Here is a 72,089-nt window from a genome sequence, read left to right as displayed (position 1 = left end):
TGAGGAAATGCTTGTGCATCAGCAAGGGGAGATGTTGGCCCTCGTTTTTTATCCAATTTTGTTTAAGAAAGCACACTTAATTTATATATTATCCATCCATTTGCCATCATATACACCTTATTTTGATGTATTTATGCATATTCAGGTATATAAATTTAGTTTTACAATTTTTAGATGTTTTTATGAAAATTGAATTTTAAATGCATTTTTGGATAGAATTAAAAAATTTCGTAATGGCTTCATGGATGTCATATTTGCAAGACACCTGGGCACGAGTTGAGCACATTTCTAGAAATCTTGGAAACTAAGATTGAACTAACTCCTATTGGTTCGGTCAAACCAAGCTTAAATATGTCCGGTCAAAGCTGGTCAAACATGACCAATCATTCAAGAAATCTCTAGGAAATAGGGCAGTTTTATGATTTCATGGGATTTTCCATATTTTTAGTGATAGGATGGATGAGTTCGACTTGGATAGATGAGATATGGATAAACATAGTTGTTAGAGACATTTTAAATCAGTTTGTTTCATATTTTTCTATTTAAGCCAAAACATTGAAGGCTTATTGTATGTAGAATTTGTATAATTTCATATCGAGACTTCTGAATACTTTGAGTTAATTTGAGGGACCTGTTCTATCTTTGTTTTGTTGTTCAATGGTGTTGATGATTGACTGAGTTTTCAGTATCTGATAATCTCTTCAAGTGTGCAAGGCAAGGGTGGAGGGTTCCCACTCCAAACTAAGTACACTTCATGGTTTATCTAGTTTAATTTTCATAAACTAGTTTTGCTTCAGATTTGTTTATTTGATTTGATATATGATGATTTATTATGTGTGTTGATGAATCTTGGTTTATTTATCATCTTTATATGAAGAGAAAACACAGTATTTAAGTTGAACCCTCATTCCATTGGATTAATGAATAAAAACTAAAATTCATCTTTCTTGCTTTCAAGTGACTTTCTGAATTTCCAGTTTTCTAACAATGGCATTAATGATGAATGAATTTGTGATGAAGAACAGCAAGAACCTATTTAGTTAGTAGCATCTTTCATTATTTGTTTATGAATCTTAAGCTATTGTCCATTTTCTGTTCATGAAGTAGTATTCTAGGGGAAGGACAAAACTAGTTCTCCTAAGTTAGGAGCCACTTCTCCTACTTATTACATAATGAATTAGAAATCACTTAATATGCACTTCTAATTAGTTTATAATTGCATTTCCTTCAGTTTCAATAGATTATCTTTAAAGCTGATTATAGTTGATATCCATACATTTTGGACATGCTTCTAAGTTCTACAAACTTGGATTGATAATGAAGTACTTGTGTTAATTTACTCAATAAATTAGCCCAACACAATGCCACCTATCTCGTAAAGGGAGTTGAGAATGTTACTCTTCAATTGAATCAAGGTAACTCCATTCATCTACAAGAAGTACTATATGTACCTGATCTAAAGAAGAACCTGGTATCTATCTCGGCGATGGAGGACAAAGGATTCAAGGTGGCATTCATCGATGGAAAGGTACGTGTGCAAAAAAGAAATTTCAAAGAAGCATTTAATCTTGGATTCAGGGTTGATAGTTTATATCAAGTTGGAGGAAATCCACTGGGAGCCATGTCTTGCAATACATCTCTTCAATCCGAACTATGGCACCATAGGTTTGCTCATCTTCACTATAAGGCTCTACCCGATGAAAAGAAGATGGTTACAGGTATGCCCGAACTCAAAATAGAGCATGAAGGTGTATGTCAAGGATGTGCTGAGGGAAAACATATAAGGGGACAATTCCCCTCAAGTGATAACAAGACCACAGACATTTTGCAATTGGTTCATTCTGATCTATCTGGTATATTGCTTGTGACATCATTAGGAGAATATTTATATTATGTTGTCTTTGTGGATGATTTGTCTCGCAAAACTTGGATATATTTCTTGAAGAAGAAGGACGAAATATTATCATGCTTCCATGCCTTTAAAGCCTTGGTGGAAAATCAAACAGGGAAGAAGATCAAGATATTGAGGACTAATAATGGAACCGAGTATGAGTCAAATGAATTCAATGACTATTGCAGGGAAGCTGGCATTAAGAGGGAGAATACTACTGCATATACTCCTGAGCAAAATGGTGTTGCTAAAAGGAAGAATCGTTCCATTATATAAGCCACTCGTGCCATGCTTCATGATCAAGGAATTCCAAAGTTCCTATGGGGAGCAGTTGTCAACATTGTTGTGTACGTTCAAAATCGATGCCCTCATCAGGCATTGGACTCCAAAACTCTCGAAGAAGTTTTCACTCGTAAGAAACCTGATATTTCTCATTTTAAAATTTTTGGTAGTCCCATATACCTTCATGTATCGAAAGAAAAGAGAAGTAAATTGAAGGCATCTGGGAAGAAAGGAACTTTTGTGGGCTACAACGAAACTTCTAAGGCATATAGAATCTATATGCCTGGTCAAAGAGAAGTAGAGTTGAGTCATGATGTCACCTTTAATGAGGATGATGCCCTAAGGAAGATTAGCAACCTTCTTATTCCAATGAAGGAAAAAGAAGCAGATGCAGGAAATCAGGGAGATTCGCAAGATGAGTCGCTGCCCAATTTTGAAGAACTGATGGATCCCATTGATTCTCCTCCTCCCAAAGGAGACCTTCATGGTTGAGGGAAACTCTTGAAGATTTCGAGAAACATGTTGCACTGAGGGGGACATTTCGTGAAAGCAAGAAACCTAATAAGTACCAAGGGTACTTAATTGCTATGAGCACGATTATTCAATTTGAACCTTGCTCATTTGAAGAAGCTATGAAGCAACAATTATGGAAGCATGCTATGAACGAAGAGTATGAGTCAATTATGAAGAATGATGTTTGGGATGTGGTCCGTAGACTCCAGGAAAAATCTGTTGTCACCTGTAAATGGCTCTACAAGATCAAGCATGGTGCTAATGGAAGTATTGAGAAGTTCAAGGCCAGATTTGTTGCTTGAGGCTTCTCTCAAAAGGAAGGTGTAGATTATGATGAGATATTTGCACCCGTCACTCGCTACACCACCATTCGTTCAATTATAGCCCTTGTTGCCTCGCAAGAATTGAATCTACACCAAATGGATGTCAAGACTGCCTTCTTGCATGGTTCACTTAAGGAGGAAGTCTATGTGGGACAACCTTAAGGGTTTGAAGTTCAAGATCGTTAGACACATGTATGCAAGTTGAAGAAATCCCTCTATGGGTTGAAGCAAGCACCCCGAGCTTGCTATGAGAGGATCGATAGCTATCTAATGAAGCTGGGATTTACGAGAAGTGAAGTTGATCCGAACTTTTATTTTAAGGTTGAGAATGACAGACCTCTCATCTTGATACTCTATGTGGACAATCTCTTTCTGATAGGTGCAGACCCTCTTATTCATCAATGTAAGAAGGTGTTGGCTTACGAATTCGAAATGAAGAACCTAGGACTGATGCATTACTTCCTAGGGTTGGAGATGTGGCAAAAGACAGGCGAGATTTTCCTTTCTCAAGGAAAATATATTGTGAAGATTCTTGAAAGATTTGGGATGGTGGATTGCAAGTCCGTGACTACTTCGATGGGACTTAAATTCAAGAAGTTATGCGAAAGTGTTGTCGAACCCGATTTGGGAAATCCTTCTGAGTGTCGAAAACTCATAGGGGCACTAGTGTTCTTGGTGAACTCTCGTTTGGAAATATGTTTTGCAGTGAATACATTGAGTCCGTTTATGGTCGAGCCTCATCACATAAACTAGATTGTTGCCAAGAATCTCTTGAGATATCTCCGAGGCGCAATCGCCTATGGACTGAGACACATTATCGGGAATGTGAGGCTCCATGGTTATTCTAATGTTGATTGGGTTGGTAGTGTGGTGGATCGTAAAAGCACATCTGGATGTTGCTTCTCTCTAGGTTCTGCTTCAATACCCTAGATGAGCAGGAAGAAAAAGTCGGTTGCTTTGAGCATCGCAGAGGCTGTGAATAGATTGCTACTAGTATGGCCTCCCATGAAGTTGTTTGGTTAAGGAAGCTCTTTAGTGAGCTCTTTGAACATGTATTGGATACCACTGCAATCTATTGGGACAACCAAATTGGGATTTATCTTTCTAAGAATCCAGTGTTTCATGACCGCTTCAAGCATATTGACATCAGGTACCACTTTATCGGGGTATGGTACAACAGGGAGCAATAAAGCTCCGTCATATTGGGACTGATGATCAGGTCGTAGATATTCTTACGAAACCCTTGGGTAAGGTCAAATTCTTAACCTTCTGTGAAAAACTTGGAGTCGTGGAGAGACCCTTTTATGAGGGTCTCGTATGAGATGGATATTGAGCTTCGGGGGGCTTGGGGTACTTCTTGGAGTGATGAGCGACCATAGGGTGACTCAACCTCCCCTAGTGGTGCGTTGTGCACAGGGTGAATGGTTCACCTTCCACTGTGACACCCCATGGTGGAATATGCATAAGCTGAGTGATTCATCCTCCCCTATGGCATATGAGCAAGATGATTGATTCACCTTCTCCTACTGGCATATCCTACCCATGCAGTCTGAAACTCATTGGAAGTTAAGAGTGGTATGACACACTCTCTGTTGTTGGAGATTAACTTCGGATCAGTGGAGAATGGTATGATACATTCTCGATCATTTCTTCTTTCTTCATGGTTCAACAGAGAAGTGTAGTGATAGGGATGGTACAGATTGTCAGATAGTTTGGGAGGTGACATTCTCCCTAGTTGAGAGGGAGTGTTAAATTTGGCAACTAGGGTCGAACATCACTTTGGACAACTCTTATGAAGCAACTGATATTTTTCTTGGATTCCTTTTTCTAAGAGGTGTAGGATTGATCTAAAGATCATCCCATTTTGACATCTACAAATGAAGTTATGAATTTATTTTGATTATGGACAAATTGTCAAGGTCGGCCAGCCATCAAATTAGCCTCCTCTAGCCTTCAACGTTGCATATAAATAAAAAGTGCCTCCTCCTCATTTTGGCATCTCATCTCATACATCTTTCTCTCTCTCATCTTAATTGGGTACGGATTTCTGGGCCTCTCTCTCTCCACACGTGCGAAACGAAGACTGCCTTTTCTAGTTGTTGCGTTGACCAAATTTGACCGAAATTTCAAGAGGTTGACTTTGACTAGCGTTGACCTTGTTTGACTTCATTTTTGTGAGGGAGACTTCTATTTAGGTAGACTGTTGTTCTAGGCACAAAAGTCGAGGCAATTTCCCCTGTGTTGACCATCATTTACTGCCCTAATTTAGGTTGTTGCGTTGACTTTTGTTGACCAAATTGGACTGGTTATTTTCGAATTGTTTTGTGTTGCATTATCTTGTTGTTGAAGGGGGAGTTGACCAACGTTAACTGAGTTGTTTTGGAGGCCAATTTCAACCCTATTGACCAGCATTGACTATTTGGTTAGGGCTTTCTGTTTCTGTTGTTTTCATTGATCAGTTTGGGCAAGTGAAGATTGTAAATTGTACTCTCTCTATGCTGAGCATTGGACGAATTATAAGAAGAATTGATCAAGGGTTTACCCACATTGGGGTTTGTCCCTCACTGGTGCCATATCTTGTGTCCTCTTATGTTGGCTTGTCTTCTACTATTATTATTTATGTTCTATCTGCATTTTACTATCATGTTGATGTGATTGCTATACTGGATATGATATTGGGCTAATAAAGAAAATTGAAGTAAAATTTCTCTAAGCATAGAACATGCAATTGTTATCCCAAAATTAACATTATGCCCTACAAGGAAGAAGCTCAACTGAATTTTATGACATCAAGGAAAGAAGTTGATCAATCAGGTGAAGGACCCATGAAGAAGAAGTTGCTAATGAAAATGAGAGTCCCTTGTTAAGAGGGAGCTCTGACAAATCCCTGATCAAGAAGGAGCTTCGATTGGATCACCCCTTATTAAAAAGGGGTGACAGTTGTGTTTTTCTAATTCATGTGTCATGTACTAGACCAGGAATAACAACCGTAAGTCTAGGTGAAGGCCATGAAGAAAAATGTAAAGACATAATATCCTCCCTAGTTGAGAGGGAGAGATAGACACAACATTCTTGTCTTCACTTTGGAAGAAAGAATGGAGGATTGCACCCATCTACTGGGAGAATTATCACGGCTTCAATAGTTCCAAAGGATTGCGCGCTCCCCTGCCATGGCCGCCTCCTGACCTGACCTTCACGCTGCCCCGCGCCTTGCAGCCTCGCTGCGAGGCCTGCGCTCTCTGCGATCGGGCCTCCTGCCCCCCGAGCCCGTTCTTCCCCTTTTCCTTATCCCCGTGTCTTCTCCCCTTCTCTTACCTCCCCCGTCTCTTCTGATCTCGCCCTCGCCCCTCCTCGCTTCTGCGCCTAGCAGCGTTAGCTGCTAGGTCGCCCGCCTCTGACTGTTCCCCGACCATGGCGGCCTTGGGCCCTTCAGGACCGGATCCGGACGAACTAATGAAATCTTTCGCTTCCCTCACCCAGGAGAACTCTTCGGAAAGGATCAGGCCCGTTACTTCTCGCTTCGTTAAAAAAATGGATGAGATCCCTGAAATCCCGCTCCCCCCTGCCCTTCCCAGGAGGGCGGCGGTAGCTCTAGCCGATAGAGGTTTAGTCGGTCAGTTCACGGGTTTATGGCCCTCCCCTCGCACCGTTCAGCGATGGGTGGAAAGAAACTGGAACTCAATCGTTCAAGGCAAGATCGCGATTCGCTTCTGCGGAAGAGGGTTCTTCACCTTCCTCTTCGAAACAGTGGAAGATCGAAACCTAATCTTCAGGAACGGCCCATACTTCATGGACACAAGAGGCCTTTACCTGAACAGATGGACCCCGGACTTCGATCCGGAGATGGACGTCCCCAACGCGGTTCCCGTCTGGGTCCGGCTCCCGCATCTGCCCCTTCACTGCTGGGGAGATGAATCAGTGAAGGCAATTGGAAATGGAATAGGGAAGTATATTGACAGATCGGAACCTAAGGAGAACATGCATGCATGTGCAAGAATCTGTGTAGAAGTGGATCTAGGAAAGGGACTACCAGAAGCCATCAAGCTCAGAGTCGACCAATGGACGCACCTTCAGCAAGTCGATTACGAACAGCTCCCTTTCAAGTGTAAGGTATGTCACGAGTACGGACATTTCGCCAATAGATGTAGTAAAGCAAATGCAAATGTTTCTGAATCTAACCCTGAAACAGCAGAGGAAGCCTGGGAAACTGTTAAAAAGAAGAGGCCCAACCCTCCAAACGGAAAGAACAATAACCCTATAGTCCCCCCCCTCCCCCCTTCTCCGTCAGGACCGACTATTCCCTCATCCTCCAATCAATTCGAAACCCTATCCGAGGTTGATCCTCCTTCCCCCCCCCCCCTCCCCGAGAGCCCCCCCTGTCACCCCCGCCTCCCCCCCGCCTTCCTCCCCTCCCCACACTATAGAGAGAATATTAACCCGGAACAAGTCCAAGGAAAGCAACACATCTGTAGAACCACCAAGAAAAGTCGGAAGGAAATCAAATAAGGAGATAAGGGATGAGGCGGCAGCAAAAGAAATGACAACAGGGATTCAACAGCCAATGGACACCTATCTGGACAAGATGAAAGGAAATGGAGAGAAAGGGAAAGAGAAAGGAGGTTCCCATACCAAATCAATCAAGTGATGAATCTGGTCTCTTGGAACTGTAGGGGGATGGGCTCCTCCCTCAAAGTCAATGCAGTCCGCGATCTTCTTAAATCAGAACACCCTGACATCCTCCTCCTCCAGGAGACCAAAATTAATGAGCAGGACTTCAAGAACTACCTAAAGAATAGCAGAACCTATGAAGGAATTGCAGTAAGCGCATCTGGCGCCTCAGGTGGCATAGGGACCATCTGGAACAAACAAAAATGGAACCTTTTAAATCAAAGACAAAGCAGCTGGTGGATCCGCTCAGATATACAAAACACAGCAGGGACAGAAGATTACACTATCTATAATGTCTACGCCCCTCCCCACTTCCGGGACAAGGATGCTTGCTGGAAGTCAATTGCGGCAGACCTCCAGGGGATACAAGGACGGAACCTTTTTCTAGGGGGAGACCTAAATCTAATAAGGAATGCTGAAGAAAAGATGGGGGGAAACTTCTTGGCTGATCCCTCAAGGGAAGCCCTCGAAGAAATCATTCTAAATCACAATTTAGTAGACTTCCCTCCTCAGAATGGGCGCTTTACCTGGTCCAACAAGAGAGCAGGTCGAAATAACATCAAGGAAAGATTGGACCGAATCCTAGTCCAAGATAGAATAGTGGCTAAATTTGCATGCATCAAAAGCCTCATTATCCAAGGATATTTCTCAGATCATAAGCCTGTAGCACTTAAATTGGATAAAGGAGCAAACCTGGGTCCGCTCCCATTCAGATACAACAAAGCGTGGGATAACCAGGAAGACTTCCGAGCTCTGATTAAAGAACAGTGGTCAACAGAGATCAGAGGATCCCCGCACTATGTCTGGGAATCCAAAATAAAGATCCTGCGTTGGGCCATAAAACATTGGGCCAAAAGCAAGGCAATAGAAGAAAATCGAAACAAATCAGCACTCCAAGCCAAGCTCACGCAGTGGGACCAAGGGAAAGATAGCAGACAAGACACGGAAGAGGAGCAGATCCAAGAGATGGAACTTCAAAAGGAACTGTACAAGCTGAACAGAAAAGAAGAAGAGGAACAAAGACAAAAGTCAAGGTGTCTATGGCTCAAGTCGGGAGATAGGAACACCTCCTTTTTTCACAACAATCTGAAAATGAGGAGAGCAGGTAACAATATAGACAAAATAACAGTGGATGGAGTAGAAATAAAAGAGCAAAAGGAAATCATGGAGGCTGCGTCTGCTCATTTCCAAGAACTCCTCACCGCGGACCAGCAAAGCAGTGATGGCATGGAAATCCTTGACACGATGGACTGCAAAATCTCTGAGGACCAAAACTCTGAGCTGGATAAAGAGATTACTGAAGAAGAGATCGAGCAAACAATCCGCAACATGGCCTCAGACAAGGCCCCGGGACCCGATGGTTTCACTGTGGACTTCTACAAGACACATTGGGACATCATCAAAAAGGATTATATCAGAGCAGTAAGAAATTTCTTCCAAAGATGCAAGATGGGTGGTGGAATGAAATCCTCCTTCCTAGCTTTAATCCCCAAAGATCCCAACCCTCTCTCCTTTAACCGTTTTCGCCCTATCTCCCTCTGTAATGTCTCCTACAAAATCATAACTAAGATCCTTGCTAACAGGCTTAAATCCATTCTTCCTACTCTCATTTCTGAGAACCAAGGGGGTTTTGTCCCGAAGAGGCAAATTGCTGACAATGTAATTCTCATCCAAGAGGCTATTCAAAGCAGTATCACTAGGAAAGAAAAGGGTATGATAATGAAGTTGGACATGGCCAATGCCTTCGATCGAGTAAACCACTCTTTTCTTCAGGCTGTCCTTAAAAAGATGGGCATATCCGAGCTCTTTATAAGCAGGGTTCGGGAGTGCATATCGGGCAATTGGACTGCCCCCCTCATTAATGGAAGACCCAGCAAAGCTTTCAAAAGCTCAAGGGGCCTGAGGCAAGGGTGCCCGCTCTCTCCCTTCCTCTACATTCTCATGGCGGAAGCTCTAAGCTCGAAGCTGGAAAATTTGAGGAGAAAAAGAGAAATAACAGGGATTGAAATTGTCAGAGGGTCGAAAGGAATTAATCATTCTCTGTTTGCGGATGATACCCTCCTCATAGGAGGTGCATCTTGCATAATGGCGAGAAGATTCAAAAAAGTCTTGGACCTCTTTCTTCTTGCCTCAGGTGGCAAACTCAACAATAATAAATGCATGTTATACGCCTGGAACATTCCTAATCATATCTTACAGCGCATATCCCTCATCATGGAAATTCCAGCTCAGTTAAATTGGTCCCATTTCATGTATCTGGGGCTCCCCCTGGCAAAAGAGACAATCAAATCAGGGATTTGGGTCAAGATCATCGAAAAACTCAGAGGCAAATTGCAAAGTTGGGGAGTGCACTGGTTAAACTTAGCAGGTAGATCGATACTAATCAAGTCCGTCCTCGCTTCTCTTCCCATCTATCAGTTCGCTATCGCTCTAGCTCCGGCAAGCATCCATAAACATATGGAGTTGATAATCCGAAGCTTCCTGTGGCAAGGAGGCAAGCAGAATACCAAGAAGTTCAGTTTGGTCAAGTGGGATAAGGTGATCCTTCCAGTGGAAAAGGGCGGGCTAGGAATAAGGGTTCCTAGGCTAGCAAATCTAGCATTGGGCTTCAAACTTATCTGGAGGATTCTAAACGAAAAAGATGCTTGGTGGACTTCCATAATGAAGAAGAAATACCTGAACGGTCCAAACAGCAATATCCTAACAGAAAACATTATAGAAAGACAAGGCACTCCAACTTGGAACCTTATCAAGAAATCGCTCCCCCTTTGCAAGCCATTCATCTCTAGAGCTCCTGGGAATGGCAGCGAAATAAGCATCTGGAGAGATAGAATAATGGGGTCACAGGCCAGAGAAACACTTCGTCATCTGTTTCCCCTCCAACGGTGGATGGCTGAATCGAATTTCAACTCTCTCTCCGAAATCTCTTTATGGGATCATGATTGCTGGGCTGGTTGGTCCCTCCCCAATCTCCCTCTGAACTTAGCCAAGCTTTGGGACGAGCTCAAAAGCTCCCTCAGTGGTTCAGCCCCCACCAACAGAGGGAAAGAAGATAAGTTCGTTTGGGACCCAAATGGGGGCAATTACTCAGCCAAAGAAGGATACAAAGCCCTCCAGGACATCTCAGTGGTAAACAATTGGTCCCTGTACAAAGCTGCATGGCGCCCTGAATGCCTCCCCAAGGTCAAATTATTCAATTGGACTCTTCTCCACGGTAAAATCCTAACTGCTGAGAACCTCAGGAAGCGAGGTATCCAGGGGCCTTCTATGTGTTGTCTTTGTAGGTCAGCAGAAGAAACCATCACTCATCTCTTCGTTGAGTGCCCGATTTCTAAAGCTTGTTGGCATCTCCTCTCTGGTGCTATCTCTTCAGAAGCCCTCCCTCCTCAGATCTCGACCCTCCATAAAAACTGGGACAAAAGACTACATCAACCCAAAAAAGGTAATCACATAGTGCACAGGATCTGGAACAGCATCCCTGCTAATCTGAGTTGGCAAATCTGGATTGCACGCAATAAGTGCATTTTCAATAACCAAAAGCCTTCCATTTCAGGCATTGTGGCTAAATCTATTGCCCTCATTGCTGAGTCTTTCGAAGCAATAGGGGTTTCTAAGAAAGACTTGGAGGTCGAGGATGAGAGGCTCAAGGATTGGCTGGGAAAATTCAACCTTACACCAAGTCCATGTGCTGGTATCAGAGAGAGGAAGGGCAGTCAGAATTGGAAGCTTCGTGGCACCGAAGAGGAAATTAGTAATTGGATAAGAAATCAAAAAAGGCCTATCCTGTATTTCGATGGGGCCTCAAAAAAGAACCCGGGTCAAGCTGGGGCCGGTGGGATCATTAAGGATTTGCAGGGGAACACTATGGTATCCTTTGAATGGGGATTAGGCCAAATGCCCAATAACAAAGCAGAGGCCTATGGTCTCCTTTTGGGCTCTCTCATTTCAAAGAATCTCGGCCTTCAGAACCTACTCATCTTAGGAGATTCAGCTATAATAATAGCTGCCATGAGTACAGGGAGAGAATTCAAACACCTGGCCCTCAACAATATTAAGAATCGAATCATGGAGAATGTTAGAGTGTTAGGAGAAGTTACTTTCAAACACATCCTCAGGAATTTCAACAAGGAGGCAGACCAGCAAGCAAATCAAGCGGTCAGAAGGAGTATCGGCCAGGTCAGGGAGAATAATTCATACTATGTCAAGGATATCCCGTAACTACAAGCCCTCCGCCGTCCCTTATCAGGGGAGAAGTCATTTCAGGCATCCGAGCCATCTTATCGTATCTTTCTCAATATCTCAAAGCTGCACAAACTGGCTCAATGACAGAGCCTCTCGATCTCGGGCCTCTAAATCTCTCATCGTCCTAATAGCACGCGTGACTCCTCGTCCTTCCAAGGCAGGCTCTCTTTGCGTCTTCAGCAATGCCCATACTTCTCGTACTCAGACAGTCAAAAGGGTAATCATGGCCCTTGAACATTTTCATCCTATCCTCGAGCCTACTCAGTCCCGATCCACCAGCGCGAAGAACCTCCCTTCATCTACAAATAGTGGACAGCTCCATAACCTTTCCTCAGTTAGTGATCGAGCTTCTACAGCCAGTCCAAATTCTTGGTGCAGTTCGGAAGCTCTCTCCTCTTCAAGGATTCTTGTCATCGGTCCAGAACCTGGGGTAAGACAGTACCAGTTTTATGTGAATTTGTTTTTATATAACAGTGGTTCTTGTTCCTCCAGCAGTGATTTCCAGAAGTTTGAGAGGCCCTCTCGTCTCCTCCTAAATCCTCAGCTCCTCAGCGGTCCCGCGCCCTCCAAGGCTGTCTCAGGCTCCCTCTTCAAAAGCACGCACTCACCTCTTATCCCTCAGGTCACTCCAATGGCGGGACAGCAAGGTCAGACCTCCAACCAGGCCCAGAACAAAGATCCACTGGGGAACATATTCAATAACAAAGAGTGCAATATGTGTATGGCACACACCGTAATGATCAACAGTCTAAAAGCTCAGGTGAAGGAACTAACAGAAGATTACCACGCGGATAGGAATTCCAAAAGAAAGAAGCTGGAAAAAAGGAAAAGGGAAATTGAAGACTTAAAAGATCGCTGTATCCACATGGAGGCGGTTATAGACCATCTGCGCACCCTCACTGAGAGCCAACAAGCAGAAAATTCGACTAGAGCCAGCGCCCGGAAGGAAGACTCGGTCACTCAACATTACCCTTGATTTCATGCATTGCAAATTTGCTTGGTTAGGAGGTTCCTATGTAAGGCAGTATAGCCGCTTGTTTACTGTATTGTGTTCAATTAAGAGAAACTATGAGGATAATGGGTCTGCGTACCCGATTTTGTGCCTCAGTTCTCATACTTTCCCTCGCTATGTACTAGATCTTTTTTCAGAAAGTTTTTCTAATATATGAGTAGCCGACATTGTTAAAAAAAAAAAAAAGAATGGAGGATTGGGTAATCATCTGGCATCCGATGCTCTTTGAGGATGTGTAAGGCATCCAAGACAAGAGTAGACAAGAGGACCGATATTCTTTGAGGGTTGGGAACCCAAGATAAGAATAGTCCTAGAAAGTCATACTTAGTGAACACTCGAGTGGGTATGTACCTTGAAAGACAATGATGAAGGTGTCTATAGTCATTGGTCTCACCAACATTGTGCTTTGATCTAATGAGAGATAGAGCTGTCAGTCAGGGCGTTGTTGTGAAAACAATGTTGGTTACTATGATGCTATAACAGATGGGTTAACAATTTGATTCTTCTTATGAGAAATTATTCAGATTGAGAATGACAAAGTACCATCATGAATACCTCCCTAGTTAAGAGAACTAGGGAGTGTTAAAGAAAATGTAACTAGGTTCAGTTTTTATTATGACTTGTAAAATTATAATATTATGTAATAGAAGAAACAAATTATTATTATTCCTTGCATCATGGGTTTCATGAGCAAGATGTGTTTACCATAAGTCAAAAACTTCTTCTTGATGTCTTTAGGATTTTATGTCTCAACATAAGTATTATCGAAGTCATGATGTCAAAGATCTACACTCCAAGAACAAATGTCACTATCTCGTGAAAGTCGGCTAAATAGATGACAATGATCTCCTTGAATAATACGCCGGTCTAGCTTAAGGAAGGCACTCATATCGACCTTATACAACAATGTTGATCTATATATATAAGGAGTGACGTTGCATTACACCCACAAGTCTTCGGATCATCTTAGAACAGTCAACGAAGAAGAAGTAACGCAATACACAATGATCAAGGGTGATACATATCATGGTGAAGTCTACCTCTTACATATACATCGTGACAACTCGCAGTGAAGTTTGAATATAGCTCTTCGAACACTATATATATACACAGTGATAGCTCCCGATGAAGTTTGAATATAGCTCTCGGAAGATTATATATATACACAATGACAACTCTCGGTGAAGTTTGAATATAGCTCTCGAAAGACTATATATATACACAGTGACAACTCTCGGTGAAGTTTGGATATAGTTCTCGTAAGGTTGTATATACACATATCTCCTCTCAATGGTATCCCATCCTATCATCATCAGAACAATAAAGAACATGAAGGACTATCTTAAGACAGTGGAATGGTGGCATGATTAAAGTAACTTATTCCTAAGCAAAGAATTGTAGTAGCCGAGGAAGAGGAGCCGAGGACTATTACAGGATAGCGAAGGTATAAGGAGACCGAAAACTAAAGGAGTACAGTGATAAAGTTTATAGATTGTGGATTGAAGGTCAAACAGTGTAGGGGATAGTGATAAGCATCTTGGAGGTAATATTGAGTCAATTTTGTCAAGGGTCTTGGTATTCGTCAATTGGAATCTCTATAAGAAGAATTTTATGCGGGTTTTCCTCTCCAAGAGGGAGAGGTTTTGGCCCTGGCAGGATGCCAACATCTTGTGTTCTTGTCTCTCTTTTTTTGTAGCTATATGATGAACTAATGAAGACACATGGTAATAATAATCATTGAAAATTGGAATAAGAAGAAAAAATGGAAAAACACCTCACAAATAGTTTTCATGCTAAGAAGAATAACATTAACTACATTTGCCCTAGATTCTTCAACAGAGTGGGTGAAGAACAATGTAAAGCATGCCAAGAGTATCACAAAATACATCTACAACAACTCATGGGTGTTGAGCCTAGTGAGGAAAAACACTGGGGGCAAGGAGCTTGTTAGGCCCGTCATCACAAGATTTGCAACTCACTTCCTCACTTTGCAATCCCTCACTTCCCAACAACAAAACTTGCAGAAAATGTTTTCCAGGGATGAATAGAATTCATCTTGGTGGCTTGCGAAGCAAATGGAAAAGACATCAAAAAGAAAGTTTTTGACAACACATTTTGGAAAAAAACGACAAAGGTTGTGAAAATTGGTGAGACCTTTCTTAAGGTGCTACGGTTGGTGGATGGGGAAAAATTGGCCATAGGCTATATCTATGAGGCTATGGATCAAGCAAAGGAGTAGATACAGGCAGCCTACAAAGACAGAGTAGGTAAATATGAGTCTATTTGGGAGATCATTGATAACAAATGAAACAATCAACTCCATCGTCCTATACATGTAGCTGAGTATTTCTTGAACCCAAAGTATCATTATAAAGCTAAGCTAGGAGAAGATCATATTGGGGAGCTAAGAGATGGGTTGTAAGAGTGCTTGGAGCGCATGGTACCTAATGAGTCGCAACAATTGGAAATACATCAACAACTCACTGCTTTCTGTAGGGCCACAGGGACATTTGGAAAAAATATGGCAAAGATTGCAAGAGATGTGTAAAGTTCAATTGTTTAAAATTGAAGTTGTAATTTGCATTTTGTAAATTGTTCAAAGTTCAAACTTACCATCTAAATTGCTGAAAAATGAACTAACTCTAGTCTTTGTCTTTGTAGCACATTGGTGGGAGTCGTTTGGAATTCAATGCCCTCAACTACAGAAGTTTGCAGTTAGGATTCTCAGCCAAACTTGTAGTGCTTCTGTGTGTGAGTGCAATTGGCCTGTTTTTGAACGGATTCACACGAAAAAGAGAATTGTTTGGAACAAAAACGATTGAATGATCTTGTCTTTGTGCAGTACAACCTTCGACTAAGTTGCAACCAGTTGTTGAACAAAAGACCTGAGACAGATCCCATTGTGTTGGATGATATCGATCCATCTTCAGAATGGGTGGAGTCTCATCCAACTGAGCTTGATGTTAATTTTGATATTGATGCCATGGAGTTGGGGGGTGTTGATCCCAATGCAGATCTAGTAATTGAACAAGTAGTTGGAGGAAGTGAACCACCAAGACCAAGCATAACACATGGTATTGGTGAGGGGCGCAGTAGTCGAGTAGCTCGACCAACTCGTGCTTCTAACTCTGTTAGGCCTAGTATTGTTATTGATGCTAGAGAGGAGTGTGAGGAGTCCTTATATTCTAACCCAGATGATGTTTATGTAGCTCTTGTTGATGATCCCATCTCTAGTAGTGGTGAGGAGATTGATAAGTGATCATGTTGATCAATGATTTTCACTGAGTTTGAGTTTGTACTTTGCACTTTTAGTAGACTAGTGGCCTAGTAGTTTGCGTTTTAGCATTCTTTTGGACTTTAGAGGTCATTTAGAGCCTCATTGGTTATATATTGTGTTAATGATATCATTGAAGTGTATTGCACTCGGTGCCATTTTGATATATGCACCCCTCACATGGTATATATATGAGAACAATTTCCATATTTGTCTCTAATAGTTTGGAATCATGGTTTGTAATCTTAAAAATAAGTTTTTTCCTTGAAAATAAATATTTTATGTATTTTTTTTCATTTTCGGTTTATTGAATCTGGTTTGATCCGGTTCCAATTCAAATCATGGTTAAATAGGTGATCGATCTGATGCCCGGTTCTGGTTTTTAAAACTATGGTTGGAAGAAAAATATACCGAGAGGCATGTGGTTGGTAAAAAACACACACATTCGTGTGAGATATAGTAGAGTGGAAATTTTTAACTAATGTCTAAAAGATACGGTCTTCGATGCAATTAGATCATCCTCCCCCTATCAAAAAGTGTGGATATAAAGTAAAGGATCCTACCAAACATGGGAATCAAAACCCATGTTACCAGGATTGAACCAGTGACCAAACCAATCATCCCCAAAAACAAAACAAAATCCTGCAATGTTTTAATTGGGAAAAAAACTATGCAAATCCAAACCATAAAACACAAAATATCCAAAGTTTTCTCATGATATATAAAAGTAGTAATTCTTAAATAATAGGTCCAATAGACATTTTTTTATGAAATTGGACAACTTTTTTTATGAAATGGACAACCCCGACATGTGAAAAAATTGTAGATATATAACACAAGATCCTACTTAACATGGGAATCAAAAAATCAAAAACAATGTTATAAGGTCAAAACCAATGACTGAATCAGTCAAACCCAACATAGGAACTAAACCCCCTAGAGTTAATCCAAACCACACAAAATATGCAACTACTAGACACCTCTCATATATATATATATGGAAGAATATAACAAAATATCATCAAGCAAATCCATATCTAAACCAAAATAGATAAACATAGAGGCTCTAAATGACCATTATGCTTAAAAAATAAGCATACTCGTAATTCTACAATCTAATCATATGCCAAATCCATTCCAATCTTCTACATCATTTGCATGGGTAGAGTCGGGATCATGACATAATGACCTTAAAGGTACAACATCAATATCCACTCCTATTGTGGTGGAAGTCGCTGCAAGTAATCCAGGATAATTCCATCAAGCATCATTTAATAGACAAAAGACAGGTTTAAGAATTTAATGTAGTCGTCGGGTTTCTGGTTTTTCGAGGGGGGTGGAGATGCATTGGTACAAAACCAATCAAATTGGTCAGTTTTGTCTTGAACTGGTTGGTTCTAACTGGCTCAAGACAGAACCTAGAACCAATCCAAACCAGTTTGGATTGCCAGTTCTGACCAGAAACCTCACAAACCCAGTCCAATCATCTGGTTTTGCCGATTTTTTTTCCAAAAACATTGCTCAACACTGCTGTTGTAATCATCTACCATCATCAAAACATACTACATGGTATTTTGGCACGTACTGTGTCGATAGTAATTTCATGGCCTAAAAGTTGAACCAACGCATGAATATTTTTCTTATAGAAGTTATGGCACGTGGACATCAATTTGGATAGAGGGCATCTAAATGTACTCGAAAACATCAAGAGTCATCTCCCATACATCTCCGTTTTTTTGCACTAGCATGTACGGAACATAGTGAAGCCCCCACATCATTAGGGACATCCACTTCCAATTTCACCATGCAGCGCCCAAGTCCTCGGGGGCAGTAAATGTAGGCAGTAAATGTAAGGGATGCATCCCCAAGGAGTAGACATGTGTTCCCATGCAACATGTAAATGTAAGGGATGCATCCCCAAGGAGTAGACATGTGTTCCCATGCAACATTGGCTGCTAGTTATCACAGCATTCCTTATTTCCTCCAAAACAAGAAACTTATTCAATAAACTCAGGAAGTTCCTTGCTTTTGGCTAAGTTTGATCTGCTACATGCACTTCCAATTTCACCATGCAGCGCCCAAGTCCTCGGGGGCAGTAAATGTAAGGGATGCATCCCCAAGGAGTAGACATGTGTTCCCATGCAACATGTAAATGTAAGGGATGCATCCCCAAGGAGTAGACATGTGTTCCCATGCAACATTGGCTGCTAGTTATCACAGCATTCCTTATTTCCTCCAAAACAAGAAACTTATTCAATAAACTCAGGAAGTTCCTTGCTTTTGGCTAAGTTTGATCTGCTACATGCACTTCCAATTTCACCATGCAGCGCCCAAGTCCTCGGGGGCAGTAAATGTAAGGGATGCATCCCCAAGGAGTAGACATGTGTTCCCATGCAACATGTAAATGTAAGGGATGCATCCCCAAGGAGTAGACATGTGTTCCCATGCAACATTGGCTGCTAGTTATCACAGCATTCCTTATTTCCTCCAAAACAAGAAACTTATTCAATAAACTCAGGAAGTTCCTTGCTTTTGGCTAAGTTTGATCTGCTTTTGGCTAAGTTTAATTTCAGATCAGAAAGAATTATGGTTCTCCTAGCCTAAGGCACAACAACAAATCCAATGGAAGAACATGATAAAAAAAACCATCTGCTTTGGCTTCAGTAAAAGAAACAACTCTCCCTCTTCCTTCAACCACCAAGGGAAGGATTCATGAGAAAGAATGGGAACTGTTCTCTAGAATTGGATCAGATTTGAATTTCCTTTTTCCATGGAGTCCATGGATCTCTACACACTTCTAACATACATTTAAGAAACAGTACTGTACATGGAATTGTACAATGCAAAAATCATTGACCCTTATCTGCAAAGATTGTCGCACACTGGATTTTGATGGGCGTATGGTAGTAATTGGATCAACCAAAAACTTTCAATTTCTAGAAAGATTGAAAGCAAAATAAAAACTAGCCCATTCCAACAACTTTTATACATGAACAACTCTGGAGTTGTGGAACTTAAAACCTTCCAGTTCGACCTAAATCTCATTTGTAATGTATCCAATATAGAGCGTGGAGTCTAGACCCTTCAAATGCTAAACGCAATGTTCAACAAATATTATGCCAGTAGAAAAAAATTATTTTATTAATAACATCAGTTCTCATGCATCTACATGTATTTAAGTAAGCTATCTTAAAAGAAGCATCGTAGTCTAAAAATTGAAATGTTCTCAGCTTGCATGGAGTAAAGACTAGTCAGGGACTCTTATATAAAACATCCACTTGTGGAAGGCCTAAATAGGAATAATAATGTAACAACACTCTGCACAGCATCAACTGTAAGAGAGTACTTTTGTTGTCTTACAAGAGTAGATAAGAATGAGCTCCAAATCATGGTTAAGACCATAATCATCTGCTATCTGATACAGTCTGCGTGTAGAGTGCAATTGATGGAACTAAACAGATTCAATCCATAGCAAGGACATCAGTTGCGTGATTATCCACATTCAGCTGAACGGCATTTGCAAGGTTTCATACAACATAATAGAAATTTCTTTCCTATTAATTATTAAGAAACCTAGAATGTCATAAAAGAATTGCCACCACTGCATCCCACAGATCAAGATTTTATGCAAAGGTAAGCACTACCAACAGCAAATGTATACTGTCTCAGTTCTAAAATGAAAAAATATACCAAAAAAATCAAGCTTTCTTTTCTGAAGATTGACCATTTTCAACAAGAGTTTCTCCATGGTGGACTGCTTGCCCGTCAATTCCACAATAAGAAGCCTCGCACATGGCCTTGGGAATGGGTCGATTGCCAAAGTCCTCAGGAAAGCAATCAAATTCTGGTCCAAAATTAAACTGCACTGTACAGTTAGGTTGATTTGGAAGGGTGTAAATAGAAGCTGCAGGGTAATATCTGCCACCATTTATATCCTTGAAAGCAACACCTTGACATATCCCATTTACAAAGAATAATATCTCACTTCCTGCACACAAATTTTAAAATGGTGAGGTTAATGATTTCAAGAGTTTGAGAAAATGTTTAAACAAAACTTGTAACATAGACAAGGCTAAGAAACAAAATCAATAAAAATGTGGCCAATAGATAGATTGCCACAAACAAAACCTTGTTATTTTCCCTTCCACCCGATGATATTACCCAAATATATGGCAAATTGGATGGTCAACTATTTTGGATGCTAGATGCAGAGGGACAAAGAAAGGGCTGAAAATAAATAGAGCCCATAAACAAGAATAGAAATAGGAGTTTCTCTCCCATTATTGCATTGTTTTTAGAGACATTCTCAAAATAACAATAGCACGACTTGCCAGATTCTCATTTCTCAGGCTTCAGCAATGTGACAAAGAATAAAGGAAGCATTATTTGGGTTGGAACCAAATTTCCACTGGGACACACTTAAATGCATACTTCATAATTTAAAGACACATTAGAATTCAATATAGGATTTAAAAATGGATTAATAAAAGAGTTAGTAACGACAAATGAAAAGAAAAAACTTCCTGACCAAAATAGAACTTTTTCATTGAGGAAAGAAGATATGCAGGTAAACAACACTCTGTCTGGATTAATCAATGAATATGTGTTCAGTATACTTCCAGGTAATTCATGATTTCCACTAGATTAATATTATGGTGGTAAAATCCATTAGACAACATATGTTAAAAACAAAGGCAAATTACCATTGGCGCTATGCCAACCTGAGGCCGAGGACTAGAGCTGAATTGGCTGCCAGGCAAGCCACCCTGAACTACCACAACACTGTCCCTCAAGAGACCAGAGACCGGATTTCAGACCTGGAGAATCAAGCCAGAGACATCAGAAAGAGAACCAGCACTGAGGGAGTTGATGCTCAGTTTGAGTGGATTCCTGACCCAGGGCTAACGAGAGCCAGAGAAAATCTGTATAGCAGAACCATAGAGCTTTCCTGGAACGTGAAGACAATTATGGGTTTGGTGATGCAAGAAAATATCCAGGCCAGAAAAACCATGGATGATAAGCTGGACAAGCTGAACGACAAGTACACAGTTTGTGTCGAAACGGTCCACCACATGAGATTTGTCACCAGGGACTCTCTGCACTTCACTCTGCTCAAGCGCAGGATGGCAACTTCTCAGGACGGGAAAGAGATCACGCCCAGAATCAAGCGCAGGATGGCGACTTCTCAGGGCGGGAAAGAGATCACGCCCAGAATCAAGAGGGAGCCAGGAGGCACCTCGGCAAGCCAGCGATCAGCAAGGCCGCTCTTGCAGGAGGTACTCCAGAGATGCCCATCACGCTGGAAGAGGACCACTCTGTCTGATCTGTCCCTTGTGCGGTCTGTGAGCACTCAGTTTTGGCTTCAGGCCCTATGGGCCTGTTATTTTTGTCCTTTTGATCAAAATGCTAAAGGTCAAACAATTTGTAGAAGTCATGCCAACCTCGATGAGGGGTATACCATCACCTAGTTTGTTACCGAATCTGTTCATGTTAGCATGTTTAAGGATGGCAAGGAAAATACTGTAAATCACCACAGGAAGTCCAGAAAGGAACTCTACTGCCAGTGGTCAGGGTTGCAATCTGACCAACCGTGCCCATCTGATGTCAAATGTAATCTTCTGTTTTTGATAATATAATATAGCTCTCTTACTTGCAAAAAAAGAAAACAAAGGCAAATTGCAGTTATGAATGTCATTTTCAAATAACCCCTAAAACAAATGAGCAGGCTGTGAGAAACCAAAAAATAGATTGAAAGCACACAGATTACAAGCTCTCTTTCTCTCCCCCTCTTTATCTCCCCCTCTTTATATATATATATATATATAGGGCACATTGTGCATCAGAACATGTGAGAGTGGTTGGAGCTAGATACACCTCAATTGCAAGAACTTGGCCAAAGGATCCCTGTCATAGTCCATGTGCCTTTGCCCCTTTTGATTGGAAGCATCCACACAAAAGAATAAAATTTATTGATCAAGAAGAGGTCATAATAAGTTGACACGCTAGTGCACCAAAGGAGGCTAGGCCATCAATCCAAATGCAACCGCGTTGCTACACATAAAAGTGACAACAAATATTAGAGGGTAAAGCATGCATGCAAAGGTTTGCACTCAGATTGTGATGGTGACAACTGCTCCAAGTTGACGCTAGACCACAACCCAATTTGTGTCATATGTATGTATGTATGTACATATATTAGTGTTCCACCGATTTTCTAGAAGTGGGTACACATCCAAGTGACATAGGGAAACCAACAGCCCAGAAATTTAGGGAAGTCAAGGTCCCCAACATAGCATACCTTGCCCCAAATATTAAAAAATTATAAATACAGATTAAAATCTTAAATTTACAAGTTTAACTTTTATCATTACCTTTGTTTTTTTTTATCGTATGTGAATGTGTCTTTGGGAGGGGAGTGTCCAAGAGTACCCGTAGATGTCAGCATGCTCTATTGCTCCCTGGGTGTGGGAACACTGTTTCCATATGTAAGCATTCCCACGGTATGTTCCCTCCCTGTCATTCCCAACATGCTGCGTAGGATATGAAACATTCCCAATGGCATTCCCACAGTCTATATCACGCAGTTCAAGTTCGAGTTCGGGTTCAGCAAAGATTAGGTTTGGTTCGAAATTTTTTGACGAGGCTTGAACGAGGTTCACCATTAGGTTTTTCTGTATAAATTTTCTATATATATATATATATATATATTTTAAAATAAAATATAGCACAAAATAGTAAGAAATCAACATCAATAAACATTTATAAAAAAAAAAAAAAAAGCTATCATAGACTATATATATATAATTTAAAATGAAAAATAGCACAAAATGGTAAGAAATCAACATCAATAAACATTTATAAAAAAATGCTATGATGGACTTGAAAACTGCAAAGATAGATTGCAAGCTTGAGCTGTGGCATGAGATTATGAGCTTGAGCTATGGACGTGGTCAATGGCTAGGCATGACGTCCAATGAAGTTTGCCAAACCTCAAAAAAAAATTAGGATCGCCTAGTGTTGTAGGGGAGCACCCCCCCCACCCCCTCGATCTTGTTCCCAATCCGTGCTCCAAGTAGGAGCGACTCGGGAGCAGGTCGGGAGCGCGCTCCCGTAAAAAAAATTGCGCTCCCTACCTATTTCCAGAGCGAAGCAGGGAGCGTTGTTCCCGTCGCTCCAGGAGCAATTTTTATAACCATGGAACGGTCAAGGAGCGATCGCTTCTAACTGCTCCTGGAGCAACGGGAGCGAAATGCGCGGAAAACAATTCAACCAAAAAAAAAATTGCTGTAAAAAAAAATTGTGGAAAATTTGTGAGGGAGGGAGAGTTAAATAGACCCTCCCTCATTTCATTTCACCATTGTGAGAGTGAGAGTGAGATTGAGATTGAGAGAGGGTGAGAGTGAGGAGCAAGGGGAGATTGAAGAGCTTGAAAGGGGAGAATGGATGCCAAAGAGGTAGGCTCTACAATATTGAATAGAGTGTCTAGCAAATTTTTTTTAATGTTTATTCCTAAATAAATCAATAAATTTTTCTCTATTTCCCATTCCATTTTTTTAAATTTTGCAAATTCAAAACTTCAAATTTCAAACATCATGGTTATATTTCTTGGCATTTTCTTCTTCTTGGTTCCTTTTTTGGTTATTATGGTGCTCGAGAGTAGAAAAAGGAGGGTTGAAATTGAAAATGAAGAAGGGGGACATAGTGGATTTGATGAAAACCCCGGAGAGGAGGAGCTGGAGGAGAGTGAAAATGAGTCAGCTCAAAAAACTAAACAAGACCAAACCCCATTGTGGAAATATGTTAACAGGCCTAAAGCAGGGAAAGGGGGTGGAACCACTAAATTTCATTGCCCCCGTTGCAACAATAATTACACAGGTTCATACACCCATGCCAGAAAACACCTCTGCGGGAAAATGCCATGGGATGGAAATAAACAAATAGGAATCAAAACTTGTACAGGTGTGTCAGCAGCAAATAGAGCCAAATACATAAGGGAAGAGGAGGAACCCCAATACAAATCTAAAAAATCAAAGGGTTTCTTTGAACCAAGCTCACAATCACATGCACAAAGAACTCCTTTAGCATCCTCCCAAGGCAGTGGATATGGAGGCACTGGGTCACCAGGTTTAAGGCGTAGAACCATACAGATTTCCTTAATGAAGGATGTAGGAATGAAGGGGATTCAAAAGTTTACAGACTTCTCTATGCATGTGGGATACCATTCAATGTTCCTTGCTCACCTTATTGGCACGAAATGGTTTCTGCCATAAATGATGCCCCTAAACGATACAAGAGCCCTAGGTATGACAAAGCAAGAACCGTTGGGCTTGATCATGAAAAAGCAAAAATATCACATTCTTTGAATAGAATGACAAGTTCTTGGACTGACCATGGGGTGTCCATTATATCTGATGGATGGACAAATGTAAAAGGCAAGCCATTGATAAATGTTCTTGCTGTGTCTATTAGTGGTGCCATCTTTCTTTCAACATATGATACTCAGACAAGTTCAAGACCGCCATCAACATTGCATAACCATTACTTAAAACAATTGACCGTATTGGGCCATACAATGTCATCCAATTCATCACTGATAATGCTCCTAATTGTAAGGCAGCGGGAGCAATTATTGAGGATAAATACCCCAACATATTTTGCTCTGGGTGTTTGGTTCACACAGTGAACCTTTTGATGCATGATATTGTTAAGAACAAAAACAAACAATACAAATGGATTGGTGATTTGTACAAAAAAGGCAAACAAATGATAAAATTTATTACAAACTAAGTCACATGACACGAGGACACGAGACACGGAGGACACGCAAATACGAGTATTCAATACAAAACACAGCAACCCGCAAACAGGACAAGAGGGACACGTTTTATATATATATATATATATATATATATATATATATATATATATTTTGATCCATATTAAATTGCAGGTTGCAGCTTATCTAATCAAATTAAAATATAATTACTTCAAAGTTCATAGTTCATTTAAAAAAAAAAATAGAACCAGAATTTAGAAATTAGAATGTGATGTGCTTGGTCTTGATTCAGATCCAACTGTGTTTTTGGGGGTCAATAACGAAACAAAGATTATAAATTTATAGATATGTACTTTGATATTAAACTATTAAACAGTGGGTACACTGCATGCGAGCTCTTTTGATATAATCGTAACCAGAACAAATTTGATTTCAAAAACCAAAGAAAATTAATAGCTCGAATGAAAACCTAGTGGGTTGAAAATCGTCTGACATAATCATTATTATATTATCGTAACATTTGATTAGATAACAGTGTGTCTGAGTAGACTTATTTATATTTGTATACTGGCCCCGGAATTCGACAACGTAAGCTGCAAACAGAGTGGTATTAAGACACCATAATAGTTAAGGTATTCTAAATAGAGAGAGAAATTGTGTAGTAATCAGGCAGCTGATACGTAGCCATACAAATTGCAATCTCAGATGTTTCCTTTTATGTTTACATAATTTCTGAGGACACCTTCTCAGGCAAAGCCTGCGTTGTGGAGAACCCTTTGGGAAGCCATATTTTCTGGCAGAACCAGATATACAGTGTCCCTCAACTGTATATATATATTGTTTAACTAGAACTGGTTTGCTAGATATGAAAGAAGAGGGAAAATCCTGGGTGTAGAGAACGATGACAATGGACATCTTTTTTTATTATAGCCTCAGGCCCTCAGCTAGTCATTGTTACGAATCAAACGCATTTTTAACGGGCTTGCCGCTTAAGTTTTAACTATGTCTATGCCATATGGTCTACGACTTACCTGAACCTCACACACGCTGCCAAGTTGCCAAATTTTCCAACGACCAAACAACTCCAAGGAAAATAGCAAAAGAACCCCGAAAAAATAATTACATGGGCTTTAAAGTTGGTTGGCTCTTTGGGTCAGACTCCTCCAGCTTCCTCAGTCAATCTCGTCTATTGGTAACATGGTTCAATTGGAGAAAAAATGTTAGGGTAACGTTTTTTAGACTCAGAAAACTCGTTTTCCATTACTAGGACACGAAGAAAACGACAAAGTATATTTTATGTTTTCCATGACACATTCAAAAACGTTTTCGGCACGTTTTAGGGCGTTTTTCGTGTCCGGCATGTTAAATACAAGACACGAGACCTTGGAGGACATGTCCTGTGACTTAGATTACAAATCATAGCAATACCCATGGCCTTTTTCGCTGTCACTCAAGATTGGAGTTGTTGAAGATTGTGAGGACTAGATTTGGTAGCGCCTTTTGAAGGTAAGAGAGTCATTGGCTAGCATGGTATCAAGTCCACATTGGCAGGTATTAAAAGAAAGGGCTACAAATGCAGCTGACAGGCAAGGTTTTGAACAGGTGAAGGAGGTCGCTCTTGATGGTATGTTTTGGGCACGTGTGAGGCAAGTATTAGATTTCACCAAGCCCATTTATCACATGATTCGGTTTGCAAATATAGATAAAGCAGTGATTGGTGTATGAGCAGATGGATACCATGTTGGGGCAAATAAAAGATATTGCTCATAACAGTGATCCCAACTTGTACAAACTGATTCACGATTGTGTGTGTATACAGTGGGATAAACTTAATGTTCCACTACATTGCTTGGAGTATATCCTTAGACCAAAATACTACTCTACATCTTGGTTGGGCCAACCTGCAGCAGGGGGTGGGGTTAGGGCCAAACCCCATATAGATGAAAAGGTATCTACAGGATATTTGAAAGCTTTAGAAAAGTTGATACCTGACAAGGAGGAATGTGCTAGTGTGCATCTTGAAATAGGCAGATACTTCAGTTGCACTGGTTTGTTTGGTACCTTTCATGCAATGGAAGATAGACACAGATTTGATGCTCTCACATGGTGGGAATCATATGGCGGCCATGGACTTTTGCCAAAATTGGAAAAAAAGTTCTCTTATAGGTTGTAAATACTTCTTCTACAGAGAGGTGTTGGAGCACCTACAACTTCATACATAATGTGAAAAGAAACGGACTCAATGAAAACCGAGCAGAAAGCTTGGTTTATGTGCACTACAACTTGAGGTTGTTGAGTCATTACTGTGATCAGGCTTATGAGGATCCAACATATAAAATTTCGGAATACCACCCAGAGGATGATAATTTGGAGGACGGCACTATACATCTCGAAGAACTGGAAGCGGAACTTATAAGAGAGGAATATGAAGCAACAACCATGCCACCTCCACCATCCAGTAGCAGTGCTCGAGTTCCGAGTCTTGTTCCTTTGTTGTCACCTCCTCCATCTACACCCTCACGTGGAGGGCATGTGCCTTCTGGTTTTGGTCGTCAGTCTATGCGGGAGACTCCTAGAAGACCACCACGACCTGCTCATACATTAGACACTTCTCGTGGCAAGGGGCACATGTAGTAGTAGATAATAGATTTACAGTTTACTTGTCTTTTCTAGTTTCTATTAGTTTTCATAACTGTTTAGTCTTGACTCTTTCATATCATAACGATATTTTTTGTGAACAATATATGACTGTGACAATTTAAGTTTGAAGTTTAAAGTTGGCAATTATAACTCATTGGTAATGATTCTGAATTATGAATATGATGCTTCATGAAAGTTGTTTCATTTCATTTCATAATTAATTTTATAACATTTCATTTCGTGTTAGATATTATTTCTTGTAATGGTTAAAGTTTAAACTTTAAACTTAGCTTACAAGTACAACTTTGGTGATCAATGATGATAAATGTTATATATTGAATTTTAAATTTTGAAAGCTTGAAGTTGAAACTTTAAGATTGTTGAATCATGATTCACGAGACTCAATATGTTGTATGTTACTAACTCGTGGACGTGGTCGATGAATATTATAACTTCTAGATGATTGATGTTATATGGTTGATGGTTCAATGATCAATCTATGTTTTTTTTATGTTTTTTATATCTAATTCATCATTCTACATGTTTTTGTTGACATATATGTATCAAAATATAAAAAATATATATATTATATAAAAATCGCTCCGGGATTCACTCCCAAACTGGGAGCTTTTGAAAATGTCGCTCATGCTCCCATTTTCACTCCCGCTCCCCGCTTTCGCTCCTGCTCCCAAGTAACACTGGGTTCTCGCCCAAGTTTGAACCTCAAGGTTGAAGTTCGGTGAATCTTGTGAAATAGCCCATAGATTAACAAGAGCATCCCCAAGGGTAGGGGAAACACTCTCATGGACCATTGATACAGCCATACACACTCACAAACATACTCTTGAAAAAAAACTTACCTGGCTATTCCTACACAAAACATTGATGCTGTTGAATTTTGTAGCTATGTCCGGTCTTCGTATTGATATATTTATTGATGTACTTGTTCATATAAAGCATGTTCTTCATGCTCATGAGAAATCAAATTTTTGTATTTATCAAAAAGACAAATTTAAATTTTTTGAATATTTGTTTTAGCACCACAAGTGTTCAAGTCGACCCTCTATCCTACAAGTCACTTAGCTAGTATTGACACCCACTTGACCAATGGATTCATAATATATTGAAGATATTCATCTTCCTCTCCAAGCACAACTTGCTCTGAGCATCAAGCAATATACTTCTAGGCATACGAAGCAAGCCAAGAAGCAAATTGAAGGCATAGAAGTCTCTTGGAAGGCCAAATTTTCTCTATGATATATCTCTTGGAAAGATCAAGCACATCTGTGGTTTGGTACTGTGCTAAAAGGATGACTTATTGTGGATCCAGGAGGCCAAAAGTTCTGTATCTCAGAGCAAAAGGACGAAATTCCTGTGATTCGTACCCTGAGGAAGATATCCGAATTCTGTGATTGTGCAAGAAGAGCCAAAGTTAAGTAATTTGCATCTGTGACATAGGGTCGAAGTTCCATGGTTTGAATCTGTGACATAGGGTCGAAGTTCCATGGTTTGCATCTGTGACAGAGGGCTGAAATTCTGAGACATCTCTGTGAAGAAGGGAGCCACATCTTCTATGGTATCTATGTGATTACAATCAGATTGAGGAGGGCCGAGACTTGGACACTTCGTGGATGCTCTTACTGGTTAGTTTGTCCATAGCTTTGACTTTGATAACTCTTGTTGAATTGGTTCTCTAAGGAAAGATATGCTGGGTTTTTACCCCAAGTGAGTTTTCCCAGGGTAATTATTGTGTTGATATTGTGCACTATGATCTCTGCTTTCTTATTCTTGTATGGTTGATTTTCTGAAGTATAGTTACTTGATGAAGAAGCTGTAAATGTTAAAAGGATTGTATATATAATCATCACAAGTAAATATCAGTGTTCAGAAATAAGTACATTGCACTAGAATTTTTAACACGGTATCAAAGCTTTGGTGAAGGAAGAAAGTTGAAGATCACACCTTGTTGAATCTCTCTCTCACTCAAGGAAGAAGTCTCTTGTCTCTATCTCCAAGATTTCTGAGCGAATGGCTCCCACTTGCAAGGAAGGCAACAAGCTTGAAAGAGCATCTAACTTCGAGGCATGGAAAAAGAGGATTGATCTTGTTCTAGAAGAACATGAAGTTTTGCAATATGTTCAAGGCAAAGTAACTCAACCAAGTGATGATGAAGAAAAGGAAAGATACAGAAAGTGTGAGGTAAAGGATCTAAGAATTCTGTTTGAATCTCTCAAGGACCATTTAATTCCATTTGTTTCAGAATTGGCTACATCAGAGGAAGTCTATGATACTCTTGTTAATTTGTATTCAATCAACAATACTAGTCAAACGATGTCTTTAAGGAATCAACTTCGAGATGCAAAAATGTCAAAAGATGAACCTGTGGCCTCTTACTTTATGAAACTTGCACACATAAGAAATCAGCTACAAAGCATTGGTGAGGTCATTTCTGAATCTGAATTAATTACTTCAGAAATCAATGGCCTACAAGATTTATGGGATTCATTTGCAGCTGGCATCTATGCTAGAAAGGATACTCCAAGCTTTGAAGAATTATGGACCTCTTGCACACAAGAAGAATCTAGGTTTATTGCTAAACGAGAAATTAAAATACATGCTGAAGGAGAAGCTCAAGCCTTTGTTGCAAAGTCTAGAAGGAATAATGGCAAGAAGAAGTTTGGTTTTCAAAATAAGGATGCAGGTAGAAGACCTAATCATCAAGGAAAAATAGATTTGTCTAAAGTCCAGTGTTATGGATGTCGCAAGTTTGGACATTATAGAAATAGTTGTCCCGAAGCATCAAAAGCCAAGAAGAGGAAGGGCAAACATCATGCATCTACAGCAGAAGATGAGGAACATCCCAAGAAAGTCAAGGATGAAAGTCACAAGGATTTCTATTACTTCTCTTCTCTTACAGGTTCTGTTGAAGATGATGATATATGGGCAATTGATAGTGCAGCATCAAGGCACATGACAGGAGAATGTGACCATCTCTCAAGTCTATCGAGAGGAAATGCGTATCACAAGGTAGAACTTGGAGATAAGAATAGCTACCTCGTTGAAGGCATTGGAGCCACATCTATCAAGTTGGAGTCACGAGAGAGTGCTCATTTCAACAACGTGTTCAAAATGTAAATAGGTTCAGTCTTCATAATTATCATTGTACTTCTATCAAAGCAAAAAGAAGAAAATTAAATTTTATTATTATTAGTTTTATTAGTCAAAGCATGTTCTTCATGCTTATAGGGTCATTTGAGTCAAAAGAGAATTTATTGAGTCAAAGAAATGTAATTGAGTCAAAATCCCATTTGGACTTCTTGTAAAAAAAGGAAAGATAGTTCTATATTGAGTCAAAGAGTCAATTTGTCATCCACAAGACCAAGTCAACCCTGCCTGGACAAGTCGGCCTAGAAGAGGCACCTAATCGACCTCCTTGACATGTATAAATAGAAAGCAGTCCAACCTCATTTGTACATATAGCCATCACTTCGATTTTTGTGCAAGAAGAAGGAGAATTTCAGCAAAAAAGTCAAAGGAAAGAGACACTTGTTTTCTGCCCTAGTTTCTGTTCACACGTGCGACTTTTTTGAGGCAGTTTTTGTGGTATTGCAGGCCCGAAATTTCAGGAGATGACCAGTTTTTTTAGATTTGACCAGCGTTGACTTCTGTTGACTATGATTTGTTAAAGATGGAGTGAAGGGGCACTGTCTTGGGTCTTTGTGGAAGTCTTTGTCTTGGCCTTGTGTCTTGGATATCTCACTTTGATCTGATTCTATAAGAAGAGGATTTTCTTGGGTTTTTCCGCTTGTGGAGTTTTTGCCTTGGCTTGGAGACTAAATCTCTGTGTTCTTTGTCTCTTGTGATCTTCACGTTTTGTACTTTTGGTAATTGCTTGATGAAGAACATACATTTTAATAAGAAGCCAATAAACATTCACAAGTAATTATCAAGACAAAGATATCAATAACCTACATGCATCTTGATTTCTCAACATGGTATTAGAGCTAAGGTTAGGAGAAGGCAGGCAGTTTGAGATCACTTCTAGTTGGCTTATTTGAAGACTATATTGCAGCAGTCATCTCTCCAAAAAGGAAGATTTGAAAAGGACATCCTCTTAGCAGCTCCCTCTCTCTTAAAGAAATCATTGAAAGCTCTTGGAATCTTCATCAAGTTCTCTACTATTAACTATTATGTAGAATATGGCAAGCACCAGAATTCTGAAAATTATTCATATCATAGAAGCAACAAAAATCTACTCAAGGTATTGATCCGAAGACCTTGATCCGAAGTTTGTAGCATACAAGAAGATCAGAAACTTATATATGATCCGAATTGCTATTCTATCTTTTGAAGTCTAAGTTCAAAGAATAGTCTGAATTTATGTGGCTTTGATTGAAGTATGAATTATGAGGAAAAATATTACATTACAATAATTTTGAGGTCTAGCATAGGCTTCAAAACAAAAATGTACAACCAAAATCAACTTTATAAAAACCAATAGGATTCAAGATGATAATGTCAACCATGGGGGATGATTCACCATTTTTGGAGTAAAAAGGTAAAAAGATTATAAAAAAAATCTAGTTTTTCAACTCGTATTTTCAACATATCTCCCTACGGTTTTACTCAAATTTCGAGCGGGAGCACTCTTTGGATGTGCATAATTTAATTCATCATCCAGGGAATACCCATGTTGAATGCTTTTGATGGACACTGCTACATGAAAAATAAGATATACATGGAGAAACATGATTGCAGTTTTTAAGTGTATTTCTCATTTTTCGTGTAGCAGTGTCCATCAAAAGTATGCAACATGGGTACTCCCTGGATAATTCACCATTTTTGGAGTATAGAATAAACAAAAAACCAAAAAAAAAACAAAAAATCAACTCGTATTTTCAACATATCTCCCTACGGTTTTACTGAAATTTCGAGCGGGAGCACTCTTTGGATGTGCATAATTTAATTTCTCGTCCTGGGAGTACATGTTCCATAATTTTGATGGACACTGTTACACGAAAAATGAGAAATACATGGAAAAACGTGATTGCAGTTTTTCCATGTATTTCTCATTTTTTGTGTAGCAGTGTCCATCAAAAGGATGCAACATGGGTACTCCTTGGATAATCACGTTTTTCCATGTATTTCTCATTTTTCGTGTAGCAATGTCCGTCAAAAGTATGCAACATGGGTACTCCTTGGATGAGGAATTAAACTATGCATCCAATGAGTGCTCCTGCTCGAAATTTAAGTAAAACCGTATGAAGATGAGTTGAAAATACGAGTTGAAAAACTAGTTCTTTTTTCTTTTTTTCCATCTAAAATTTGATGATGTAATCTAATCTTATTTTATTATTTCCATTGTTATTTTATAATATTCCTTAGGAGACCTATTTTAGACCTCAAATTTTCTCTAATTGAGGGCTATACATATCTCTAAGGTGTGAGCTACTAGAAGATACATATTTCTGAAGAATGCTTTCTATGGTTTATGAATAATTACTAGACCAAGCATTAGAGAAGTCCAAGCCAAGAAAAGAAGACAGAGACCTCTATCAAGATCAGAAGCAAAAATAAAATTCTTTTAGGACCTGTGAGAGAGCCTATATAAATTTGAATTTTATTCCATTCTTTGCATTCTAAAGCTAATCTTCAGACCAAGCTTTAGATAGGATAATATTAGAAATATATTTAATAAGTCCTGAGGTTGATTCGAATAACTCCAAATTCTATGAACCAGTGGAAGGGACCTATTGTATATGTTTATCGAAGGCAGTTCTTGGCTGCCAAACTGCGTCGAGAAACCAACTCAACCAATCTTTAGGTTCAAGCTAGCCCTCGAACCAGAGGGGGCTCCCTCAAGTGTTAGAAGGCTTTAATGTTGTTCATTGTCATTGAACAACAGCCTATGAAGCACAATGGCCAAATCTAGAGGTTTGTTGTATAGGTGGTTGTTGATGAGTCACAAATCCATGCTTAACAAATAAGGCCTTCTCTTGGAAAGGCCTAATCAAAGTGTCACCATTCAACTATAACAAGAAACATAGCTTAAAAAGTTTTGATGGAGGAATGGAGGAGAAATTAAACAATTAAACATCCTTCCTGGATGTCTAATTATCTAACTAAGAGTAGAAACATCTAGATGAATCTCTACAGTGAACAAAAATACATCTAAGCATAGCATAGAAGCAACAATTTAATGATTTATGGGTGACTAATTAAACAAATTGTTCAATTAATTATTCAGTAGAGAAAATAACATTGCAGAGGGACGTCAGGGAGGATGATACTCAGCCTAGCCCTTCCCAGTTGTTGATAAATCCAGGGGCAGCTAGATTAGGTGATTTCTCTTACTTTAATAATTGCTTGTAATGTATTTTAATTAATTAGATTCTTCTTTCACTTGATTACGTTTAGTGTTATTTTCGTCAAACAGCTACCAAACCATAAAGCACAACAAGACAAGAGGACACAAGCTATAGGCAATCAGCCAGGGCCAAAACCTCTCCAACTAAGAGGAAAACCCACAAAAATTCTTCGCTTCTTATAGAACTTCAATTGACGAATTCCAAGACCTATGACCTCTTAGAAAATCAGAAAGGTGGAAAGATTTTCTTGTTCTTGATAATTACTTGTGATGTTTCTTATTATTATGATTCTTTATATCTTCTTTCTTTAGTTCATCAAGCAATTACCAAAAACAACAACACATAAAACAATAGACACCAGATGTAGTCACATGCTAGGGGAAAACCGAATCAAGATAATTCTTCCTTTCAATAGTATTCTTTGAGACTATTCACCCTAGACCAAGACAAGACCTTTCCTCCACACCAAGTCAGCCTCTCAGAATTTCGACCTCTTTCTAGAAACTTCGACTAAGCAACAGCTTACGACAACTAGCAGCTTCCGACAGCAAACACACTTGGAAGACTTTGATCACCCAATCTAGAGCACGAAACAGAGAAAGAGAAACACCAAAATTTTGATTTTCCTTCTCTCTTTAGAATTCCCCAAACTCGCATTCACTTCAGATCTCCGACAACGTACTTCGCACCTTTTCCTAGGTACAAGACAACTTCGCACTTCTTCCCAGCCAAGAGATTTCCGCACTTCTTCCCAGCTATAAGAGATTTCGAACTTATGTGATAGAATGATGCTTCAAATGAATTCGATGAGCTTCCTTTTATAGGCTTCATGTGGGGTTGAATGGGGTCCTTAGGTCGACTTGATCTTCTTCTAGGCCAACATGGTGTGGAGGTTACATAATTCATATTTAACTCAATACTTAACCTTTCTACATGATTCAAAAGCCCAAGAAGGGTCTCTTTAAATGTGCAATGACTCTATAGACTCACAATAAATCTTAGAAGTCCTCAATGGGGGCCTTGCCCTAAAACATGGTGACCCAATCATGAAACCCATTCTTTAATAAGTCACAATAGTAATAATAATAATTATTTTCTTTATTCTTTTGACAAGTACATTACATGATGACTCAAGTACATTATTGAAGACCAAACATAGTTACATTTTCCAAAATGACCCTTGACCAAGACCCTCCAAGGCCAAGTTAAATCTTTCCTTCTTGATGAGCTAATTGAGGGCTATACATATCTCTAAGATGTGAACTACTAGAAGACACATATTTCTGAAGAATGCTTTCTATGGTTTATGAATAATTACTAGACCAAGCATTATAGAAGTCCAAGCCAAGAAAAGAAGACAGAGACCTCTATCAAGATCAGACGCAAAATATAAAATTCTTTTAGAGCCTGTGAGAGAACCTATATAAATTTGAAGTTTATTCCTTGATTATTTGCATTCTAAAGCTAATCTCCAGACTTAGCTTTAGATAGGATAATATTAGAAATACATTTAATAAGTCCTAAGGTTGATTCGAATAACTCCAAATTCTATGAAGCAGTAGAAGGGACCTATTGTATCTGTTTCTCGAAGGCAGTCCTTGGCTGCCAAACTGCGTCGAGAAACCAACTCAACCAATATTTAGGTTCAAGCTGGCCCACGAACCAAAAGGGGCTCCCTCAAGTGTTATGAGACTTTAATGTTGTTCATTATCACTGAACAACAGACTATGAAGCACAATGGCCAAATCTAGAGGTTTGTTGTATAGGTGGTTGTTGACGAGTCACAAATCCCTGCTTAACAAATAAGGTCTTCTCTTGCAGAGGCCTTATCAAAGTTCCACCGTTCAACTATGACAACAAACATAGCTTGAAAGGCTTTGATAGAGGAATAGAGAAGAAATTAAACAATTAAATATCCTTCCTGGATGTCTAATTATCTAACTAAGAGTAGAAACATGTAGATGAATTACTGCAGTGAACAAAAATACATCTAAGCATAGCATAGAAGCAACAATTTAATGATTTACGGGCGACTTCTTATATAGATTGTTCAATTAATTATTCAGTAGAGAAAATTACATTGCAGAGAGACGTCAGGGAGGATGATACTAACCCTAACCCTTCCCAATTGTTGAGAAATCTAGGGGCAACTAGATTAGGTGATTTCTGTTACTTTGATAACTGCTTGTGATGTATTTTAATTAATTAGATTCTTCTTTCACTTGATTATGTTTAGTGTTCTTTTCATCAAACAGCAACCAAACCATAAAGCACAACAAGACAAGAGGACACAAGCTATAAGCGATCAACCAGGGCCAAAACCTCTCCAACTAAGAGGAAAACCCACAATAATTATTCTCTTCTTATAGAACTTCAATTGATGAATTCCAAGGCCTATGACTTGTTAGAAAATCAGAAAGGCAGAAAGATTTTCTTGTTTTCGATAATTACTTGTGATGTTTCTTATTATTACGATATTTTATATCTTCTTTCTTTAGTTCATCAAGCAATTACCAAAAGCAACAACACATAAAACAATAGACACCAAATGTAGGCACATGCCAAGGGTAAACCCAATCAAGATAATTCTTCATTTCAATAGTATTCTTTAAGACTCTTCACCCTAGACCAAGACAAGACCTTTCCTCCACACCAAGTCAGCCTCCCAGAATTTCGACCTCTTTCTAGAAACTTCGACTAGGCAGCAGCTTACGACAACTAGCAGCTTCCGACAGCAAACAAACTTGGAAGACTTCGATCTCCCAATCCAGAGCACGAAATTGCGTACACGGCTACACTCCTCATACCCAAAAATACCCAGAAAGGGTTTGGCCCAACTCCAAGCCAAAATTGAACCCACAAAGTGATGCAAATTTACGAGGTAATCAGCAAGACGCCCCGCTATAAGAATGAGGATTTTAGGCCCGAATATCGCACGAAAATTTTTGTAAATTAGTCAAAGACTCCTCTCAATAAACCCACAACAAACCAAAATGGGTTTGGACTTAATCCATTGACCCCAGTGACCCCCAGCAAGTGTGAATTGCCCAATTTGGCCAAAAAATGCCCCACAGTTTTTACTATTGAATTATGCCCAAATCTACCACGGGAAATTTCTCCAAGCTCCAGCTAAATTCTCCACTGAGAAATACCTCCTATATTCAGCCCTTATCTCTCCCAACTCCACTTCTTTAAACCCTTGTGCAACACTTGGTTAAATAGCTTTTGCGCCCCTGCCAAAAGATAGAAAAATTGACCCAGGTAATAACCTCCAATCCAGCCCGGCGAATCGTTGTCCGAACTTCGGTCTAACAATAAGAAAATTCCATGCAAAAGCCTGGAGTCTCTAACCCACGCGTGCTCCCACAATATGCTCCACAAAAATACCTCTATGCTTAAGAAATGCGCACTATTGAGTAAACTCCCACAATGATTGCCAATGGAAGCTCTGAATTGACTCCCCAAATTGCCTCACTAGGGAGACACTCGAAGTTCTCCGAAAAGAAGGTGGAATTCACGCTCGGAAATTCCTCGTGCTGAACAACATGGGTTGTCTTGGCTAAGCAGCTCAAGAGAACTAGTGTTAAATTGTCAAATAATCAAAATATACCAAATGGAGGCCTCTAAGATCTATTTATAATTGCTAGCCCTCTCCCTTGGTGGTCCCCACCTTCCACTAATAAAATATTACTTTGTTGCCATTCTTCATTAAAATAAAAATTTCCACTTTTCTCCCACAAAATAATATTTTCTCCTTTTTATTAATATCACCAAAAATTGGCAAAACTCCTTAGTGAATTTTGCACTCACAAAAATTGGAAACATTACATCCTTTGATGAGCTCTTTTTTTTCACAAAGTAAATGCTAGTCAAATTTGCACCAATACTTCAAGTTTGGGCCTTCTTTAGAATTTTGACTTGCTGCTTCAGGACTGCAATTTTCGGCTAGTACTACAAAAAACCTATATTGGCACGTGTGAGAAAAGATGATGTAAAATGACTCTTTCTTCCTTTGCTTGGGAAGCAGCTTCTTTCTTGATAATTCGGCTAGCAATCTTGATTCTTCTAACTCCAAATTTCGGTCTTGTGTGGTGACTGCAATTTCAGTGTTGTTGCTGCAAAATATGCCCTAATTCACAAGCATGTGTGAGATGGAGGTGGCCCAAAACAGAATTTAATTGCTTTGGTCTTCCTTCTTTTATCTCTCCTCTTCCACGCTTGCTTTTATTAGTCTCTTTCTTCTCCCTCTACAAGTTGCTTGGATGTTCCACAAATGAGGTCGAGTACCTCTTATATATAGGCTACTTGGAAGCTCTAAATAGGCCGACTTGTCATCTCTTGGGAGCCGACTTCAATGTTTTATAGGTCAACCTCTCTTCTTGAAGGTTGACTTGTCTTGGAGGGTATTTATGACACTTTTATGATTCAAATAAATTTCTTTTACGTGACACAAGATGCCCTAATAAGGTCTTTACATATGACAATAACATCTTTGACTTCTTGACTTAATGACAAAACCTAGAAGCACTCAATGGGTGCTTGACCTATAAATAAACTAATCTCGAGCGTGAAACCCATGCTACAAAAATAATAATAATAAAAAATATCTTTACATCATAATAATAATAAAATCATGATTACATTAGACAATATGAAGACGGAACCTAGTTACACATTTCAACACCTTAATCAAGACTATTTTCAAACTATTAGAGTTGTTGCATCATCTACAGAGATTTGTTGATTGTTATGTTGTTAGGCACTAGTATCTCTATCTTGCCTACCTCTTTTTGAAGACCATTGCCCAATCTGGGCATACACCACCCTCAAACCCCTAAGGATAGAGTGATGTTGGTTCTTAGAGGTTTCATATCTCCTATATTCACCATAAAGGTGGATTGCCTCCCCTCAGCCAAGTACTCTTTAGATGTCAGTGACCACCTCTTACCTAACAAGCAAGAGATGAGCGTGATTATCAAGGAGGATATTTACATATCCAAGTCATGTATATCACCCTTCCTAGTAGGTTTCTACCCAAGATGGACTTTTACGAAGAGAACTTCGTGGATTTAGGGATTGGCCTAATAGTTCAAACCCATTACATGCTTTAACACTACATCCATTCACACAAGATCCCCTTAAGCTAGTTCAAAGTGAGCTTTCATCAAAATCGAGTGGAAGTTAAGCATTAGATTTTGTGGGAAGACAAATTATGTCAACTTCGCCATAGGCAGGAAACAAAGGAGCATTATATATTCAAATACCCTAAATATTGTGACATGTGTGATCAGTTCCATTGCTTGTTTAGAGAGTCATAATTTTCTCTCTTCTACTTTTATCCAAAATCCAAATTAGAGGCCCCTGGCCTTATATATAAGTGAGGCCCTCATGCTTAGATCTTACATCCTTCAACCTCCCCCCTAGCCAAAAACAATTGAGAGCATCACATCTATTTTCCAAATGCTCCTAATGGAAAGGGGCACCAAGAGGCAACGAACAAAAAGCAACACCATTTCAACCCCCAAAGTTGTTAGACCTTTGGAGATAGTGCAACCCTAATAACAAGTCCCACAAGTTAGATCTTGAGACTATTTATGCTAGACCAACAAGTAGCACTTCTCCTCCAATTCCCCAAGGCAGGCCACCTCTTTTATGTTGGAAAATGCAAAGTGGCAGCGATTGATTCTTATTTTCCTTTACTTTAATATTTGCTTGTGAACTTATTGGTCTTCTTGTGTTTTTTAGTTAGATTTGTTCATCAAACAAATATCAAGAATAGAAATAGCAACAATAGAGGACACAGATATTAGGCTCTCAGCCAAGGTAAAACCCCTCTAAGAGGAAAACCTAGAAAACTCTTCTCTTCTTAGAATCTGCTTCAAATGAGATACAAAAACCCAAACCCTAGACCAAATCCTTCTCCTAGAACCAAGTCTGCCTTTCTTCTTAATCCTTCTTGATTTTGCACCAACCAACTACAACATGCAACTTTGACCTGTCAACTTCAATACTGCAACTTGTCCTACAACTTGGACCTGCTAGCTTTAAGACTGCAACTTAGACCTACTAGCTTCAATACTGCAACTTGTCCTACAACTTCGACCTGCCAACTTCAAGGCTGTAACTTAGACCTACTAGCTTCAATACTGCAACTTGTCCTGCAACTTCAACACTGCAACTTAGACCTGCTAGCTTCAATACTGCAACTTGTCCTGCAATTTCAACCTTGCAATTTTGGCGTTGCAGCTTCCTAATTCAACCTCCTCATGATACCTTCCTAGAGCAAGACAACTCCTCTTAAGGTCAACAAGGTCTAAACAAAGTCTTCTTCCTTCCAGCTAAAAGATGTCACACTTTGTCCTACTGCAACTCAGATCTGCAAATTCGGCCTTTTTCTACAGCCCAAAACAAGATACTTCATCCTCCTAGCTTCTTCTAGACCTTTGCTCTCCTTCTCTACTTCTTCTAGCTATAGATCAAACTTCTTCTTGAGATATCGAACTTGTGTAGTGAGTGTGTACCAAATGAGGTCGAACCGCTCCTTTATATAGCCTTTCCAAGGGGTTGAATTCCCTCCTTTAGACCGACTTAATGTTGTCGGGGCCACCTTGTACTTTAGGAGTTTTGAGGACTTTCTAGACTCAAAAAATAATTCTTTTACAAGATATATTTTGCCCGAAAGGATCTTATAAATATGATGTTGACTCCTTTAACTCATGACAATAAATCCTAACACCTAACAAACCCTAGAAGCGTGAAGAATATGCTTTTACCTAGAAGACCATCAATAAAGAGCATGAAACCCATGCTTTAATAATAATGACTTTTTATTTTCTTCCCTTGTTTGTTACATAGGATACATATTGAAATGAGTACAACAATAATGAAGATAGAAACTAGTTACTTTTTCAACATTTTAGATATAAAGATATCACTTGGACCAAATTTAGCTCCTCTAGCAAGTCCTTTATGTAGAGATTCTTTTATTCAACCTCAAATAGTAGGAGAGAGTTAAACAAAGATAATGGATACTTTAGAAGACAACCCTCACTCTCCTTCTTCCATGCAAGAGACTGAGGCCTTGCGGCTTTTTTCCTTGTATTATCTTTCAAAGCATTACATATCACTTTGGCTTTGAGCCACATTTCATATTAGGTCTTCTAGATTAGATTTGTTTATTTTTTATCATTTGTTGGACATCAATAAACTTATCTTATCTGCAATGCTCCTCTTTGAAATCAAAGGAATTCATACAAGATCTAGATTTTTTGAATATTTATGGCCCCTCTTTCCATTATTCTAATTACTGGATGAATCTTGAGATCTCTGACAATTTTTCATTCTTATACTTGATAATAGGAGGCAAATTAAGTCTAACCCTGCATGACTATGAGAATGGAGATGAGGTGTGAGGAGGGAATGCCCACAATCATTCATAGGCCACTCTATTCTCTCACAGTTATTGGGAAGAAATGCCCACAATCATTCACAAGCCACTCTACTCGCTCACATTTTCTATGAGGCTCAACTTATTGATTTGGAGCCACTTGTAATTGAAGATACATGGAATAACAAGAGATGATTTTCTTAGGCAATTAGATCACCATAAAACCAACGTGTATAAATGTGGAGACTATAATCACTTCCCAGTCTTGTTGGAGATGGCGTGTTATCATCAAAAGCATGCAATACCTTTCAATCAAACTCACATTGGTTGGGTTATAAAGAATTTTGTGAATTGATAAAGAAACATTGAGTGAAATATGATACAAATTCAGAAAAGTGGGCCATCTCGTAGTTTCACGGGAATCTTAGGGAGCTCAAAAACATCACAAAACTTGAGTAAGCAAGCTTTTGATGACTGCCACACAACTTGTCAGTCTAGAACCAAAATTGGAAGATTTACATACAGTGCATGTCTGGTGATTTCAATGTAGACACATTAGCAAAACTACATATTCTGGAAGAAGAGAAACAAGGTTAGTGGCCTAGGAAGAAGCCAGTAGAGGCAGGAGAGCAAAGCAACATGGCTTGCTAACAAGGATAAGATTACAGTTTACTGTTAGTTTTTGTAGCATCGAAGGTGTTCTAGTCTCAAAACTTTCTGGAGAGGCTAAAACACAGGAGTTCTCCATAACCCAAAAATTATTTCTGGAAATTCCACCTAGAAGTGTCTCAATTAGATTATTAGCCTATTTTTAATTATAAGTCTAAACTTAGGAAAAGGGGTTAATTAATCAGAATTAATTGATAAGGTGTAAAGCATCTAGAAACTCACACAAATTGACAGGGAAATAGTCTTAGTCATCGATTAAGATTTAATCTTGGTCGTTGGAGGTCCAACAAAAGATTATAAGCAAAATTTGATGTGTAGATGGAGAACACACACACAGATCGATTTCCTTTGAGAGTTCGATTTTCTAGAGGCAGTAGCCAGAAGAGTTCGAGCTTCAGAAGGGAAGAAGAGACAAAGAGGGGCAGGGACAGTGATCCAGAGGAAGTTTTCCAGATCTGGAGAGGCAACAACAAGAGGCCGAGTTATTCCCAGTGAGGTAGCGTAGAGGACTGCACGGTCAGCTTTAGAGGGCAATTCGATTTAGCTGTGGGAAAAATCGATTCAACTTCCAAAGGCCTGGAAGGTCGGAGAATCATTTTCCTCAACAGAGACAAGAAGAGCGACTTGATCAGAGGCAATTTCGGGCTAGACGTCTAAGGGTCTGTGCAAGCACTGCGGAGAAGCCAACATAAGGGGTCTAGGAGGATGAGTTTTTGAAGTGAAGTTGTGTCGAGGTTACTTGTGGAGGAAGGGAAATTCCCTTAGATAATTTTGGCCAGATTTTCTTGTTGTTTGGATAGCAAGTTGGGTATCCATAGATTGTACTCAAAATTTCACTGTTGCATGATAATAAAAACCCTCAGTTGTTGCACCAGTTTTCCCAACTTGGGGTTTTTCCGAAGACCATTGTCCAAAAATAAGTATGTCAATTTTTATGTGTGCTAGAAAATTTCTCAGTTTCTAGCATTTTTATTTTCCACAGTTTTATTTGTGAAGGTTGCAGTGTGATTTATTCGATATTTGCCATAGCAAATAAATTGTTAAATTAATTAACAATTAGAAGAATTAATTCTAGTTGCTACAATAGGATTTCAAACTTGAAATTTTCACATGGTATCAGAGCGTGATTGATCAGACGGGGAAGTTCAGAAGCGAAGATAGAAGAATTCGTTGTTCAGAGGGAGCAACAGGACGATTTTTCTAGGGGTTGCGTAGAGCCTAAGGCGTGCAGATCGAATTACTTAGGGAAGCTCAATTTTTCAGTGCAGATTGGCAGAAAAATTTGGCTTGCCAGTTGAGTGATTCTGGCAGGTAGAGGGAGAAGCAGCGGCTCAAATTTTCACTAAGCAAATATCTTGTTTGGGCACAGAAGGTTTTCCAGCAATTTGCAGTAACATAATTAGCATCGGATGGAAGAGAAATAGCACACACTGGGGGAAATTTATTTCAAGGGATCTTGAGTTTTAGAGATCTAATTTTTCCAGTTATAAATTGGCAGTGGTTGTGAGCAGATTTCCTCACTCCAGAAGGGGGTGCATGTGGCAAATCCAGTAGTCAAGCAGAGGGAAAGAGGGAGATTTTCGACCAGATCTAGAGATGGCCACAGTTGGACTTAGAGATCAGGATAGGTTGGAAGGAGCCTCAAACTATGTCATCTGGAAGGCTAGGATTCCTTCCTTCTGGATGAATACGGCCTGAAAGCCTATGTGGAGAATGTGGTAGCAGTACCCCAAGATGTTGATCAACTCAAGGAGTACAGAAAAAGAAATGGCGAAGGCAAAGCAGATTTCGGATGGAGTCTGAGATCATCTAGTCTCACATGTGGCAGACACAGGTATAGCCAAGGAGATGTGGGATGCTCTCTCTGAGCTATTTCAAATTTATTTTGAGCAGCGGAAGATGTTTCTCGAGGAGAAGTCGAGGAGCATAAGGATGCAGAAGGGCGAAAGCATAGATGGCTTCCTTACAAGGATTCAGGAAGTCTGATATCAGCTTGCAGCCATTGGGGAGGCACCCCAACCCACAGAGCTTGTGCGGTTGGCATTGAATAGCGTCTCAGTCCTGGGATGAATGGCATGTGTTTGTCCAAAGCATCTTGGGCAAAACACATTGCCTAAATGGGAACAGGATGTGGTCTGACCTACAACTGGAGGAGTTGATGTGGGCTCTTGTAAAGAGTACCATCAGCGACAGCAGTAGCAAAAGCATGAAGGGTGAGAAGGAAGAAGAAAATGTGGCCCTAGCATCTAAGGGTCCTAGTCAGGGACAAGGGGAAAAGAAGAAGAAGAAGGACCTATCAAAGGTCAAGTACTTTAGGTGTGATGAGCTCGACCACTACAGTCGCAGTGTCCTCTCAGGAAGAAGGGCAAGCAGGAGAAGCAAAACTAGGCAGCAGCATTCGAAGAGACCAATAAGTTGTCCTCCAGGTTGGAGGAACATTTTGCAATGTTTGCAGCTGTACCTCCAAGAGAGATGTGGGATAATTTAGAGTTGTAGTCCTAGAGCAGCACAGACATGCGCAAGGTCCATTAAGGAGTCCTCCTCTTGGATCATTACCTTGCTACAAGGGCCCACAATATTCAGTAGCAAGATGGACCAGTGTCAATTATGCAATCAAAATACGGAGTGACAATTGGAGACTAGTAGCAATCAGTAGCTAAGGAGCCAATGCAGTGTTGGCAACAGAGCAGCAGGCTCAGTAGCAGAGTCAGCAGCAGCGCAAATTCTTTAGTGGACAGTGCAATGACTAGTAGCAATTAGAGACTCGGGAGACAGATGCATCATATTGAACACAGTTGATTCAGTATTTAGGATGCTTCTCAGTTGCAGTAGTTGCAGTAGCAACAACAACAGTTAAGAGGGAGTTGCAAAGCAGATGCAGGGTTGGCAACAATATGGCAATGTCAGAAACAGCACAGATGCATCATCAGAGTTGTGCAGTGGTTGGTGGGCAATAGCCAGACATCAACAGCGTGACAAAGGGTGGTACAGAGGCAGGGTGTTGTGGCAAAGTGTGCAGCACTCGAGAGAACACCTTCCTCGCTAAGAGAGAGTGTTAGTTTTTGTACCATCGCAGGTGTTCTAGTCTCAAAACTTTGTGGAGAGGCTAAAACACAGGAGTTCTCCACCACCCATGAATTTTTTCTGGAAATTCCTCCTAGAAGTGTCTCAATTAGATTATTAGCCTATTTTTAATTATTTCCTTAGATTAAACTTAGAAAAAACAGTTAATTAATCAAAATTAACGGAGATAAGGTGTGAAGCATCTAGAAACTCACACGGATCGACGAGGAAATAATCTTAGCCATCGATTAAGATTTAATCTTGGTCATTGGAGGTCCAACAGAAGATTATAAGAAGAAGACGATGGGTAGATGGATAACACACACACACAGATTGTTTCCTTGGAGAGTTCAATTTTCCAGAGGCATTAGCCGGAAGAGTTCGAGTTTCAAAAGGGCAGTAGAGACAAAGAGGGGTAGGGGCAGTGATCCGAAGGAAGTTTTCCAGATTCAGAGACACAGCGACAAGAGGCCGAGTTATTCGCAGTGAGGCAGCGCAAAGGACCATGCAGTAAGCCTCCAAGGGCAATTCGATTTAGCTGTGGGAAAAATCGATTCAACTTCCAGAGGCCTGGAAAGTCTTCTAGAAGGCCGAAGAATCATTTTCCTCAGCAAAGACAGGTAGAACGACTTGATCAAAGGCAGTTTTGGGCTAGATGTCCAAGGGTCTGCCCAAGCACTGAGCAGAAGCCAGTGTGAGGGGTCCAGAAAGACGAGTTTTTGAGTCGAAGTTGTGTCGGAGTTGCTTGCAGAGGAAGGGAAATTCCCTTAGATAATTTTGGCCAGATTTTCTTGTTGTTTGATTGTCAGTTGGGCATCCATAGATTGTACTCAAAATTTCACCACTACATAATAATAAAAACCCTTAGTTTTGCACTGGTTTTCCCAAGTTGGGTTTTTAATGGGACAATTTTCCAAAAATAAGTGTGTCAATGTTTATGTGTGTGTGTTAGCATATTTCTCGGATTCTAGCATTTTTATTTTCCACAGTTTTATTTGTGAAGGTTGCAGTGTGATTTATTCGATATTTGTTGTAGCAAATAAATTGTTAAATCAATTAACAATTAGAAGAATTAATTCCAGTTGCTGAAATAGGATTTCAGACTTGAAAATTTCACACTTACTTCCATAAATGTGCATCAATGAAAGAAACTCAAAACACCATTTGGAGGATGTATAACAGAAAAGATCATGCACTTCATTTAAAGACATCTTTATAGTAACAATATGTCAATATCCAAATTTATTTACAAAACCTCCAAAGGAAAACATCCCAAACATCTTGGTCATCTCCTCCTTTTTCAACCACAATCTCCAAGGGAGCAAAATGAGAGATTAATGTAGCCAATTACTAGGAATGAACGTCAAGAGGTTTTATAGTCTCTCTATGTCAACAAAGGCACAAGTCCTGATGGGTGGATGCTAAAATTGGCAACTAGGGCCAAACTCCATGTGGGTCACCTCATGTATGGCCGCTGATATTTTTCCTAGATTCCTCTTGTCGAGAGGTGTAGGATTGATCTAAAGATCATCCAATTCCAACAAGTATTTATGGAGATATGAATTTATTTGTATTTACTTGACAAATTGTCAAGGTCGGCCAGCAATTAAATGTGTGGCACACATGCCCAGTGAATCATATAAATACAAGAGAGGTTGATTCATTTTCTTATCATCTCATCCCACTCATTCTTCTCTCTCTCCCCTTAGCTTTGGGTTATACAAGGAGCAGCTCACACGTGGGAAGGAGGACGCTGAAAGGAGGACGCTGAACTGCTGAAGGTCTCTTTGACTTGTGTTGACCAAGCATTGACTCATCAAGGGTGCGGTTTTGGTGTGGCTGCCTCTCATAGGCAAGCCGCAGATTTTGGCACAAAAATTGAGGCAATTAGTCCACAAGTTTGACCAGTATTGACTGCCCTATTTTTGGGCAGCAGGTTGACTTCAGTCAACAACAGTTTGACTATGTTTTTGGGGTTGTTTAAGGGTTGTTTCTTTAGGCTATTCGAGGGCTAGTTGACTGAAAATTGACCAAGCATATTGGAGGTCAATTTCAACTCGTTTGACCAAGTTTGACTTTGTTGATCTCGGGTTTGTTGTTGCTGATATAAAATTACAGAATTCTAATTTTGTACTATTTCTCTCTGTTGGACTATTGAAGATAAAAGAAGATTTGATCAAAGGGGGTTTCCCCGCATTGGGGTTTGTCCCTAGCTAGCCGCCACATTGTGTCTCTTGTCTTGGCTTGTTTTATGTTGATCGTGTAATGTTCTATCTGCACTTTATTTAATGTATATGTGATTGCTAATCTGTGGCTAATAAGAATAAAAGAAGTAAACTGCTCTAAGCATAGAACAAACCATAGTTTAACATGGTTTTAGAGCTGAAGTGAAGACAAAGCCCAAGCAAGAGCAATCACCGAAGAGAAGGTTGGCAAGGCTATCCTAAAAACTTCATGGGATCCTCAACACTCTTCCCCGCCGAAGACAAGCTCCGTGAGAAGTATGACTATCACGGATGGAAGATGTCTCTCGAGTAGAAGATCAGGAAGTGTTGGACCATGTAAGAGGCAATGTTGTTGCGCCTCCATCAAATGCATCCACTGCTGCCACAAGCAAGTGGTCCAAGGGAGAAGTCAAAGCAAGGAAGATCATCTGGGACTCTATCGACAAGCGCCTGTTGGCCTATGTTTCCGAGCTGATAACCTCCAAGGAAATCTATGATAGACTGGTGAGTTTATTTAAAGTTAATGATGCAAATCAAGTTTTGTTCCTTAGAAATAAGCTGAAGGAAATTAAGAAGGGCAAAGATGAGAGTATGCAAGCATATTTCTTAAGGATTACCGATATCAAGAATGACCTCCTATCTAAATGACTATCACAACTCTTGGAGGACTGCCACCTGAATGGTATATATTCAGGACTACACTTCTCAACAATAATGTCATCCCAGGATTTGAGGAATTGATGGCTAGATGTATTCAAGAAGAGACAAGGATGGAAGAGAAAGAAATGCCCACACTTAAAAGCCATCCCTTTGCCTTTTCTTCTCATGCTAAAAGAAGAAACAATTATGGGGCTAAATCCAAAGGAAAGGCTGGACCAAAGGGTGGAAGAAAAAGTCGATGTTACAATTGCAACAAAATGGGCCACTATGCGAGGGAGTGCCCTGATAAAAGGGACTCACACCATGACGATGACCAAAATCACTCTCAAGGCAATCAAAGGAATGGCAAGTCCAATGGCAGAGGTAAAAGAAATGTTGGAAATCAAGGAAGAGGACAACCCTTCAAGAAGGCAAGAAACTCCAGGTATGAATCTAATTTCGTAAACAATAAGTAAGATGAATATTGTCTACCAGCGGCCCTCTATACTACTGCCCCCCCGGACTCGCTGGGAAATTGGCTTGTTGATAGTGGTGCCTCAAGGCACTTCACTAGTTACAAAGAAGCTCTCTCCAATCTGATAGAAAAGGAGACCAACCTAGAAATTGTTCTTGGGAACATCACAAAAATATCCCGTGAAAGGCGTAGGGAATGTCACTTTTCAATTGAATCAAGGTAATACAATTCATTTGCAAGAAGTCTTATATGTACCTAATTTCAAAAAGAACCTGTGTCTGTTTCAGCAATGGAGGACAAAGGTTACAAGGTAACCTTCATCGATGGCAAGGTACATGTATGGAAAAGGAATTTTAAGGAAGCCTTCACTCTTGGGTTTTGAGTCGATTCATTATATCAGGTCGGAGGAAGTCCACTGGGTGTCATGTCTTGTGACACATCACTTCAGTCCAAACTATGGCATCGGAGGTTTGCTCACCTTCATTATAAAGCTCTACCCAATGCAAGACAAATGGTGAGAGGGATGCCCGAGTTCCGAGTAGAGCAAGAAGGTGTATGTCCTGGATGTGCCGAAGGAAAGCACAAAAGGGGACCATTCCCCTCAAGCCAAAGCAATACTTTTGATATATTGCAGTTGGTTCACTCAGACATATCTAGTATGATGCCTGTGAACTCTTTGGGAGGATATTTATATTACCTCACTTTTACAGATAATTATTCTCGCAAGACTTGGATATACTTCTTGAAAAAGAAGGAAGAAGTGTTCACTTGGTTTCGTCACTTCAAAGCATTGATCGAGAATCAAACCGAAAAGAAGATCAAGATCTTAAGCACTGAAAATGGGACTGAGTATCAATCCAATGAGTTCCATGGCTTTTGCAAAGAGGCTGGCATTAAGAGGGAGACTACAACACCATATACTCTTGAGCAAAATGGTGTGGTGGAAAGGAAGAATCGTACGATTGTGGAAGTTGTACGTGCTATGATTCACGATCAAAGACTTCCAAAGTTTCTATGGGCCGAAACTGCAAATAACGCCATATATGTGCAAAACCGATGCCCTCATCAAGAATTGGGTTCCAAGACTCCCGAAGAGATGTTCACTGGTAAGAAACCTGACATATCTCATTTGAGAATTTTTGGAAGTCCGGTATATTTTCATGTGCTGAAGGAGAAGAGGAATAACTTGGGTCCATCTGGAAAGAAAGGAATCTTCGTGGGCTATAGTGAAAACACTAAGGGCTATAGAATCTATGCGGTTGGTCAAAGGGAAATCGAGATTAGCCATGATGTCACCTTTGACGAAGATATGGCTCTTAGCAAAGTTGACAATCATCCTACTCAAAGGGGATCTAAAGAAGCTGACACCAGGGAACCAAAGGAAAAGGAAGATGAGACGATGCCCAATGTGGAAGAACCTATGGATCTTATTGATCCCCCTCGGCGAGAGCCTTCCTCTTCTACGAAGAGGCCTTCATGGCTTAGGGGGACACTTCATGATGCTAAAGGCACGTTGCACCCAGGGGAACCTTCCGAGAAAGTAAGAAGCCAACCAGATATCAGGGATACTTGACCATCATGAGCACGATCATCCAAAATGAGCCTTCTTCATTCGCAGAAGCTGTCAAGCATCAAGTACGGCAGGATGCTATGATTAACGAATATGAGTTCATCATGAAAAACGATGTCTGGGATGTGGTCCCCAGACCCCAGGACAAAGCAGTTGTCACTTCAAAATGGCTTTACAAGATAAATTATGCAATTGATGGAAGTGCAGAAAAGTATAAGGCTCGTTTTCTCGCTCGTGGCTTCTCTCAGAAGGAAGGTATAGACTATGACAAGATATTTGCACCTGTTGCCCAATATACCACCATCCGCTCGATCAAAGCCCTTGCTGCTTCTCAAGGATGGAACCTACATCATATGGATGTCAAGACCGCGTTCTTGCATGGTTCAATCAAAGAGGAGGTCTATGTGGAGCAACCCGAAGGATTTGAGATTCATGATCGAGAATCTCATGTGTGCAGGTTGAAGAAGGCCCTCTATGGGCTAAAGCAAGCACCCCGACTGTGGTATGAGAGGATCGATAGCTACTTGATGACACTGGGATTCACTAAGAGCGAAGTCGACCCTAACCTTTACTTTAAGGTTGAAGATGACAATCCTCTCATACTAGTGTTGTATATTAATGACCTCTTTCTAACAGGTGCAGACCCTCTCATTCACAAATGTAAGAGGGAGTTGGCTTCTGAACTTGAGATGAAGGACCTAGGACTGATGCACTATTTCCTAGAACTAGAAGTCTGGCAGAAGCCAGGGGATATTTTCCTATCTCAAGGAAAATATGTGGTGAAGATATTGGAGAGATTTGGCATGGTGAACTGCAAGCCCGTGACTACCCCGATGAAGCTTGACTTCAAGAAGTTAAGCGGTAGTGTTGCCGGACCTGTTTTACGAAATGCTACTGAGTATCGTCAACTCATCAGAGCATTGATGTTCTTGGTGAACTCTCGTCCGGATATATGTTTTGTTGTCAACTCGTTGAGTCAACATATGGTTGAGCCTCACCACTCACATTGGATTAGTGCCAAGAATCTACTGAGATATCTCCGTTGCACAATCACTCATGGGTTGAGATACACTGCCAGAGATGTGAGACTACATGGATATACTGATGCTGATTGGGCAGGCAGTGTGGTGGACCGAAAGAGCACTTTTGGGTGTTGTTTCTCTTTGGGATTTGCCTCAATATCCTGGATGAGCAGGAATCAGAAGTCGGTGGCTTTGAGCACTACCAAGGCAGAGTACATTGCTGCTAGTATGACCTCTTGTGAAGTGATCTGGTTGCGAAAGCTCTTCAGTGAGCTGTTTGGATTTACATTGGATACCACCGTGATCATGTGTGACAACCAGAGCGGGATTCGTTTATCAGAGAATCCTGTATTTCATGATTGCTCCAAGCATATCGATCTCAAGTACCACTATATTCGGGATATGGTGCAGCAGGGAGCAATAAGACTCCAACATATCGGTACAGATGAACAGGTCGCCGACATTTTGACGAAGCCCTTGGGAAAGGTCAAATTCTTGACTTTCCGAGAACGACTTGGTGTCGTTCAAAGACCCTCTTATGAGGGTCGAGTATGATGCATTGAGCTCTAGGAGCTCTAGGGGGCGCAGGGTACTTCTTGGAGAGACATGTGACCACAGGGCAACTCACCATCCCCTGGTGGTGCACTATGTACAGGGTGAAAGGTTCAACCTTCCCCTGTGACACCCCGTGGCGACTATGGAACAAGATGATTAGTTCTCCTGTGAGCCAGGATGATTAGTTCTCCGTGGCAACTATGGAACAGGATGATTAGTTTTCCTGTGGGCCAGGATGATTAGTTCTCCGTGGCGACTGTGGAACAGGATGATTAGTTCTCCTATGGGCAAGGATGATTAGTTCTCCTGTGGCAACTGTTGGACACAATGATTCGTTCTCCTATGGATAGGATGATTAGTTCTCCTGTCGAGGCATCCTACCCATGTAGTCTGGGACTCATAGGAAGTACCTCTCATCTGATCAATGAGTAGGGAAATGGGGTTAGGGACCATTAGTAGTACTATCGATGGACGCATCGTTGTATCTACTGTACTCCCTATGCTAGGATGGCTTCCATTGATCTGGGATCAATGATATTGATCTGGGATCAGTGAGAGTGGCATGACACACTCTAAGACTGACTTCAGGTCAGTGGAGGATGGTATGATACATCCTCGATCATTTCTTCTTCTTCATAGTTCGAGCAGAGTAGGACCAAGCAGTGCAGGGCAGTGCATTTGATGGCTGGGATAGTAGCGATGGTCAGACGGATTGCACATGGAGCTCTCCCTAGTTGAGAGGGAGTGTTAAAATTGGCAACTAGGGCCACACTCCATGTGGGTCACCTCATTTATGGCAACTGATATTTTTCCTAGATTCCTCTTGTTGAGTGGTGTAGGATTGATCTAAAGATCATCCAATTCCGACAAGTATTTATGGAGATATGAATTTATTTGTATTTACTTGACAAATTGTCAAAGTCGGCCAGCAATTAAATGTGTGGCACACATGCCCAGTGAATCTTATAATCTCATCTCACTCATTCTTCTCTCTCTCTCCTTAGCTTTGGGATATACAAGGAGCAGCTCACACGTGGGAAGAAGGAGGACGCATTAGGGCAAGGAGGATGCTGAAAGGAGGAAGCAAAACTACTGAAGGTCTCTTTGACCTGCGTTGACCAAGCATCAACTCATCAAGGGTGCAGTTTTGGTGTGGCTGCCTCTCCTAGGCAGGCCGCAGATTTTGGCACAAAAATCGAGGCAATCTGTCCACAAGTTGACCAGCGTTGGCTACCCTAGTTTTGGGTAGCAGGTTGACTTCAGCCAACAGCAGTTTAACTGTGTTTTTGGGGTTGTTCAAGGGCTATTTCTTCAGGCTGTTTGAGGGCTAGTTGACCGGAAATCGACCAAACATATTGGAGGTCAATTTCAACTTGTTTGACCAAGTTTGACTTTGTTGATCTAGGGTTTGCTGCTGCTGATATAAAATTACAAAATTCTGATTTTTGTACTATTTCTCTCTGCTGAACTATTGAAGATAAAAGAAGATTTGATCAAAGGGTTTTCCCACATTGGGGTTTGTGCCTAGCTAGCCGCCACATCTTGTGTCTCTTGTCTTGGCTTGTTTTCTGTTGATCATGTAATGTTCTATCTGCACTTTACTTAATGTATATGTGATTGCTAATTTGTGGCTCATAAGAATAAAATAAGTAAACTGCTCTAAGCATAAAACATACCATAATTTAACAGTGGACCATCAAATTCTACATTGATTTCGTAGATCTCCTAAAAGATAACCTCCTTCAAGTGGTTGAAGAATCCTTAGGAAGAAGATAAACTGCTAGGGGCTATGCACTCCACCTTGTAGCAAATATCCTGAAAACCTCTAACTCCTCAAAACTACAACTAGATTTGGCCCATTTCACTGTGTAATTGCATACACAAGACCATTGCAAAAACAATAGCATGGAGACTCAAGCCCACTCTATCCAATATGATCACGAAGGAGCAATTTGAATTAAGAAGGGTGACAAATCCAGAATGTTATTGGCTCAACACAGGAGACTTTACAGTGATAAGATAAGACAAGTTCATTAATGTCCAAGGCATGACCAGAAAAGTAGGCCAAATGGACTACGAAAGTACACCCCATGTCAATACAAAGTCGGAATGTGAAGGCATCACCTAGAACAATTCTAAAAGCAAAAGGATGATAAGATCTAAGAGTCGAATAGAGACCAGTCACTAAATGTCTAGCTAAAGAAAAAACAAAACAAAAAAGCTAAAAGAGAAAGTATAAGGTGTTGGTACAATAAAAGTGCTAAACATTGAAAGGCGCTAAAAAAATCCTGATATTAAGAAAAGAGACGATGTGAAGGCCTGTTGGAGCTGGCAATCAAGGACAAGTGAGTAGCTAAAGAAAAAACAAAACAAAAATGCTAAAAGAGAGAGTATAAGGTGTTGGTACAATAAAAATTAAACATTGAAAGGCTCTAAAAAAATCCTGATATTAAGAAAAGAGACGATGTCAAGGCCTGTTGGAGCTGGCAATCAAGGACAAGTGAGTCGACCAAGAGGTGTATCAAAGTTTTAAAACATTGTAAAAGGGCCAATGCACTAGCAGATGATATCCTGCAGACAGTGGTCAATGCTATGGGGTGATGGTTGTATGATCCTGGGGAGATACAAAAGCAAAGGAGCCCATCTCTCCTAACATCCGAGGTCAATAGGAAGAATCTCTTGACAGAAGCCTGACTACTCCATTAAACCTAGTGAGTAGTATGCTGGTCGGACAAAGCCTAACTCTAGGGCCACCTGGAGCTAGTACATCTACTGGTATGGTGATGTACCAGTTCAGGCTTGGTCACTGCACATATAATTTCACTGAGACCAAAGCAGCCACCATATTAACATCCATCGCACAGAAAAAGGTGTGGAAGAACTGACAGTATATGGTGATTCCAGAATCCATGCTTGTATGGCACATTCCAGTGCAGCAAAGCAGCACATTGCTCTCAAGCCTTCAGATTCAGCATTTTTAGTGTGAAATGAGGAGACATATCAGGCAGCCAAGCGACCCTGCAAGCTGGACAATCGATTCCTACACAATGTCGAGGTTTCTGGAGATGGATTTCCTACTTGCAGGCAGCAGGACCAAAGTCCTGATATGAATGGATCTCTCATTGGCTTTTATTCCGATTGTGGATTTATGCGTGTGTTCTGTTTACCGGGATATTTGATGTTCTGCCTGAGAGCTGCTTTGGACATTTAGTCCGTTACTGCATCATTGTGCATTATAATGTAAGTGCAAATAACACACTGAACCTTTTTAGTCTTGCATATTAGGTTAAATCCAGGTCTTAACTTTTTTTTTTATCTTAAGTAACATACATTTTTTCGAGTTGTGAAGAGAAAGTGACAGACATTTTTACGAGGTGTGTTATTGGGAAGAGTGCAATTCAAAAAAAATTGACCATCTATATATCTAGTGCACAGACCGTGAAACAAAGTCCATTTTAAGTTTTTGCCATGATATGCATTTCTCATTCACTACAGGGTGCGAAGTCACAAGCTCAAAGCATATATATACAGTGAAAACTAACTGCCGTAATTTATTGATTTTTGAAAGTGTGTGTAATTCAAAAAAGTGACCATCTGGATATTTAGTGCATAGAGAGTGAAACAAAGTGCATTCCAAATTTTAGCCATAAATTAACAGCAGTAAAAAGCAAAAGTATCTTTTTGAAAGTGTGTGCAGTTATAAATAAAAAAGACCGACTATATATTTAGTGCATAGAGCCGTGATATGCATTTTTCATGCACTATAGGGTGGGAAGTCACAAATTTAAATCCTGCAAGAAAACAAGACTACAGGAACTACAGGAGGTATAAGTCAAGGATAAGGGGACTGGAACATACCAGGCACCACCTTTGGCGCTTCCTCTACTGCGTTGAAGTAATGAAGCTGACCTCTATACCACACATACTGCAGTGGCTTCGGCGCATACTCACTGCCATTGGGCAAATTAATATAAAACCCAATAACGTCACCCTCCACATAAGGTCCGTTACCATAGGGCTCTCTGATAGCATTATGAAGTTTAGTGCCGTCCACGTCCCTGTAGCCATAGCTATTCCCATCATAGCCTACAGGAGCCTGAACATCTCCTTTCTCTGTAGACCATCCCAATCTGGTATGCCCAGTTTCACCGAGGTAAACAACCTTGATCTCAAAATACCATGCCCCCTCCACCACACCCCTAGTAGCCCTCACCATTCTGTACCCCTTAGTGCTCCCTGCAGTCAGTCTATCTTCACTCAACTCAATCCTTTCTGCCTTGTGGATTTTTGAGAGGCAAATTCTCATGTCTGGGGTATCATCTACCTTATCAAGCAGCCTGGTGACAGGAGTTATGAGAGTAGTATCTTCTGCTGCGGTATTGCCATTAGCCCTGTTCTTCTTGTTCGACTTCCTGGACGTTGATTTGGTCCAGACATTAGTGTTTTTTCTTTTGGGCTTTTTAATAGCAGTATCCCCACCAAATGCCCCCATTGCAGCCAGTGATTTCCTCTTCTGGGAAGCCCTGCCTGAAGTTTTAGGGTTGGTGGCCACCAAATTTGCTTCATCCTTGACTTCATCTTGTTCAAACCCCGGTGGCTCTAAGGCGTTATCAATATACCCACTTTCTTCGCCCTGCTCCTCTTCTCCTTTCATGTCTTCCTGTTCACTGGGGTCTCGGTTTTCCTCATTTGGGTATTCGAATTCTTCCTCTCCTCCAACACCCACTTGGCCATTGATCCTGTCTCCATACATTCCACCTTCGCTCTGCATGTAATAATCCCTCTCATCGTCTCCTTCGCCAGAAGTATCAGACTGAGATGACTCCTGATCAAGGGGATGTTCCCCTAGCTGTTTCTGCCGTTCTGGATAATCATCCAACCCCTCATCTTCTTCCTCATCGTCCTCCTCTTTCGCGTAGTCTTCATCGTCGTCCTCAAAAACCTCATCTTCATTCTTCGGTTCCCTTGCATCCTCCTCGCCATTGCTATCATCCATATTCCAGTCTTCCTCCTCCTCCTCTGCTTCAACACAATTCCATGGACTTACGCCAGAGTTGGGCGGGTGAGTGTTGCGATTTGATGGAAGATGAGGATCCATTGAGACTTGAACGAGAGTAAACAATCACGTATTGATCTTACAGACTATTATATCTCTATTGCCTTCCCCTCCTACGAGTTTGCCTTTAAATATTCTATTGTCATACTAGTTTCCTCTGAGAATTAAAAGAACCAGCTGTTTTTATGGCTTGCCAAAAAATTAAAATTGGTGTGAACAGGACATTGCAGACCCGTTTGGCGGAAGCTTGCAAGGAACAAAAACAGCTCATAGCAGACCCTGGAGCACCTGAGAGTTATCGACCTGGTCAAGCCTCGAAATTTGTTAAATTAGCAAAGGTGCAAGATGAAAATCAGAAATTTGCTAAATTAGCAAAGGTGCAAGATGAAAATCATAACCAGAGTAAAAAAATAACGGAGTAGTCTAACGAGGCGTAGGAATGAAAATCATAACTAGAGTAAAAAAATAACGGAGTAGTGTAACGAGGCGTAGGAATGAATTGGCAGTACGGCTAAAAGTTGGTTAAATTTAGCAAAAAAAAATTCAAAAAATCTTGTAGACGTAGTTTTTGAATCGTATTTTTATAGTGAAAAAGTATTAGCACCAAGGTAAAAAAATTTAAGTTTAATAACTTTAATTTACAAAAAAAAATTGTCAAATTTTTTTAAATATAACCAGAATTTCCATAATTTTTTAAATATAACCAAAATTTCCATAACTTTATAAACAATTCCTCTGCCTCATGAAAAATAACTAAATTTAATTAAAAAAAACTAAATGGAATTGAGTAAGTGCACTGTCACTGGAAGAAGGAATGTGAAAAGGGAATTTACATGCGTTGTCGTAGTTTCACAAGTCTTTCCGAGTAAATTTGTGAAGAGGGCGAGTACTTACGAGTAAATTTGTGAAAACGGCATTACGTGCGTTGTCGTAGAATTGAATTAGTTTCATTATGTGTACGCTTATCGAAAAGCTAGTTTTATTATGTGTATACTTATCCAAAAGATAACTTTAAAAAATTGGATGGTCAAAAGTGATTAAAATAAGGTAAAATAAATTCAAAAAATCTTGTAAAGGCAGTGTTTGAATTGTGTTTTTAAACGTGGAAATAGATTCAGCACCATCAAAAACTTTTAAGACACCTAAAATTTTGAAGTTTAACAATTATAACTTGAATTTACAAAAAAAATTATGAGATTATATTGAATTTCCATAACTTTCCTAACAAATCGTTCTCTTGTTAGACTAGGCCTTAAAAAAACATGTGAAAGAGATTCCAGACATAGTTGTTGTAGTAAGTTTTTTTCAAAAGAAAAAGCAGTATAGTAAAGCAGTGTAGTATTATATAATGTTAAAAAAACAGTTTTGAGTATTACAGAAAATCGTGAGCATTAGTCCCAGAAATGGCATCCTTTTCAGCGCATTTCAACAGTAAGTTGATGCAACTACATTATAGATTTAGTGGTAAAATAACTGGCCATTTTAAGGAGGAGTAATTTAGGTGTCATAAATAATTGGTTATAATGATTAAGTGAATTGCAACTTGAGAAAATTCGCAGATTAGGGATTAGTTGGTTTATCTTGAGTAAATGAATTGTAATTTGAGAAAATTGGAAGCGATAAATATAAATTTAATGAAATTATAAATAATTAATTCTTTTAGTTCTGTTAATTGAAAATTAAAGTAATTGATAATTTACATGTGCGTGTTTTTTATTAGAAAATATTTTAATTTATGTTATATGAATTTTTAGAATAGTGAAGAATGTGAGCATTAAAAATGACGTTTATAGTTTAAGTATTCAAAACAACGTTTGTGGATATATAAGTAGGATAAAAGTATGTGTGTTTAAAATAATATAGATAAGAGTAAAAAATGATGTAATGTTATAGATATGAAAGTTAAAAATTATGATCATGAATAGTGCTTAAAATTAAGAATGATAAACATTCATGAATAACAGTGTTTAAAATTAAAAATGATAATATTATATAGTTTAGTATATAAAGTATGTGTGTTTAAAATAACATAAATAAGAGTGTTAAAAATGATGCTTAAATTTAAGAATGATAAGCATTCATGAATACCAGTGTTTAAATTTTAAAATGATAATATTATATAGTTTAGTATATAAAGTATGTGTGTTTAAAATAACATAAATAAGAGTGTTAAAAATGATGTAATGTTATAACTATGAATTTTTAAAATGACTTTCATGAATACTAATTTCTTAAAATTAAGAATGATAAGCATTCATGAATACCAATGCTTAAAATTAAGAATGATAAACAGTGATGAATACACCACTTAAAATTAAGAATGATAATATCATATAGTTTATATAAAGTATAACTGTAAAATGGTAAACCTCGTAAGGTGGGATAGAAAGAAGTTCCTATTTTAAACTTTAGTCACTCCAGTTTATATGGATGTGAGGTTTGGGGTTGTGGCATCTCTAGAGAACCCTATGGCACAAAAAGAAGTTCATCTTTGAAACTTTAGTCACTCTGGCTTATATGGATGTGAGGTTTGGGCTTGTAGCATCTCTAAAGAATCCTAGAGAAAGATTGAGCAAATCCAGAAGCGTTTTATAACGTATAACCTCAAAATTAAAAGCAACACACCCTATCTTATTATCTTTATAGAAGTGGGTCTTTCCCCAATCGAGAGCCTAGCTATGACTAGGCTTTTGTTGTACAAGCACAAACTCAATAACATAGGAGACCATAGACTTCCTAAGCTAGCTTTAAATTCCTGCCAAAACCACCTAAGGCTCAAACGAGACTGGTATAAAGAATTCCTGCCAAAACCACCTAAGGCTCAAACGAGGCTGGTATAAAGACACCAGGGCCTCGTTAAACCATTGGGAGATCAACAAGAATGTTGCATTACAAAATATTAATAACATTAAAAAAAAAATTACTTCTAAGTTCAAAGAAAAAATGTGGTGTGAGAAAGATTTAGCAGCTAAAAGAAAATTAAGATATTATAAGGAGGTCATCAACCCCACCTTGGAAGATCAAGAGTATCTCTTTGTTTTAACTTTCTCAAAGAAGAAAATTAATATAGTCAAAATTAGAATGAACTCTCATAGCTCCATAGTGAATGGGTCGTTGGGCAGTTCCTAAAACACCATGGATAGAAAGGTTCTACCATCTCTGTGGAGGATGAAAATCACTTCCTCTTAGAGTGTCCTGGGTACAACCACATTAGATATCAGTTTCAAAATCTTTGTTGCAACACTGACCTTCCTAACCTTTTACGTCACATTAGATATCAGTTTCAAAATCTTTGTTGCAACAATGACCTTCCTAACCTTTTACGTCAAAATTACAGTGAGCTCGGGAGGCTTCTCTCCAAGCTTTTTGAGCATAAGAATAAAATCTTAAATCAAACTAAATAATTGGTTTATATAGTCGGATAGACCAAAGTTTGGTCTTAATGGACGTTAACCATCATCATCACATCATCAATAAGGTTTAAAAATATATATAATAAAACATTAAATTAAAAATAATAATAAAATATAATATTGACTCAATTAAAATTTAAAATAATAAAATAATAAAAAATAATAATGAGTATATTTAATTCCATTTGTATTTTTATTAATAAAATTATAAATAATGAGGAAATTTATTACATATAACATCTAAAAAAAGCATTCCAAAACCACGTTATCAAAAAATATGTGAAGCCCAAAGTAAAGTAGCTAAATTACTCATTGTGTCATTATGTTTGTTTGCATGGAGAGAAATTTTCTGCAAATAATCACATTATAGTGAATTAATTAGCTTTTTTAGCCTAAGATGATTTAGAAAGTGTTATTAAATAATTGGTTTATTATGAGTAAATGACTTGAAAAAATGGAAGTGATAAATGTAATTTTAACTAGATTTGAGAGTATAAATATTTTTATCTTTCAATTTTGATAGTTTAAAATTAAATAATTGCTAGAGTATATAAATAGTGGAAACAATATTTATGGTTTAGACTGCTTTTATGGATATTAGTGTCCAAAACAATATCAATGTTCAAAACAGGGTAAAAAAATGAAAAATGATAACACTAAGAAGTAAATATTATAGTTACATTCTAGATAAGATAGTGAAATAAAATAATAATAAAAATGAAACATATTAGTGTCCAAAACAATATCAATGTTCAAAACAAGGTAAAAAATAAAAACGATAACACTATGAGTTAGATATATAGTTACATTCTAGATAAGATATTGAAATAAAATAATAATAATAATTAAATCTAATTTTAATTTAATTAAAAATAAAAATAATAAATAGATTTAAATTCAATGAGTAATAATTTATATTCATAATTGTAATATTCTAAAATTTTATATTGTAGAATGTTATCAAATTGATATTTTAAAAAACTTACCACTAGCATTTCATGTATTGTTATTATAGATTTATTTAACTAAATTACTCATTATTTCTATGTATATGAAGAGGAACTTGTTATAAGTAAATACATTATAGCATTAGTGGTAAATTAATTGATTTAAAGGGTAATTTATAGTGTCATAAATAATTGTTATATTAGAGAGGCAAAGTTATGGGGCTGGAAAAATCACTCAAACTTTTTTTGGGCTTCTAGTGATTCGGTGATTCTCTATGGTTGTAAACTATGGGCCAGCAATACAACTAACATGCACTGCTATTATTGAAGCAATTAAACAGCAAAGAGATAACAACTTTTTTTATTGAAAAGTTCCACAAGTGTAATTGGGATAAGAAGCTACGAAAAAAGAAAAAATAATAATTCGTATTGCTTAGTTAAGGACTAATTCTCATCAACTTCGTTGTGAAACAGGGCTCTAAAAGGCCAAAGCAAGTGTGGGAGGAAAGAGTATGCATTTTTTGTTCGTGCCAAAAAAGTGGAAACATAAAAACATTTCATTTTAGAATTACAGGGAAAGTTATGCATATGATGGGAGCTAGCTCTTGGGATAATCTATTTAGCAAGGGGTTTGTCGAGAAGCCCAAAGCAAGTGTGGGAGGAAAGAGTATGCATTTTTTGTTCTTGCCAAAAAAGTGGAAACAGAAAAACATTTCATTTTAGAATTTGAGGCCTTCAAGCACAACAGGGAAAGTTATGCACATATGATGGCAGCTAGGGATAATCTATTTAGCAAGGGGTTTGTGCAAAAGCTAGGAGCATTTATTTTGAAGCTTCATATAAAAAGGGTAGAATAGGGCCGAATACATCAAGCAGATGAAGCAATCTGTCACATAGGCTATCTTTAGCCTCATGGAACTTCACAGAAAAAGGGTGGAATGCTTGCAAATGAAGCAATCTGTCCCATAGGCTATCTTTAGCCTCATGGAGCTTCACAGAAAAAGGAAGCAATCTGTCCCATAGGCTATCTTTAGCCTAGTGGAACTTCACAGAAAAAGGAAGCAATATGTCCCATAGGCTATCTTTAGCCTCGTGGAGCTTCACAGAAAAAGGAAGCAATCTGTACATTTGATCCTCTCCACACTTAGTAGATCCAAAGTAAAGATGGATCTATCTTGGTTTAATTCTCCCCTTTAAATAGGCTACATTGCACATGAATACCATGGATCAATACCATTGGTTAATACCATATGTCATATTTATTTTTATTAATATTAATATTAGGTTTAATAATGTTTTTTTGTGTTCGTGAGGTTGTATTTATTTACCAAACTCCAGTTTATTTATATTTTTATTTATTTACCTCACTTTTGGAGTGAGCATAAAAAGAGGTTTATTTATCCACAAGCGTACTTGGGATAAGGAGCTAGGAAGAAAGAAAAAATAATATATTGAAGTGTTTAATCCTACTTATAGTCATAAACCAAAAGCATACATAGATACCAAAAAATAGTAAGCATTTTTTGTTCTTGCCGAAAAGTGGAAACAGAAAAACATTTCATTTTAGAATGTGAGGCCTTCAAGCACAACAAGGAAAGCTATGCAGATAGGATGGCAGCTAGCTCTTGGGATAATCTATTTAGCAAGGGGTTTGTCGAGAAGCTAGGAGCATTTATTTTGAAGCTTCACAGGAAAAAGGGCCGAATACATCAAGTAAATGAAGCAATATGTCCCATAGGCTATCATTAGCCTCATGGAGCTTCCTAGAAAAAGGGCCAAATACATCAAGCAGATGAAGATGGCCTATGGGACATTTGATCCCTCTGGGTGCTTAGTAGATCCAAAGTAAAGATGGATCTATCTTGGTTTAATTCCCCCCTAGATCTATCTTGGTTTAATTCCCCCCTTTAAATAGGCTACATTCCACGTGAATACCATGGATCAATACCATTGGTTCTCAATACCATGGGTTAATACCATGGTCATATTTATTTTTATTAATATTAATATTAAGTTTAATAATGTGTTTTTGCGTGGTATTAATAATAATTTGGCCCATAGGCTTCACTTAAATAAAACCTTATTTTTTAGTATTCATAAATATAAAGTGAATTATGGAGTAAATATATATAAATAAATAAATAAATAAAAAGTTTTATTTATTTACCATACCTCTTGTTTATTTATATTTTTATTAATTTACCATACCTTTTTTATAAATATGGTATTTGGCCCATAGGCTTCACGTAACTAAAACCTCTTTTGTTGAATTGAGGCTTCTGTGATCCATAACAATTATAAGAAGAGTTTCGGGGTAAATCACATGTAGAAAACCTTTGTCGACGCGTTTCGAACCAACTAGTGTGGTTCATCGTCAGATCATGGCTACATATTAGTCTTCCTAAATATAAAGAGGTTTTATTTATTTACCAAACTCCATTTTATTTATATTTTTATTTATTTACCTCACTTAGTAAGTATAAAAGAAGTTTTATTTATTTACCATACCTCCAGTTTATTTATATATTTATTTATTTACCATACCTAATTTTTTTAGTGTTCATAAACTTCTTTATATTTTAAATTTATATTGTGTTTATACATAATACTAATTAGATTGATTTCTAAATAGGGGCGATATTAGATTAAAAATGTTCAAGGTTAAACATTATATGTTAAATATTTATATTTACGTTTACATGTTTATGTGATATCTAATTAACGTTTACATGTTTATGTGAGATCTACCCCATACTAGGTTGTAGAGCGACTCTCTCAAATGAATAAATGACTTGAAAAAATATAAGTAATAAATTTAACAATTTATTTTACTAATATCAATATTTTAATTTATCAAATTAACTAGCATTTGCACCAGATGTTGCAAAGGAAAGGAAAAGCTCGTAAGGCATAAAGTGCAGAAATCCATTATCCATGTAGTGTGTGCATTATTCAAGAAGGTGGATCCCTCTAAATTTGTTGCAAACATTTATGTTGTTGCATTGCTAATTTATTTAGAATCTACTACTACCTCCTCTTCTTGGAATATTAAATTTCTTATCACCCCATGATGACAATCCCTTTGATTATTGGCATCACAAATTTTTCCACTTTAGTGGCTTTACCTTCAACCTAAAGAAACATGAATTTGAGTCACTCAATTAAAAAGAAATTGCTAAATTGCTATTTATCGGGTTTTGAGTAAAAACAATTAATAACTCATATTTACAACCATTTAACTCTTGTATTTATAACTCATATTTATAACCCTTTAAAATGAAACTAACTATCTATATTTTTATTAATAATAAAAAGAATCTTCTTTATAAAACTAACACTCACATGCTACTCCTATATATTTATCTTATATTTAATATTCAGTGTCCATCAATTGAATGACAAGTTGAAAGCTCAACTTAATTGCACCTTTTGAACTCCTTTGTGGAAATTCATGTCCCATTAATTTAATGGCAAATTGAAATTTCAAATACAGTACACGTTTTATACCAGATTCGGAGAGTTCATGAACAAACTTTCAAGGTCTTAATGGATCTAGGTCGTTTGTATTTTCTCTGATATTGACTATATTACAAAAGCCAAAATATCTTGGATTGTGGTGAAACCTTGGCTAAACCATAATCCAAGTGGAACCATGAACAATCCAGGTTAGCGAGTATATTACGAAACCCAAAATGGTGTAACCTTGGCTAAACCATAAATCCAATTGGAACCATGAACAGTCAAGGATTATCGTCGCCAAAAACATAAAAAGGTACATTGTTTATATTGGTATACATCCAATAGAACTTGATGTACCATATTGTGAATTCATGTGGCCAACCAATGAGAACCAAATACTATGCTACCTTTGTGGGTGGAATCCAATGCGTTGTATCTAACCCCGGCCAACGTGCCGTATGCCCCTGTTTGGTCCCTATAATACTAGTGATTACCCCATTACTATTGTAGTTGTATCCCTTATTAATATTGGTGTGTCCCTATTGTCCCCATATTGTTATTACCGTGCCCCATAGAATCCCTCTATTGTTATTTTTGTGGCTTTATATTATTATTGTTAGGTCGGCTGGGTTATATTGTGACTCCTTAGACTCCTATATATAGAAAGGAGGTTTTGTCGTTTGAATCATCCAAGAATTGCTCATTTGTGTAATGTAAAGGAGGTTGCCCCCTCGAAGACGCTGAATTCTAAGGTGTTGATCTCTCTTTTCTATCTTTTTGTGAGCTGGTTTCATAACATTTGGTATCAGAGCTTTGGATTCTAGGGTTTCGCAGCTCCAAACAGGTCATCGTGGCATTTTCGTTATAACTTTTTTTTTGCGACGTTTCAGAAGCTAAAAAAAAACCCATTTGAGAAGAAATCGCGCTGAATCTCAGGTCCGAATTTCAGAGCTTTTCGCGCTATATTTGCGGAGATATGATGTGAGGAAGTTGGTCTTTTTGCAGACTCCTGAATTACATTCCAAACAGGTGACCTGGGGAAAATCGTCATAACTTTTTCTCTGAGCATCGGATTGAAATTTCGTAAGAAGGTACAGAAAGAGGACGGACTGTAGTTTTTTTTATATATTTTTCAGAGCCAAAGGTCGAAACAGTGACTCGTGGCACGTCGTACAAGTTCGCTGAATTAGTATATATCCAGGTCATATTTGGAGATTGTGCATAACTCTTCCTTGGAGAATCTAATTTGGATCAGATTGGTGGCATTGGAAAGAGGAAACAGAGGGCTACTACAGGTTGCAATTTCAAAACTGGATGATCCGAAATTGCAGAGATACATCAGACTCAATATCAAGCTTCTATAAAGTGAAAAAAGGTGTGTAGCTTTTTTAAAATTTTTGCATAAGCTTGGTTTGAAAAATTAGTTTGAATCGGTAATTGATGCCCCGAGGAAAGAAAATGCAAACACGTAGTAAGCAACCTGAAAGCTCTAGCATGACTCATGAAGAAGAGGAAGAAATGCAACATGATATATCAAAATTATGAGACCAAGTGCAACAAGTGTCACTTGCACAAAAAGCAACAGAATCTAAGATGGATGGTTTAAGGAAAGATGTAGAAGCTAAGATGGATGGTTTAAAGAAAGGTGTAGAAGCTAAGATGGATTGTTTAAAGAGAGGCATAGAAGCTAAGATGGATGGCATGGAAGCTAAGATGAATGGCATGGACGCTAAAATTGATGGCATAGATGATAAGATGGAATAATTGAAGATAAATATGAATAAGTTGCTACAAGAAATGGTCGTTCATGGTGAAAGGGTAGTAAAAGAAACTCATGATGAGAACAAAAGAAATGTTAATCATGATTCCATAGACTCTAATGTTGGATCGAAGACCCACCATATTCCAAAAATCGATATGAGGAAGTTTGATGGCAAGGATTCCGCAACATGGATATTACAGATGGAGCAATTTTTCGATCTCAATAATGTGCAAAACACACAAAAGGTACGTATTGCAACTTTATATTTGCCAAATCAGTTTGTATGGTATCAATGGCTTTGCTCTCATAAACAAATTGTCACTTGGGCAATTTCTACGGAAGAATTGACAACACATTATGAGGATACAAAAAGCAACACTTTTTTTAGCCAATTGATAAGTCTCAAACAAAAGGGTTCAATAATGGAGCACATTGAGGAGTTCCAAAAATTGAACATAAGGGTAAAAAATATTCCAGAGGAGCATAGGATTAATGTGTTCATAGGGACTTTAAAGGATAATATCCAACATGATGTTCGCCTTTGGGAAGATGATCAATTAGAGAAGGCATTCAGGTTAGCAAGAAAAATGGAAAGCAAAATTATGGCAACCAGGAAGCATACCACTCACAACTATAAAGATAGAAGTGTTGTTGCCCCTAGTCTTCCACAACCTATAAGGTTGACACCACAGCAATTGGAAGAAAAAAGAGCAAAAGGGCTTTGTTATAGTTGTGATAGCAAATACACTAAAGGTCATAAGTGTGCTGAGAAGAAATTATTCTACATAGATTGTGAAGAGGAAGAAGAAAAGGAGCAAGAAAGGTCAAAAGAAGAGGATATACTCCAGGAACAAAGCCTAGATAAAGAAGAAATGAATCCGACCATATCTTGTAATGCATTGGCGGGAATTACCACTCCTCAAACCATCAAGATAGAAGGACAAATCAAGAAGAAAAAGGTAATAGTGTTGATTGATTCAGGAAGTACCCACAATTTTATTCATTGTAAGGTAGCAAAAGAATTGAATTGCTTCTTATATCCAGCACCAGAGTATCAAGTGATGGTTGCAAATGGAGGAACAATAAATTTCTCTGGAAAGTGCCATAATATCAAGCTATCCATGGGAGAATATGTATTAACTAGCCTAATGCTTTCCATTCCAATGGGAGGTGCTGATGTTGTACTAGGAGTCCAATGGCTACAATCCTTGGGTACAATAGCTTTTAATTTTCAAGAACTTTTCATGAAATTTTTTGTGGAAGGAAAGGAAGTTTAATTAAGGGGTATTGTAGGGAAACCGAGAAAGATAATCAACTCTAACGGTATGAAAAAGCTTCTAAAAAAGGAACAAAGAGGTGTAATTGTACAATTATGTTCGCTAGATGTTTCCACATTGGAATCATCTATTTCTCCAGATCTCCAAAAAGTCTTGGACAATCATTCCAAGGTATTTGAGACTCCCAAAGGTCTCCCACCTATTTGTGATCATGATCATGCTATTCATCTGATTCCAGGAGGTGTTCCTCCAAACATCAGGCCGTACAGATATCCCTATGCCCAAAAGAGTGAAATTGAACGTATGGTTGCAGAAATGCTAGAGGCTGGTATAATTTAACTGAGTCAAAGTTCTTTCTCTGCTCCAGTAGTATTGGTGCACAAGAAGGATGGATCATGGTGCATGTGTCCGGATTATAGGGAGCTCAACAAGCTCACTATTAAAGATAAGTTGCCCATTCCTATCATTGATGAATTATTGGATGAATTGCATGGATCAATTTACTTCACCAAGTTGGATCTTCATTCAGGATATCATCAAATCGGAATGAAGATTGAAGACATTCCGAAAACATCATTTAGAACTCATGATGGTCATTATGAATTTTTGGTCATGCCTTTTGGCCTTACCAATGCACCTTCAACATTTCAAGGTTTGATGAATTCCATTTTCAAACCATTCCTTAGAAAATTTGTGTTAGTATTTTTTGATGATATACTAATCTACAGCAAGTCTTGGAAGGATCATGTTGAACATGTTGACAGGGTGCTACAACTATTGGAGGAGAAACAATTATATGCAAAAACATCCAAATGTTTCTTTGGAGTAAAAGAGGTGGAATATCTGGGTCATATTGTATCTCATGAAGGAGTTAAGGTAGACCTGAGCAAAATTAAAGCCATTAAGGAATGGAAAATCCCCACATCCATAAAGCATCTGCGAGGATTTCTCGGGTTGACAGGGTATTATCGCAAGTTTGTTAAGAATTATGGGAGAATAGTAGCACCTCTAACAACATTATTGAAGAAAGATGCATTTTCATGGACTCCAGAAGCAACAAAGGCCTTCGAGAATCTTAAAGAGGCAATGTGCCAAGCACCAGACTTAGCTACACCAAACTTCACAAAAACCTTTATTGTGGAATGTGATGCTTCAAGAAATGGAATTGGTGATGTTTTAATGCAAGATGAAAGACCCATTGCTTTTGAAAGTTGTCCAATCAAGGGAAAGTTTTTATACAAAGCTATTTATGAGAAGGAAATGTTGGCAATACTCCATGCACTTAAGAAATGGCGACCCTACCTAATGGGAAGACACTTCAAGGTAAAAACAGATCATGATAGCCTTAAATACTTTTTAGAACAAAGATTATCCTCTGAAGAGCAACAAAAGTGGGTCACAAAGATGTTGGGTTATGACTTTGAAATCATCTACAAAAAAGGGAAGCAAAATGTGGTGGTAGATGCACTCTCAAGAAAGGATGAGGATGTGGAAGCATTGTTGTGTGCCATTTCTATTATCCAACCAGATTGGATAAACGAAGCAAGGGAGGAATGGAAGAATGATGAATAAGTGTGGGCACTTATTCGAAAGTTACAACAAGAGTCCACTACGTCTGATACATTAAGCTGGCAAAATGATTCGTTATGGTACAAAGATCGCATATACCTCTGTAAGAATTCCCAGTTAAAACAAAATATTCTTATGGAATTGTACACTTCTCCCTTAGGAGGGCACTCAGGATTTTTAAAAACTTACCACAGGGTTAAGAAGGAATTTTTTGGGAGGGCCTTAAATCAGATATTCAAAATTTTGTGGCGGAATGTTTGGTTTGCCAACAAAATAAAGTTGAAACAATTAAGACACCGGGTCTATTACAACCTTTATCCATTCCAAGCCAACGTTGGGAGGAGGTTTCAATGGATTTTATCACAGGTTTACCCAAGTCTGAGGGAAAGAGTGTCATCATGGTGGTAGTTGACAGACTTACCAAGTATGCACACTTTTGTGCATTATCACATCCATTTAAAGCCAGTACAGTTTCTACTGCATTTATGGAAATAATTCAAAAGCTACATGGAAACCCAAATATTATTGTAAGTGACTGAGATCCCATTTTCACTGGAAATTTTTGGACATAATTATTTTCTTGTCTTGGTACTCAATTAGCTCATAGCTCATCTTATCATCCTCAATCTGATGGGAAAACTGATATAGTAAACAAATGTTTGGAAGGATATCTTCGTTGCTTTGTATCTGATAAACAAACACAATGGGTCAAATGGTTTCCTCTAGCTAAATGGTGGTATAACACTTCCTTCCATACAGCAACAAAAATGACCCCATTTATGGTACTTTATGGATATCAACCACCATCCATCACATCATATTTAAGAGAAAATTCTAAGGTTCAAGCAGTGGAACTTCACATTGAACATCAACAACAAGTCCTCCAACTCTTAAAGGATAACCTCGTGTTGGCACAGAATAGAATGAAACAACAGACAGATCAACATCGCAGTGAAAGAAGTTTTGATGTAGGTGATTGGGTATTCCTACGGCTAAAACCATATAAGAAAATGTCCCTAAAGCAATCTAAGAAGGGTAATAAATTATCACCAAAGTATTATGGTCCGTACAAGGTGTTGCAAAAGATTGGTACTATGGCATACAAATTGGAGCTTCCTGAAGCTTCTCGATTGCACCCAATTTTCCATGTTTCATGTTTAAAGAAGGTTATAGGCGACAAGCTCCCAGTTCAAAATATATTTTCAGAACTTGATGAGGAAGGAAAAATTATATTGGAACCAAAACCAGTCACAGAAACAAGAACTCGACAATTACGAAATCGATCAATTTCGGAGTATCTTATCAAGTGGAAGAACTTATCCGCTGAAGATTCCACATGGGAGGATGAGAATTTTATACAGAAGCATCCAAAACTACTCAAGCGTTGAGGATAAAACTTTTTTGAAGGAGAGGGGCATGTTGGGTCCCTATAATACTAGTGATTACCCCATTACTATTGTAGTTGTATCCCTTATTAATATTGTTATGCCCCTATTGTCCCCATAGTGTTATTACTGTGCCCCATAGAATCCCTCTATTGTTATTTTTGTGGCTTTATATTATTATTGTTAGGTCGGCTGGGTTATATTGTGACTCCTTAGACTCCTATATATAGAAAGGAGGTTTTGTCATTTGAATCATCCAAGAATTGCTCATTTGTGTAATGTAAAGGAGGTTGCCCCCTCGAAGAGGCTGAATTCTAAGGTGTTGATCTCTCTTTTCTATCTTTTTGTGAGCTGGTTTCATAACAGCCCCAATGAATATCTAATAAACTATATAATCTGTTAGATACCTATACCAATAGGTTTCATATTTCATGATTGGCTATGGAAGGTCCAAATTTGTTCTGCTTTGATGACTCAAAGATCACATATTTCCAAGAGAACCCAATCTATGCTTATAGCTTGGTATGAGCTTCAAATTTTGATGGATGATTCAACAGCTTAATCTGGATCATTCCATGGTTTAAATTTACAGTTATAGAATAGAGAAAGGAGTCTGTCCAAACTGTTTAATCTTGGCAGACAAGTAGTTCAGGTAGAGAAGAAAAGGCTCCCAACAGCTTAATCTGGGACCTTGGAGGAGATAAGGGTAGAAGTAGATAGAAATAACAAAGAAAAAGCCAAAGAAAAGAAAAGGCAAGTAAGGGTTTGCAAGTCCAAGTGCACCCTCTAAGAAGAAATAAAAAATGCTAGGAAAGTAGTTGGGTAAGTAGTTGGAGTTGCAGAAAGGTTATCTTTACCATTGCAGATATGTTAACTGTGATTACCAAGGCAAAGTCTATCAAGTGACAAGGTGTTCATATTCATCAAAGTTACAGCAAGGAGCATGACTAACCTCCCTCCTCCCCCCTTTCTTTTCATTGCTAACATCCCTCTATAAGCTGAGATTCAGGGAGGAAGATCATGGTTTCATGATGATTCTTGTTCATTCAAAAGCCACATTTCTTGTCTAAAAATCTTTTCATTTTGATCTACTCCCTAAACTAAGTGAGTTTCAAGTAAACTTAGTATTTTCTCCCTCCATTCACTTCCCCCATCCATATTAACTCTAACTCTACTATGTAAATCCCCTATATTGCCTTTCCCCTACTAGTATTAACACCATGGTGTATAAACCCCAAATTTTGTATAAATATCCCTCCCCCTTGGCATTATAGCCATATGTTCTCTAAAGGGATCAGATGACATCTGGTCATTGTGATAAGCCTAAGCCAAAACCCCTTTTCCCCTTTACAAATCCCTTTCTCACTTTCAAATCCCCATTTACACAAAAAACCTCCTAAAAAAGCCTTGTTTATACCCTTACCCGCTTCAAATGGCTAAAACATGGAAAACCCACTTTTTCCCTTTTACCTAAAGTCCAAAGGGCGGATGCATTTCCACAAAAAATTCGCGAAACCCACTATACCAAAGTTTTCCGCCTATGCACAGATCCCCAGAATAATTGTTAAAATAATCCCCGCCCCTCCCCTTACCTGTCGATCCCTTCGTCCTCCCGACGACCGTCCAA

At 38.8% G+C, this 72,089-nt stretch overlaps 1 protein-coding gene across 1 annotated transcript; it reads right to left on the bottom strand.

The window, feature by feature from the left end:
* Positions 1 to 19,441: 19,441 nt before the first annotated feature.
* LOC149156806 (protein TRAUCO-like) lies at positions 19,442 to 57,049 on the bottom strand. The gene is made up of 2 exons (XM_089438609.1): positions 55,453 to 57,049; positions 19,442 to 20,193 (listed from the first exon to the last, which is right to left on the bottom strand). The coding sequence occupies exons 1-2, from the start codon at positions 56,690 to 56,692 to the stop codon at positions 19,904 to 19,906; spliced, it is 1,530 nt and encodes a 509-aa protein (XP_089294735.1). The 5' UTR covers positions 56,693 to 57,049; the 3' UTR covers positions 19,442 to 19,903.
* Positions 57,050 to 72,089: the final 15,040 nt, after the last annotated feature.

The sequence above is a fragment of the Pinus tabuliformis genome, chromosome 9 (genome assembly GCF_031772625.1).
Source record: "Pinus tabuliformis cultivar Carrire ecotype Pingquan chromosome 9, CPIR1, whole genome shotgun sequence".
NCBI lineage: Eukaryota > Viridiplantae > Streptophyta > Pinopsida > Pinales > Pinaceae > Pinus > Pinus tabuliformis.
The sequence above is the reverse complement of the archived record's forward strand: the minus strand, read 5'-3'. Positions and strand labels throughout refer to the sequence as shown.

Bases quoted from the DNA above. Each gene is read 5' to 3' on its own strand.
- LOC149156806 (XM_089438609.1), bottom strand. From the start codon at position 56,692: ATGGATCCTCATCTTCCATCAAATCGCAACACTCACCCGCCCAACTCT. The intron at 20,194-55,452 runs GTATGTTCCAGT...ATTTGTGTGCAG, and splicing joins AGCGCCAAAGGTGGTGCCTG to GAAGTGAGATATTATTCTTT.